This window comes from Hemitrygon akajei, chromosome 17, assembly GCF_048418815.1.
Source record: "Hemitrygon akajei chromosome 17, sHemAka1.3, whole genome shotgun sequence".
Taxonomy (NCBI): Eukaryota; Metazoa; Chordata; class Chondrichthyes; order Myliobatiformes; family Dasyatidae; genus Hemitrygon; species Hemitrygon akajei.
The window spans coordinates 35,555,924-35,628,012 of record NC_133140.1 but is presented as its reverse complement, the minus strand read 5'-3'; the positions used below and the strand labels follow the sequence as shown (position 1 = coordinate 35,628,012).

General features: G+C 42.0%; 1 protein-coding gene across 1 annotated transcript; it reads left to right on the top strand.

The window, feature by feature from the left end:
- The first annotated feature begins 20,199 nt into the window (after positions 1–20,199).
- LOC140740597 (V-type proton ATPase subunit d 1) lies at positions 20,200–71,856 on the top strand. Its single transcript, XM_073069888.1, has 8 exons — positions 20,200–20,422; positions 56,282–56,453; positions 62,069–62,247; positions 64,372–64,451; positions 64,889–64,966; positions 68,234–68,410; positions 68,821–68,898; positions 70,635–71,856. Exons 1-8 carry the CDS (start codon positions 20,293–20,295, stop codon positions 70,794–70,796), a joined length of 1,056 nt encoding a protein of 351 aa, XP_072925989.1. The 5' UTR covers positions 20,200–20,292; the 3' UTR covers positions 70,797–71,856.
- Positions 71,857–72,089: the final 233 nt, after the last annotated feature.

Below are 72,089 nucleotides of genomic sequence, written 5' to 3'. Positions count from 1 at the left end.
TCTTGTGATTCTCAAAAAGGAGGGGGCTTCTTTGTACCCTTCGGCCCCTCAGAGTTGTGGCACATTCATAACACCAGCAACAGAAAAGTTTGTCACAACAGGACACTCAGATTCAAATGTGTTCTGGTAGTCACCGTATTTATATAGTTGGTATTGTTATGTATCTGATTAATGGTTTCCACTGACATTGAAGATCAGTCAATAGATCGAAAAGTAGAGGAATTGAAGATGTTAATCCCATGTATCCTGCCAATACTCCGGACCCTCAACTCACATTCCGGATAAATGAGTAAGGCAGGTGCCTGACCATCTGACTTCCAAGTATCAGATGTAGGACAGTCAGAATTATATTGCATTTGCAAACACCACAGCCATAACTGAAGATCTTGCAGTGTAACACCAACCTCTCCTACCGACTCTAAAACTTGCTGCAAAATCTGTCTCTGCTAAGAGGAGCACCAAACGCACAATTCTTCACTCCTGCTGCACACCAGGGAACCTTATATTTATCCTGCACAAACCGTACCTCTTGGTCCACCATGAAGATCAAAAGGTTGATGATAATAAAGACTGATCTGCTGAAAGAGGGTATTATGATGCCACAGCAGTTACTGGCGCTGTCTCACAGCTCCAAGGATGTGCCTTTGATCCAGACTTTGCACATCAGAATGTGCAGAGTTACATATCCTCACTGTGACTACATGGGTTTCTTCTGGTTGCGCAGGTCCTGTCCCATATGCCAAAGAAGCAGTGGTAAGCTAATAGGCCACTGTAAATTGCCTCTCAATAGCAAACAAAAAAATCAAAGGGGGTTTGATGGGGATGTGTGCAAAGAACCCCTAGAATTCCCTGGGTGCTGGCATGGAGCTGATTTGCTGAATGGCTTCTTTCTGTTTCATTGAAGTGCAAGAAATTAAGTAAGTCACAGATCATTATTAATCTTTGTTTCCTGTGCAATGCCTGGTTCATATTTTTACTGTTATGCTGTATGCACTTCAGCTAGCAGTTCTGTAAGAGCAGTCTGTTCTGTTTTCAGCTTGTTTGGGTTATTGTTGAAGATAAGAGACGAGGAGGAATGTGTGCCATCTAATTAGGATGGCTGGATTAAGGGGAGGTTTCTCTGGTGAAGGACACCATGACTGGGGTTGGGGCTTTTGTTCAAGGGGAGATGAAGAGGGAAGACGCAAGAGAGCAGGGGTCGTAGGATTTGAATTGGTGTGCGACCATGATTCAACGAAGCCAGGGGCGAGATTGATTGAAGATCGGTGGCTATGGAGAAACTTTGAGCTTCAACATGTGCACATTTGACTGTTTCATTAAAATGAGCCCTTTTCTTTTTTTTTAGGTTCTTTTCTTTACTAACCCTTTTGTTAAATTAACTCAGCATCCACACAAACAGGGGTTTGGGGTGGGAGAGCGCCTCAACCTCACGAGTTTGTCTTCCTTAGACTTATGTAGCCAAAGGCTTTCACCTGTTAATGAAGCAAATCTACTACCTACACAAAATGCTGGAGGAACTCAGCAGGGCAGGCCTCTATGGAAAGGAAAAAAACAGTCAACATTTTGGATTGGAACACTTCATCAGGAACTAATCGGTGAGTTTTTCCTTTCTCAACATAGCTACTTGCAAGACCCAAACATGTGGCACTTCACTCAATATCTATTAAACATGAATCATGTTGACAGACTAACTACATTTAAACCACAGCAATGTTTTTTACTTAATTCATGTAGTTGATCTTATTGGTAACAGATCACGATGTTCTTTTTTGTGCATCTTTGCATCACAGATTGCTGGTATTAACAATAATGTCATAGTTCCAGAACATTGCTAATCATTATGACCAGTTGGCATGTCAACACTAAATGAATATTTCATTTAACATTTGCTGACATTTTATGTAACAAAACTGCTAATGCACAGTGAACACCAAGTCCTTGGTGAAATTAATTATCTTGGACCTTTTACTATCTGGCTGTGAATGGAAGACCCTAATTTATAAATGTATCAGAAAAGAACTGCAAACAATGAGTGTTTTCATGCTTTTATCTATTGCAAAATACTATATGTTGCTAAATTAGGGCTTATTTTAGTTTTAAATTACACAGGAAATGTAACTAATCCACTTTCATTTGTGTGTTGATCTGGGATGTTAGCTGAGAATTGCACAATTAGCAGGATCCGGGGGTAATGTGCACAATGGATAATCATAGGAGTCTAGCTTAGTCTTAAGTCCACGAACCATCTGCTGAAGTTACAGAACTGGTCAAGATAATCCCTTAAGAAATATCAGCCCTGCTTGATATAATTGACCAGGAGAATGTTCAAAGATGCAGGTGACTAAATGTACTTGGATTATGGGAGGCAGCTATTGAAGAAATTGTGAGAGTAGACAACAGTGTAAGAGTATTTTTTGTCTAGTATGAAAAGGAATGAGTTACTTGAGGTGAGGTGGAACAGTAAGTTGTTACACCAGATGGAATATCAACAATGAGATTGTTTTACCAAACAGAGGCAAAGTACTGCATACCTTTAAAAGTGGAAACTTCAGAGTCTTTAAAAATAAAATAAAATAAAATAAATTGAATACTGTGGAATATTCAAGAACTCCTCCCCAGGAAGGAGCTTAAGGATGAAATTAGGAGAGCCAGAAGGGGCCATGAGAAGGCCTTGGTGGACAGGATTAAGGAAAATCCCAAGGTATTCTACAAGTATGTGAAGGGCAAGAGGATAAGACGTGAGAGAATAGGACCAATCAAGTGTGACAGTGGGGAAGTGTGTATGGAACCGGAGAAGATGGTAGAGGTACATAATACTTCAGTTTTCACTATGGAAAAGGATCTTGGCGATTGTAGGGATGACTTGCAGTGGACTGAAATGCTTGAGCATTTAGTTATTAAGGAAGAGGATGTGCTGGAGCTTTTGGAAAGGATCCAATTGGGTAAGTTACTGGAACTGGACGGGATGTACCCCAGGCTACTGTGGTAAGTGAAGGAGGAGATTGCAGAGCCTCTGACGATGATCGTTGCATCATCAATGAGGATGGGAGAGGTTCTGGAGGATTGGAGGGTTGCGAATGTTATTCCCTTATTCAAGAAAGGGAGAAGCGATAGCCCAGGAAATTATAGACCAATGAGTCTTAATTCAGTGGTTGGTAAGTTGATGGAGAAGATCCTGAGAGGCAGGATTTATGAACATTTGCAGAGGCATAATGATTAGGAATAGTCAGCATGGCTTTGTCAAAGGCAGGTCGTGCCTTACAAGCCTGACTGAATTTTTTGAGGATGTGACTAAACTCATTGATGAAGTTAGAGCCATAGATGTAGTGTATATGGATTTTAGCTAGGCATTTGATAAGGTACCTCATGCAAGGCTTATTGAGAAAGTAAGGAGGCATGGGATCCAAGGGGACATTGCTTTGTGTATCCAGAACTGGCTTGCCCACAGAAGGAAAAGAGTGGTTGTAGAGGGGTCATATTCTGCATGGAGGTCAGTGACCAGTGGTGTGCCTCAGAGATCTGTTCTGGGACCCCTACTCTTTGTGATTTTTTTAAATGACCTGGATGAGGAAGTGGAGAGATGGGTTAGTAAGTTTGCTGATGATACAAAGGTTGGAGGTGTTGTGGATAGTGTGGAGGGCTATCAGAGGTTACAACGGGAGATTGATAGGATGCAAAACAGGGCTGTGAAGCGGCTGATGGAGATCAACTGAGATAAGTGTGAGGCGGTTTATTTTGGTAGGTCAAATATGATGGCAGAATATAGCATTAATGACAAGACTCTTGCTAGTGTGGAAGATCAGAGGGATCTTGGGCTCCGAGTCCATAGGACACTCAAAGCTGCTATGCAGGTTGACTCTGTGGTAAGAAGGCATACGGTGCATTGGCCTTCATCAATCATGGGATTGAGTTTAAGAGCCGAGAGGTAATGTTACAGCTATGTAGGACCTTGGTCAGATCCCACTTGGAGTACTGTGCTCAATTCTGGTCACCTCACTACAGGAAGGATATGGAAACTATAGAAAGGGTGCAGAGGAGATTTACAAGGATGTTGCCTGGATTGAGGAGCATGCCTTATGAGAATAGGTTGAGTGAATTCGGCCTTTTCTCCTTGGAGCATCAGAGGATGAGAGGTGACCTGATAGAGGTGTACAAGATGATGAGAGGCATTGATCATGTGGATAGTCAGAGGCTTTTCCCCAGGGCTGAAATGGCTAGCACAAGAGGGCATATTTTTAAAGTGCTTGGATGTAGGTACAGAGGAGATGTTAGGGGTATGTTTTTTTTTGCAGAGAATGGCGAGTGCGTGGAATGTGCTGCCAGTGGCGGTGGTGGAGGCAGAAATGATAGGATCTTCTAAGAGACTCCTGGATGGATACATGGAGCTTAGAAAAATAGAGGGCTATGGGTAAGCCTATGTAGTTCTAAGGTAAGGACGTGTTTGGCACAGCTCTGTGGGCTGAAGGGCCTGTATTGTGCTGTAGGTTTTCTATGTTTCTAAAACTCTAATTTCCTCAAAGTTCCAGCAATCTGGAAGATAGCACGTTCAACAGCACCTTTTACGAAAGGAGAGAGAAAAATTGAATATTAACTATGAGCACATTAATTTCATACCAATTATCAGAAAAAAATGGTCCAAATAGGAACAAGGTAACAAGAAAGTAGAAACTGTTTGGTTAGAATTAATGTGGCTCCTTAAGAGAAAATTATGTTTGACAAATCTAATTGAGTTTATTGCAGTTGCACTGAAAGGGAGGGAATTCTAGGATTTAGACTCAGTAGTAATGAAAGAGTCATTCTAATTTCCTTCAGTTCCTTGATCTCACCTTATCCTCAATTCTCAAACACGTCTTATAGTTTCTCAGGCCTTCTTCTGAGAAGATATACATAAAGTATCTGTTCGATATGTCTTCCAGCTTCTCACAGCTAGTTCAGTGTTATTTAGGAAGGTACACAGTATTTGACTGGGGCCCCACCAACCACCCTAAGCATTTATTTCCTCCATTATCAAGTACAGAACCTTCCGTGTGTATGGAAATGATCATTCAATGAATTGCAATGCACTTTTTTAAATTCCAATTGTGTTATTTATTGTATTATTTATGTTAATTTATGTTTCTCGTGTGAACGTTGTATTTCTGATACCATGTGCCTGCAATGCTGCTGCAAGCAGGTTTTGCATTGCAGGTGTGCATACATGCACTTGTGCATATGACAACAAGCTTGACTTTGAGCAGGATGGTTACAACTTGATGAGGAACGTACTGGTAGAGCTGGTTCCAGACTGCACTTGTCCTTCTTAGTGGCAGAGGTCATAAACTTGGTCAGAGCTTTCAGTGTATTCTAAGTGAGTATCTGCAGTGTGTTTTGTAGACACTAAAGGTTTTACACCCTGAGGGATGGTTAGAATCCGAGTCAGGTTTATTATCACTGGCATGTGATGTGAAATTTGTTAACTTAGCAGCAGCAGTTCAATGCAATACATAATCTAGCAGAGAGAAAAAATAATATTAATAAATAAACAAGTAAATCAATTACATACTGAGTAATTAAAAATGTGCAAAAACAGAAATACGGTATATTAAAAAAAAGTGAGGTAGTGTCCAAAGATTCAATGTTCATTTAGGAATCGGATGGCAGAGGGGAAGAAGCTGTTTCTGAATCACTGAGTGAGAAAAGGGTATGCCTGGGTGCTGGAGTCCTTAATAATGGACGCTTCCTTTCTGAGACACCGCTCCCTAAAGATGTCCTGGGTACTTTGTAGGCTAGTAGCCAAGATGGAGCCAACTAAATTTACAACCTTCTGCAGCTTCTTTTGGTCTTGTGCAGTAGCACTCCATTACAGATAGTGATGCAGCCTGTCAGAATGCTCTCCACTGTACAACTATAGAAGTTTTTGAGTGATTTGTTGACATGCCAAATTTCTTCAAACTCCTAATAACGTATAGCCGCTGTCTTGCCTTCTTTATGACTACATCAATATGTTGGGACCAGGTTAGATCCTCAGAGATCTTGACACCCAGGAACTTGAAGCTGCTCTTCTCTCCACTTCTGATCCCTCTATGAGGATTGGTGTGTGTTCCTTCGTCTTACCCTTCCTGAAGTCCACAATCAGCTCTTACTGCCATTGAGTGCCAGGTTGTTGCTGTGGCACCATTCCACTAGTTGGCATATCTCACTCCTGTACGCCCTCTCGTCACCACCTGAGATTCTACCAACAATGGTTGTATTGTCAGCAAATTTATAGATAGTATTTGAGCTATGCCTAGCACACAGTCATATATATATATAGAGAGAGAGAGTAGAGCAGTGGGCTAAGCACACACCACTGAGGTGCACCAGTGTTGATCGTCAGCGAGGAGGAGATGCTATCACCAATCTGCACAGACTGTGGTCTTACGGTTAGGAAGTTGAGGATCCAATTGCAGAGGTGGATACAGAGGTCCAGGTTCTGTAACTTCTCAATCAGGATTGTGGGAATGATGGTATTAAATGCTGAGCTATAGTCGATGAACAGCATCCTGACGTAGGTGTTTGTGTTGTCCAGGTGGTCTAAGGCCATGTGGAGAACCTTTGAGATTGCGTTTGCCAATGACCTATCGTGGTGATAGGCAAATAGCAATGGCTCCAGGTCCTTGCTGAGGCAGGAGTTCAGTCTAATCATGACCAACCTCTCAAAGCATTTCATCACCTTTGATGCAAGTGCTTCTGGGCGATAGTTATTAAAACAGCCCACATTATTCTTTTTAGGCACTGGTATAATTATTACCTTTTGAAGCAAGTGGGAACTTCCACCTGTAGCAGTGAGAGGTTGAAAATGTCCTTGAGTACTTCCGCTAGTTGGTTGGTACAGGTTTTCAGAGCCTTACCAGGTAATCCATCAGGACCTTCCGCCTTGCGAGGGTTCGGTCTCTTTAAAGACAGCCTAACATCAGCCTGAGACAAAGATCACAGGGTCAATAGGTGCAGCAGGGATCTTCACAGCTGAAGTTCTGTTCTCCCTTTCAAAGTGTGCATTGAAGATGTTGAGTTCATCACTGCTATTCATGCTTTTGGGTTTCGATTTGTAGGAAGTAATGTCTTGCAGACCCTGCCAAAGTTGCTGTGCATCCGATGTCGTCTCCAACCTCATTCACAATTGTCTCTTGGCCCTTGAAATAGCCCTCCAGAAATCATATCTGGTTTTCTGGTACAGGCCTGGGTCACCAGACTTGAATGTCAGAGATTTTTCAGCAGACAATGTACCTCCTGGTTCATCCATGGCTTTTGGTTTGGGAATGTGCAGTAAGTCTTTGTGGGCACACACCCATCCACACAGGTTTTAATCAAGTCAGTAACAACTGCAGCATACTCATCCAGGTTTGAAGATGAATCCCTGAATACAGTCCAGTCCATCAATTCAAAGCAGTCCTGTAGGCGCTCCTGGGTTTCCCTTGTCCATACTTTCTTGGTCCTCACTGCTGGTGCTGCAGTCTTCGGTCTCTGCCTATACTCAGGGAGTAGAAGTACAGCCAGGTGATCAGCCTTCCCAAAGTGTGGGCATGGTAGGCATTCTAGATGGTAGTGTAGCAATGGTCCAGTGTGTTGTTTCCTCTGGTGTTGCAAGTGATCTGTTGATGGTAGTTGCTTAGTGATTTTTTTTCAGACTGGCCAGGTTAAAATCTATAACTATGGTGAAGGTGTAAGGGTGCACTGTTTCATGCATGGTGATCCCATTGCTCAGATCATCTAAAGCTTGCTTGACATTGGCCTGAGGTGGAATGTATACCGCTACCAAAATGACCCCGGAGAACTCCTGCGGTAGGTAAGAAGGACGGCACTTTATTGCTAGATATTCCAGGTCTGGTGAGCAGAATTGAGACAGCACTGATATATTTGTGCACTAAGAATTGATCACGAGGCATATTCCTCCAACTCTGCTTTTGAGAGACTCTATGTATCTATCCTGACGGTGTATAGTAAACCCGTTAATCTGGATCACTGCATTCGGTACGGAAGGGGATAACCAAGATTCCATGAAACAAGACGCACACGGTCTTAATGTCCCTCTGATTCAGCACCCTGGCTCTGAGATCATCGATTTTATTCACCAGAGACCGTATGTTCGCCAGCAAGTTGATCGGTACAGGGAGTTTAAAACCTTGTTTCCTTAAACGCAGTTGTAACCAAGATCTACACCAGCACTTCCTCTGAGGTGTCCTCCCTGGGCACTTCTGACCACAATCGTGTTGGTTCCATCGGCTTTAAGCAGCGATAGTTTGCTTAAACGCATTAATACATCTTTGTTGACTGTAATAACCTTGGAAGCAGTTGTGCTTTTTAGCTGAAGCGGGCTGAAATGGGAATATTTAACTGTATCCATTGAGAGTACTGCTGCTACTTGAGTTGATGGGGAGCTAATCCACTGGCAAGTTCTTTCCTGGATGGTGCTGAGGCTCCTGGAGAAGGTGGCAGATACATTAAACAAATACTTCATACCTATCTTCTTGGAGGAAGGCTCAAAAACCTACCTATTAAAGAACCAAACTTGAGGTAAGATTGGAGAAATGAAAGAAATTGGAACGTGTAAAATTATAGAACCAAACTATCTGATAAAATAGAAAACCAATGAACACTGTTACGAACCCCGTAACTGGGTCACTTACCAGCAAAGATAGAGAGGTCCTTTGAAGTCTGATGATACTATTTTTAACAGTATTTATTGGTAAAAATACACAAAAATAATATCAATGCAACCATACAGATAATATACGTTGTCAATACTAAATCTAAAAGCGCGGGTATAATAATAATCAACAAGAAATAGCTCTATCGTTGTCTAGGGGATAATGTATTGTCCGATGGAAATATAAAAGCCACTCAGTTCATGCAGGCTGCAGCCTTTGGGGACCGCTGTATTTCAATGGTTGGAGAGAGAGAGAGTTTTTTGGGAGAAAAACTTGCCGGCTTTTCCTTTTATGATTTCGATCCGTTGGGAGTCCTGTTGGTGTGGCCGTTCACTTGTGGCCTCTCCTTTAGCTAAAGCCGTTCTTCTGTGGTGAGCCCGCCAATCCCAGGCAAGGGAAGGACGCACACGAGCCTCCCACCGGCTGTCGCTATTAAACGCTGTCACGGGATTTCTAGCGTTTCTCCTGGTGCGTCTAAAGGGGTTGTTCCCCAGACCCTCTTTTATCCTTACTCACGGGGTCTCAGATGTCAATCAGGTTGGGATGATGCAATCCCTCAACCAGCCCACTCTGGTCATCCACTGAGGGGCTTCAATGAATAGTACAGTACTCAATACACAATTCCATCTCCAAGAGACAATGGCCGTTATCACTGGCTTTGTTTCGCTGAGGCCAGGACACATTCCAAACCTTGTGGATTCTCTCTCATTTCCTGGGTCCCAGACCCGAATTAATAGTGATCTTGCGATTCTCAAAAAGGAGGGGGTAACTTTGTACCCTTCGGCCCCTCAGAGTTGTGGCACATTCGTAACAACACCAAGAACATGATAATTTACATCCCACAATTTTGAAAGAGTTGACAATACATATGTATTGGACATCACCTTTCAAACTTCTTTATTGATTCTGGAATGGTTCTTGTAGATTGGATGCCAGCAAGTGTGACCTCACTAGTTAAGAAAGGAGGGAGAGAAAACAGGCAAAAATATAACATGTAAGCCTAACCACCAGTCATAAATACTGGCATCTTAGATGAAGGATGCAATGACAAAATAATAACAGTACAGGGCAGAGCCAGTGTGGATTTATCAAAGGAAAATTATGTTTAAATAATCTAGCAAAGCTCGTGGAGGATGTGACCCATAGAATGGATAAAGACAATTCAGTTGATATGGCATATCAAATAGAGAGAGTACAGAGAAGATTTACTAGAATGTTACCTGGGTTTTATTGGAGTTTAGAAGTATAAATTTACCAAAACTATGAAGTCAGTTTTGAAACTTGCTATTTGCTATGCATGTATCTTAAGAATGTAGAAGACAATGGTGTGTTAATGAGAGGTAGCTACAGAAAGAGCTTGCTATTTGCTATGCATGTATCCTAAAACTGTAGAAGACAATGGTGTGTTAATGTGTTAATGAAAGGTAGCTAAGAGATGTAGATTAGAACATGATTAAGTCAATTGATAGAAACAATAGGGACATGATGTACGTGTAGTACATGTAATACGCAACTATAGATCGATTACATATGCTAATGCAACTGGACCAGGAGATTGCTATAAAAAATGCTGTGTCCGAGGATCGGTGGGCAATCAGCGACTAGCTCAATGACTGTCTCAGCTTTGATTTGCAAATTAAAGTTTAACCCTTCTTGAAGAATCTTCTGCGTGTCTTGGTCATTTGTGAGGCACGAAAAACCACGACAGTTTCAGCACCTAAGTTACAGAGAGAGGTTGAACAAGTTAGGCCTTTATTCTTTGGAGTGTAGAAGGTTGAGAGGGGACTTGATAGAGGCATTTAAAATTATGAGGGGGATAGATAAGAGTTGACGTGGATAGGCTTTTTCCATTGAGTGTAGGGGAGATTCAAACAAGAGGTTGAGAGTTAGGGGGCGAAAGTTTAGGGGTAACACAAGATGGAACTTCTTTACTCAGAGAGTGGTAGCTGTGTGGAACGAGCTTCCAGTAGAAGTGGTAGAGGCAGTTTCGATATTGTCATTTAAAGTAAAATTGGATAGGTATATGGACAGGAAAGGAATGGAGGGTTATGGGCTGAGTGCAGGTCAGTGGGACTAGGTGAGAGTAAGCGTTCAGCACGGACTAGAAGGGCCGAGATGGCCTGTTTCTGTGCTGTAATTGTTATATGCTTATATGGTTTATATTTGAACTTCCAGAAACTGATAAGATCCCACACAGGAAGTTGGACAGTGTGTAGACATGATTGAGAAATGGTTTAGAAAAGAAAGAAAACAGATCATTCCAGTTGTAAATAGTGAAGATGCATTGGGAACAGTACTTCGGCTGTAGCCATTGACAGTCAATATCGATATCCTAGACTTATTAGTCCTAAAATGCATCACCACACACTTATCAGGGTTAGTCGAATATTCTCAGGGTAATGGGTTGTCACAAGGACCTGAGGCTCTGTCATTCACAATCAATGCAGGTATCTTTGAACATCAACATTTCACGATGGGAGGATCAGGTACAATATATGTACATTTGTTGACACAACAATATGGTTGGTGAAGAGGGTGCAGAGGAGTCTCAGAGGGACATGGACAAACTGTCAACACAGTGAAAGGCATGGCAGGTGAAATACAATACAACATTCACTGTGTTAGAAAAAAATCAGAAGTGTGTAATCTTTTTAAAAAAATGGCTAGAGAATGGTATTCAGGGGGTCCTGCTTGAACCTTTTTTTAATGTTATGAATGAAAAGGGAAGTTTAAGGTTTCTTTCTCAAACAAAGACAATGTGATGTTCTGTACCTGGTGGTGGAGGGAATGAATGTTTAGGGTAGTTGATGCGGTGCCAATCGAGTGGGATGTTCCTACCTGATGGCACTGAGTTTCTTGGGAAAAGGGTGGAAAGACAGGCTGGTGAAAGCAGAAACCCCAGCAAATTTTAAATAAAGTACTTGTAAAATCCGTTAGGAATTCCAATAATTACCAGTTGAGAGTTGTGTTGTGAGAAAAGCTCCAACGTTCAAAGTAAAGTTTTAACAATGTCATTATTGACAACCCTCAGATTCATCTTCTTGCAGGCAATCTCAGTAAATACGGGAAACACAATAGAATCACTGAAAGGCCACATCCAACAGGATAGACAAAGAGCCAAGGGGCAAAAAAACAAATACGAAAGAAGAGAAAAAAGGAATAATGCTAATAATAAATAAGCAATAAATATCAAGAACATGAGATGAAGGGTCCTTGAAAGCGAGTCCATGGGCTGAGTGAAGTTATCTCCTCTGGTTCAAGAGCCTGATGGTTGAGGGGTAATAGCTGTTCCTGAATCTGGTGGTTCAAGTTCTGAGAGTATCCTGATGTATGTATCTTCTGTTATGAATGATGAACAGACCTGATGGACAATGGGGTGAAGGGTTAACCATTCCCAACCCCCCCCCGAGAACCACGAACTATTACTGTTGTTATGCTGACCATGAGAAAGAGAGACGAAAAACAGGCATGAACATCGGCAACAGATAAGAGAGGGGGAAATTGCTGATTAACTGTATTGTGACTCCCTTCTGAATTATTTACTGTTTCGCTGCAAGGACAATAGTTTGCTCATAAACATTCCTCAGTGGACTGAAGGAGTGGCCTGATTTGATGGACACAGTCATTCAGAATTGATGGATAGCTGAGACCCCGTTAGTAGGGATAAAAAGACAGGTCTGGAGAGACACCCTCCAGACACGCCAGTGGACACTGATTGAGTGTTGGAACCCACAAGAGAGGTGGGGGCTTCGAAGACCGAACCAGGAGGTCGGTCATTAAGGCTATCAGTGTAAAAGCAGGGCCGGTGGGGACTTGTGTGTGTGTCCCCTCATGCCAGAGTGACGAGTCCACCACAGAAGAATGGTCTAGCAGAAGGACGGAGGGTTCATAGCTGAATGACCACCATAACCACGGTGCAAAGGAATCAAAAGGCAACAGGAAGGTTTGCTGACTGCAACTGCTTAATCGCTCTCTCTCTCTCCAACGATTACAACTCAACAAGCATAACAACAAGCACTCATGAATTGAACTGAACTTTATATTCTATGACAATTCATTTACCCCTAGGCATTGATAGAGCTTGTTTATTATTGATTATTATTATTCCTACACTTTTAGGTTTATTACTGCTAACTTGTTTTATATGTATATTTGCATTATTGATATGGTTTTGCTTATTTTTATTAATAAACACCTTTAGTTTGGTACCACCAGACTCCAACGGATTCTTTTTTCTCTGCTGGTCTGACACCCAGTTACGGGGTACGTAACACTTCACTGTCCAGGTGTTCCAGGACTGAGCGAAGAGCCAATGAAATGGCCACTGCTGTGGACCTGTTTGCCAGGAGGCAAATTGGAGTGGATCCAAGTCATTTCTCAGGCAGGAGTTGATATGTTTTATCACCAACCTCTCAAAGCACTTCAGCACAGTGGAAGTAAGTGCTACTGGATGATAGTCAATGAGGCAGGTTACCACCTTCTTCGTAGGCACCAGTATAATTGAAGTCCGCTTGAAGCAGGTGGATATCCTGGACTGCCGAAGCAAGAGGTTAAAGATATTGGTGAACATTCCAGCCAATCGATCAGCACTGGTCTTCGGTACTCAGCCAGGTACTCCATCAGGGTCAGATCCTTTCCGTGGATTTACCCTCCTGAAGGATGCTCTCACATCGGCCTCAGAGATTGAAATCACAGGATCATTGGTGGTTCTGGGAGTTTGTGAAAGTGCCTGCATGTTATGATGATCAAAGCAAGCATTAAGGCATTGAGCTCACCTGCCAGTGAAGCCTTGTTGTCATCGATATCACTTGGTTTCATGTTGTAGGAGGTGATAGCATCAAGCCCTGCCACAGCTGTTGAGTATCCTGCAGTGATCAGAGTTTGGAGTCCAGAATCGCCATGAGAGATGGCTTTGCGAAGATTGTACCTGGCCCTCTTGTATTTAACTTGGTCACCACACCTGAAAGCTTGGCTTTTTTTTTGGGAGAGACTTTTTTGGTTAACTGAAGCAAAATCCTGTATTTAATCCGAAATGCTGAAGATATCCAGCAGGTCAGGCAGCAGCTGTGGAGAAAGAAACAGAGCTTTTGTGAAAAGTCATTGATATGTATTATAAATATTTCCCTCTTCACATAGGCTGTGTAACTTGCTAAATATTTCAGTACTTTATGGATCAAGTTCTCCCCTCTGTTATGGTAAATACCCGCTTTAGAACACAGAATGGTACAGCACAATGGTCCACAATGTTGTGTCAACCTTTAAACCTATTCCAACCTTTCACTCCCATGTAGCCCTCCATTTTTCTTTTATCCATATACCGGAGTCTCTTAAATCCCAAAATAAGATAAATAAGCCCTTAATGTATCTGCCTCTTCCTCCATCCCTGACAGTGTTTCCTCTCTGTATATACAAAACCAGCCGCTGACGTTCCTCCAATCGCCATAAATGTACCCATTTACTCCAAATGTACTCCTATTACCCATTGCTTCCCTGGACAAAAGGCACTGGCTGCCCACTCCATCTATGCCTCTTATCATGTTAAGTACTTATATCAAAGTGCCTCTCATTCTTCTTCACTTCAAAGAGAAAAGCTTGCTCAATCCAGGCAGCATCCTAGTAAATCTTGTCTGTATCATAAGACATAGGAGCAGAATTAGGCTATCTGGCTGATCCTTTCTTTTTCTCCTCAACCCCAGTTCCCAGCCTTCTCCCCGTAACCTTTGATGCTGTGTCCAATCAAGAACCTATCAATTTCTGCCTTAAATACACCCAAAGACCTGGCCTCCACAGCTGCCTGTGGCAACAAATTGCACAAATTCACCATCCTTTGGCTAAATAAATCTCACCACATCTCTGTTTTGAAAGGGTGCCCTCTATCCTGAGGCTGTGCCCTCTTGTCATAGACTCTTCCACCATGGGAAACATCCTTTCCACATCCATTCTGTCTAGGCCTTTCAACATTCGAAAGGTTTCAATGAGATCCCCCCCTCATCCTTCTGAATTCCAGCGAGTACAGACCCAGAGCCATCAAACGTTCCTCGTATGATAACCCTTTCATTCCTGGGATCATCCTTGTGAACCTTCTCTGGACCCTCTCCAATGCCAGAACAACTTTTCTAAGATGAGAGGTCCAAAACTGTTCACAATACTCAAGGTGAGGCCTCACCAGTGCCTTATAAAGCCTCAGCATCACATCCCTGCTCTTGTATTCTAGACATCTTGAAATGAATACTAGCATGGCATTTGCCTTCCTCACCACTGACTCAACCTGCAAGTTAGCATTTAGGGTGTTCTGTACAAGGACTCCCAAGTCCCTCTGCATCTCAGGCTTTTGGATTTTCTCCCTATTTAGAAGATATTCCACACATTTAATATCGATTGGCATCTCCCTAGAGCAAGGGGTTTAGATGGGTTGGAGTTTGTTATGTGTGTTCAGGAAGGTTTCTTGACACAGTATGGAGATAAGCCTACAAGAGGGGAGGCTGTACTTGATCTGGCATTGGGAAATGAACCTGGTCAGGTGTCAGATCTCTCAGTGGAGAGCATTTTGGAGATAGTGATCATAATTCTATCTCCTTTTACAGTAGCATTGGAGAGAGATAGGAACAGACAAGTTAGAAAAGCGTTTAATTGGAGTAAGGGGAATTATGAGGCTATCAGGCAGGAAATTGGAAGCTTAAATTGGAAACAGATGTTCCCAGGGAAAAGTACGGAAGAAATGTGGCAAATGTTCAAGGGATACTTGTGTGGAGTTCTGCATAGGTACGTTCCAATGAGACAGGGAAGTTATGGTAGGGTACAGGAACTGTGGTGTACAAAGGCTGTAATAAATCTAGTCAGGAAGAAAAGAAAAGCTTACAAAAAGTTGAGAGAGCTAGCTAATTTTAGAGATCGAGAAAATTATAAGGCTAACAGGAAAGAGCTTAAAAAAGAAATTAGGAGAGCCAAAAGGGGCCATGAGAAGGCCTTGGTGGGCAGGATTAAGGAAAACCCCAAGGCATTCTACAAGTATGTGATGAGCAAGAGGATAAGACATGAAAGAATATGACCTATCAAATATGACAGTGGGAAAGTGTGTATGGAACTAGAGGAAATAGCAGAGGTACTTAATGAATACTTTACTTTAGTATTCACTATGGAAGAGGATCTTGGTGATTGTAGTGCTTACTTGCAGCAGACTGAAAAGTTTGAGCATGTAGATATTAAGAAAGAGGATGTGCTGGAGCTTTTGGAAAGCATCAAGTTGGATAAGTCACCAGGACCAGATGAGATGTACTCCAGGCTACAGTGGGAGGTGAGGGAGGAGATTGCTGAGCCTCTGGCAATGATCTTTGAATCATCAATGGGGACGGGAGAGGTTCCAGAGGATTGGAGGGTTGCGGATGTTGCTCCTTTATTCAAGAAAGGGAGTAGAGATAGCCCAGGAAATTATAGATCAGTGAGTCTTACTTCAGTGGTTGGTAAGTTGATGGAGAAGATCCTGAGAGGCAGGATTTATGAACATTTGGAAAGATATAATATGATTAGGAATAGTCAGCATGGATTTGTCAAAGGCAGGTCGTGCCTTACGAGCCAGATTGAACTCTTTGAGGATGTGACTAAACACATTGATGAAGGAAGAGCAGTAGATGTAGTGTATATGGATTTCAGCAAGGCATTTGATAAGGTACCCCATGCAAGGCTTAATGAGAAAGTAAGGAGCAATGGGATCCAAGGGGACATTGCTTTGTGGATCCAGAACTGGCTTGCCCACAGAAGGCAAAGAGTGGCTGTAGACGGGTCATATTCTGCATGGAGGTCGGTGACCAGTGGCGTGTCTCAGGGATCTGTTCTGGGACCCTTACTCTTTGTGATTTTTATAAATGACCTGGATGAGGAAGTGGACGGATGGGTTAGTAGGTTTGCTGATGATACAAAGGTTGGATGTGTTGTGGATAGTGTGAAGGGCTGTCAGAGGTTACAGTGGGACATTGACAGGATGCAAAACTGGGCTGAGAAGTGGCAGATGGAGTTCAACCCAGATAAATGTGAAGTGGTTATTTTTGGTAGGTCAAATATGATAGCAGAATATAGTATTAATGGTAAGACTCTTGGCAGTGTGGAGGATCAGAGGGATCTTGGGGTCCAAGTCCATAGGACACTCAAAGCAGCTGTGCAGGTTGACTCTGTGGTTAGGAATGCGTATGGTGTATTGGCCTTCATTAATCGTGGAATTGAATTTAGGAGCCGAGAGGTAATGTTGCAGCTATATAGGACCCTGGTCATACCCCACTTGGAATACTATGCTCAGTTCTGGTCACCTCACTACAGGAAGGATGTGGAAACCATAGAAAGGGTGCAGAGGAGATTTACAAGTATGTTGCCTGGATTGGGGAGCATGCCTTATGAAAACTGGTTGAGTGAACAGCCTTCTCTCTTTGGAGTGACGGAGGATGAGAAGTGATCTGATAGATGTGTATAAGATGATGAGCGAGTGGATAGTCAGAGGCTTTTTCCCAGGGCTGAAATGGTTGCCACATGAGGGCTTTTTACGCAGAGAGTGGTGAGTGCGTGGAATGGGCTGCCGGCAGCAGTGGTGGAGGCGGATACGATAGGGTCTTTTAAGAGACTTTTGGATGGGTACATGGACGTTAGAAAAATAGAGTGCTATGGGTAAGCCTAGCAATTTCTAAGGTAGGGACATGTTTGGCACAAGTTTGTGGGCCGAAGGGCCTGTACTGTGCTGTAGGTTTTCTATGTTTCGCAGTCCTGCTCTGCACCCTATTAGCGTCCTGTTGTAATCTACGATGACTCACACTATCCACAATACCACCAAACTTTGTGTCAACTGCACACTTGCTAACCCACCCTTCCACTTCCTCATCCAATTAATTTATTTTTTAAAAATCACAAAGCGCAGGGCTCCCAGAACAGATCCCTGTCATGGACCTCCATCCACTACTGTCACCAGAGCCTATCTGGCCCATTAAGTACAATTATTCCAGATTTTCAACACTTGCTTTTCACAAAAAAAAATTCATTTTAACTGATGATGGGCAAGCCGAGTTGAGTGACGTTACCTCCCTTGTTCAAGAGCCTGATGGTTGAGGGGTAATAACTGTTACTGAACCTGGTGGTGTGAGTCCATCAGGAAGGTGGTACAGGAGCCTCAGGACTCACACCACCTTCAACCATCAGGCTCTTGAACCAAAGAGAATAAATTCACTCAACTACACTTGCCCCAGAAACTGAATTGTTCCCACAGCCAATGGCCTCACTTTCAAGGACTCTTAATCTCATGTTCTCGATATTTATTTCTTATCATTATTTTGCATTTGTAGTTTGTTGTAGTTTGGACACTGGTTGTCCACCCTGTCCATGTGGTCTTTCATTGATTCTATTATGGTTATTGGATTTATTGAGTGCGCCCATGTATCTCAGGGTTGTATATGGGGACATATGTACTTTGATAAATAATTTACTTTGAACTTTGATTTTTTTACTGAAACAAAACTTTCATTTCTAACATTACGAGCTAGTGATATTTCCAAGGATCACTCTGTGGCCAGATTCTGTCCCAACTCATCTCTGGAGCATCTGGACATAAATAAAAACACCCACATTAGACTATTGTTTATAAACTGCATCTCTGCCTTCCATAATATCATTCCAAGCAAACTCATCTCCAAACTCTTAGAAGTGGGACTTCCCTTTGCAACTGGATCCTTGACTTCCCAACCAACAGACCAACAATCAGCAACTCCTCTGCCACTGCTATGCTCAACACGAGTGCTGCATCCTCAGCCCGCTACTCCATTCCGCATACACTCAGGGCCGCAGGCCAGATGGTGCTCTAACTCCATCCACAAATTTGTGGATTACACTATCACAGTGGCCAAATCTCAAATAATGATGAGCTGTAATATAGGAAGGAGATAGAGAACCAGATGACATAGTTGTATAACAGCAACCTCAATGTTGGTCGTTGACTTCAGCAAGAGGTGGTACACATTGGTCTGTTTACATCAATGGTGCTGCGGTTCAAAGGGTTGAAAGTTTCAAACTTTCAGGAGTGATCGTCACCAACAGCCTGTTCTGGTCCAACCACTTACATGCCACAGTGCAGAAAATGGACTTGCGCTTCTATTTGCTCAGAAGGCTAAAAAGAACTTAACAATTTTTTTGATGTGCCATAGAAGCGTTAGCTCTACTTTTTTCTATAGATGCTGCCTGGCCCGCTGAGTTCCTGCGGCATTTTGTGTGTGTTGCTTGGGTTTCCAGTATCTGTAGACTTTCTCTTGTTAGTGAAAGAATCCTGTTAGGGTGTGTCACGGCCTGGCCTGTCAACCACTTTCCCAGAGATTGTTAGAAGGTGCAGTTGTGGACACAGTTCAGTGCATCACTGAAACCAATCCATCCTCCATCGACTCACTCCGCACTTGTCGCTGCCTCGGTAAAGCAGCTGATCAATCAGAGCCACACCCACCTCAGGCACTGCCTGGCCCGCTGAGCTCCTCCAGCATTTTGTGCGTGTTGCTTACTTTGTTCTCTGCCTTTCCGTCAGGACGAAGACATAAAAGGCTTGAAATCAAGGCTAGCTTCTATCCTGTTGTTATTAGACTAATGAACTGACCTCTTGCGTGATAACGGGACACTTTACCTCACAACCTATCTCCTTACAGCCATCACCATACTGTCAAGCTGCACTGCACTTTCTCAGTGCTACCTCAATGTGTTGGAATGATCTACATGGATAAATATAACGCAGCATTTCAATAAATCAATTCATTAATTTAAGGTAACTGTTTCCAATCACAAAACGGTCACACATAAATTAAATAAATACTTGTTGCAACAGCAGACCAATCACCATGGACATAAACGGCCGTAGGAAATGAAGGAGCATCTGATTCAGGACGACATGGGGCGCAGAGAGTTGGATGAGGGGTGGGGAAGGATAACGGGGGTGCACATTGTTGGATGAGGGGTGGGGAAGGATAATGGGGGGGTGCAGAGTTGGATGAGGGGTGGGGAAGGATAATAGGGGCCGCATTGTTGGATGAGGGGTGGGGAAGGATAATAGGGGCCGCAGAGTTGGATGAGGGGTGGGGAAGGATAATAGGGGCCGCAGAGTTGGATGAGGGGTGGGGAAGGATAACGGGGGTGCACATTGTTGGATGAGGGGTGGGGAAGGATAATAGGGGCCGCAGAGTTGGATGAGGGGTGGGGAAGGATAACGGGGGTGCACATTGTTGGATGAGGGGTGGGGAAGGATAATAGGGGCCGCAGAGTTGGATGAGGGGTGGGGAAGGATAACGGGGTGCACATTGTTGGATGAGGGGTGGGGAAGGATAACGGGGGTGCACATTGTTGGATGAGGGGTGAGGAAGGATAATAGGGGCCGCAGAGTTGGATGAGAGGTGGGGAAGGACAACAGGGCGCCGCGTCGCGCCGCGCATGCTCAGTGCTTGCTGGTCTGAACAAACCCTAATCTTACCATTGCGCATGCTCTGCCCCTGCCAGCTGTCTCCGAGCGGCAGAGCGCTACGGCGCATGCCTGCTGTGGTGGGGATCAGCTGACTGATCAGGTGGTGTTTGGAGTGATTGTGTCACCGATTCCCGGCACGGTACCGTTTGGTCCGGAGACATGGGCTCTTTCAACGAACTCTACTTTAACGTGGATGACGGTTACCTGGAGGGGTTGGTGAGAGGTTTCAAGGCCGGCATATTGTCGCAGGGCGACTACCTGAACCTGGTGCAGTGTGAGACCTTGGAAGGTGAGAGAGTCAGACTGTCTCCAGGGCCTGTCACTGTGTTGGAGAATGGGGGCTGCCCACACGCCGTCTCTGTGATATTGCGGCGAGAACGATTGCCACAGCTCTCCTTTTCTCTGTCCAGTTCGCGTAAAGCACTACATATTTTCCCTATGTGCGTCGGTTATGTGTTGGTCTCTATCTACCTCGTTCCTCGGCCTCTGAGAAGGCCTGGCTATCTGTCTACCACAGGAACCGGGAATGTAATTTACGCGTAGTTTCCAGTTTGGCATATGACTGTGTTAAAGCTGAAAATACGGTCATTTAGAGTCTATTCTGTTGTTAACATTTTCATTTTAATGGTATTCTCAGTGGTAGGGCAACGTTGGATTGCTTATGTATAGTACCCGAGAGTGGCTTAAAGAAAAATGTTAATTTTCAAATAGTACAGATTTAGGAAGCGATAGGCAGAGAGAAATGAGGTACGAAGTTGATTCAACGATTAGAAATGCAGGAGACATAAAAGTGAAAATGGCCATCTATTTTGCTTATATAATAAAGATTTGTTCTTAAAAATGATTCACAATAATAAAAGCAGAATGACATGAGTAGTCACTGTTTCAGGATTTATTAACGATTTGTAATGAGGTGAGAGAAGAGATGGAAAAATGATTTAAGATGGCATATTGTCACAGTATGACTAACTGAACCTGGTTCAGATTGTGACCAGGGAAAGTGAGACAGTCATTTCTGCTTTTGGGCTTGGCATTTCGGTGGGGAATGAGAAGGTTGGTGTAACATTCTATTCCTAAATCCCTCTGCCCCATAAAATGTTAATTGTACTGCTTATTGAAACTGAAACAGACAAACCTTTTTCCGGCTGTGTAATTTGAATGTTAAATCCTGATCTTTAATGGCAATAATATTTTTCCCCTCTTTATAGTTTAAAAAAAAGCGCCCAGGTTTAAAGGAATAGTGTCTGTTTTAAGAACGTGATTTATTCTGGAATTGTTGTGTTATTGGATTTTTTTCCCCACGAGGTGATGTTAAAATCTTTAGTTACTTGAAATCATAAAAATCTTTGTCTTTTACCAAATAGTTGTATCTTCAAAGTATAACTTGTCTCTGAATGTGAAACTTGCTCTCACTTCCTTTTCTGAAAATAGCAACTGAATTTGTAAATTGTATGTTGTGCTTAAGTGCATTTTATTATGCTTAAGCACAATTAATTTTATTTAAAGGATTTTATCAATATGAATTCTCATTAGTTTTGAATCTGAAATGTTAACTAATGGAGTTTGAAAGGAAATCTGTGGCCACTGTTGTTAGTCATATAGATTAGACTATATGGGGTTCCTTTGTGAATGATGAGAAACTAACTGTTTTGTCACTTTGTTGTCCTCTTTTCATTTGCCATATAAATAGAAAATAGTCGGGACTTGAGATGGGAGGAAGTGAGATTGTGTGTGTTTGGGCCTTTACCAACCTTAGCAGAAACTTGAGTCAGATTGAATCTCCTATATTGTTATGAATGTGGAGTAAAGTTTAGAAATTGAAGGCAGACTATATTGTAGTGGATCAGAATTGGGTTTAACATCACTGTCCTATGTGTGGAATTTGTTCTGTGCAAGCAGTACAGTGAAAAGACAAATTTACTATAAATTGCAAAAAAGGAATAATGAGGTAATGTTTGTGGACTGTTCAGGAATCTAATGGTGGAGGGGATGAATCATTGAGTGTGTTTACTCAGGCTCCTGTCCTTCTCCCTGGTGGTGCTAATATGAAGAAGGCATGTTCTGATGTTGAGGGTCCTTACTGATGAATACCATTGCCTTGAGGCACTGCTTCTTGAAGATGTCGTCCATGGTGGGGATGGTTGTGACCATGATGGCTCTTGAGTTCCCTGTACTGGAGCCTTCATACCAGATGTGATGCAACCATTCAGAATGCTCTGCACTGTCTGTCTATAGAAATCTGCAAGAGTCTTTAACGTGCCAGAGCTCATCACTTCAAATGATGTAGTGCCAGTGACCTGCCTTCTTTGAGATTGTATCATTGTGTTGGGATTAGGATAGATCCTCTGCAATATTGACACCTAGGAACTTGAAACACTCTTTGTACTGTCCACCCCTCAATGAGGACGGGTGCCTGCTCTTCCAACTTCTCCTTCTGAAGTCTCTAATCAATTCCTTAGTCTTGCTGATGTTGAGTGCGAGATTACTATTGCAACACCGCTCAACCAGCTGATCTGCCTTGCCATCTGCAATTTTCACCTGCAGCAGAGATGCCATTTGCAAATTTATAGATGATATTTGAGCCACTCACTCTTGTGTAGAGCAGTGGGCTAAGCATGCATCCTTGTGTGCCTGCGTTGATTCAGTGAGGAGGAAAACCTTTCTGGATTTTCTACAGTTCATGGATGATCAAGGAATGATAGGTGGTTCAGTGTACAATGACTTGGTGTTTTCATACGGCAGGATTAAAACGGTTTAAAAACGTGCTGAGGCTGTAGCCTGTGGTTGATCATTATCCAATATAACCTCAATATTTAACTTCAGGAGTGCAGTAAATCCTTTTTATTGCTTGAACAGGACATTTGAATTGTCTAAAGATTTCCATGTTCAGAAGTTATCAGTTGGCAAATCAATGAAAGTTTGACACTCAATTTATGATATTTGGAAAAAGAATTGATTTTTTCCCGAATTTGGCAATTACTCCTCCCCCCCCCCCCCCCCCCCATTTTCATTCTCCACTTTGTTCACCTTCTGACCCCATCTCGCCTGCCCATCACCACCGCCTGGTTCCCCTCGGCTTTCCCTTTCTTCCATGTTATTAGATTTCTTCTTTAGCCCTTTACCTCTTCCACCCATTACCTCCCAGCTTCCTACTTCTTCCCCTCTCCCTGCCTTATTCTGACTTCTGTCCTGATGACGGATCTCAGCCCAAAATGTCATCTGTTTATTCCCTCCATGGATGCTGCCTGACCTACTGAGTTCTTCCAGCATTGTTCAAGATTTCCAGCAACTGCCAAATTTTTGTGGTGAATTTATTGTTTTGTTTGGCAGGTTAAACATTGATTTTGACAGTTTAGAATGTTGAACATTTTGTCTTGAATGTGATATAAAGGAGTTGCTGATTAATCCAGTGTTAGGAGATTGTGTTAAAAGAAAACTGAAGTTGAAGTGCAAGTGCTTCCGGTTAATTATTATAAGCTGTAGCGGTGTGCTACACGCAGCGCTGCAATAACGACACGGAGTTGGTGAGCTGCAGTTACAAAACAGGTTTATTCAAACTTCGCGGCCTCGCTTTAAAGCCTTCCTCATCCGGCCCTCCCCGGGCGGGAATGCTGCAGGGGGTGCGTATTCACAGTCCAGTCCCACGCGCGGGCTTTTCCCCTTGCTGGTGAAGCAGGCTTGGTGCCCTCTTTGGGACCGGCCTCTTTGTGAGCCGGTTTGAGTGCGCTGGGAAGTGGGTCGCCACATAACCCCCCCCCCAGAACCGGCGATACACCCCCCAATGTCCTCAGTCTGGGTCAGAATCTGTTTGGGAGGTCTGCTCCTGCGTCGCAGTGCCAAAATCTCAACCGGCTGCGCCACGTCCACATGGGCTGGTTTGAGTCGGTCCACCGTGAAAACCTCCTCTTTCCCCCCAATGTCCAGCACGAACGTGGACCCATTGTTTCTGATCACCGTAAACGGCCCCTTGTAGGGCCGCTGTAGCGGTGCCCGATGTCCGCTCCGTCGTACAAAAACGAACTTACAGTTTTGCAGGTCTTTGGGTACGCAGGTCGGTTCTGCCCATGCTGTGAAGTGGGTATGGGGGCCAGGTTACCGAGCCTCTCGCGTAGTCTGCCCAGGACTGCTGCGGGTTCTTCCTCTTGCCCCCTTGGGGCTGGTATGAACTCTCCTGGGACGACCAGCGGTGCGCCGTACACCAACTCGGCCGATGAGGTGTACAGATCCTCTTTGGGCGCCGTGTGGATTCCGAACAGGACCCAGGAAAGCTCGTCCACCCAGTTAGGCCCTTTCAGACGGGCCATGAGAGCTGACTTCAGGTGACGGTGGAAGCGCTCCACCAGTCCGTTCGACTGTGGGTGGTAAGCAGTTGTGTGGTGCAGCTGTGTCCCCAAAAGGCTGGCCATAGCTGACCACAGGCTGGAGGTGAACTGGGCGCCTCTGTCTGAGGTCATGTGGGCCGGTACAACAAAGCGAGATACCCAGGTGGCAATCAGTGCCCGGGCGCAAGATTCGGAAGTGGGGTCGGTGAGCAGGATCGCCTCTGGCCATCTTGTGAATCGGTCCACGATAGTGAGGAGGTGCCGCGCTCCGCGCGACACTGGCAGGGGGCCCAAGATATCTACATGAATGTGGTCGAAACACTGGTGGGTGGGGTGGAACTGCTGCGGCAGAGCTTTGGTTTGCCACTGCACCTTGGCCGTCTGGCAGTGCATGCACATTCTGGCCCATTCACTGACCTGCTTGCGGAGTCTGTGCCAAACGAACCTGTTGGCCACCATCCGGACGGTTGTCCTGATGGAGGGGTGCACTAAGTTGTGAATGGAGTTGAAAATGCGCCGCTGCCAGGCTGCCAGAACGACGGGGCGGGGTTGGCTGGTGGTGACGTCACAGAGTAGGGTCCTCTCACCTGGGCCTACGGGGAGGTCCTGGAGCTGCAAACCGGAGACTGCGGTTCTGTAACTAGGGATCTCCTCGTCTGCCTGCTGCGCCTCCACCAGTGCTTCATAGTCTACCCCCTGGGACAGGGCTTGGATGTTAGGGCGGGAGAGGGCGTCTGCCACGACATTGTCCTTTCCCGAGACATGCCGGACATCCGTCGTGTATTCGGAGATGTAGGACAGATGTCGCTGCTGGCGGGATGACCAGGGGTCGGATGCTTTCGTGAATGCAAAGGTAAGCCGTTTGTGGTTGCCACAAAGCCATACTTAAGCCATAGAGCATGTGAAATTGCTGAATTGTGAGTAAGTAACTCACACTTGAGACCATTGAAATGTGGAATAAATAAGTCAATTTTAATGGGCATTAACTTTTGGCTTTAAGTGTTTGGGAGGGCATTCAATATTTGATTTTGATAGTTTTTTTTACTAGAGATGCAGCATGAAATAAGCCCTTCCTGCCCTTTGAGCCGCACTGTCCAACAACTCCCGATAAACCTGTTTTAACCCTAATCCAGGGCTTCCCATCCTTTTTTATGCCATGGACCCTTACTATTAACGGAAACCCCAGGACGATTTTGCCTACCTGGTATGTATTTGGAGTGTGGGAGGTGTTACGCCTGTGTCCCAACTCTGAGGGGCCGAAGGGTACAAAGTAGCCCCCTCCTTTTTGAGAATCGCAAGATCGCTATTAATTCAGGTCAGGAGACCCAGGAAATGAGAGAAAGACACGCAGAATCCACAAGGGGTTTGGAATGTCCTGGCCCCTCAGCGATACACGGGAAACGGCCATTGTCTCTTGGAGATGGAATTGTATATTGAGCACTGTGCTATTCATCGAAGCCCTCAAGGAATGAGCAACGTGGGCTGGTTGGGGCATCCTCCCAACCTGATTGACATCTGAGACTCCGTGAGTAAGGATAAAAGAGGGTCTGGGGAACAACCCCTTTAGACGCACCAGGAGAAACGCTAGAAATCCCGTGACAGCGTTTAATAGCGACAGCCGGTGGAAGGCCCACGTGTGTCCTTTCCTGTTGCCCGGGATTGAGGCCTTACCACGGAAGACGGCTTAGCTAAAGAAGAGAACACCACTGACGACATTTCGAAGGATCGACATCATAAAAAGGAAAACGGGCAAGTTCTCAAAATCCGTCTCTCTCTCCAACCAAAAGCTGCAGCCTGAATGAACTTGAGTGACTTTTATATTTCCATCGGACAATACATTATCCCCTAGACAACGATAGAGCTATTTCTTGTTGATTATTATTAGTATTGATGGCGTATATTATCTGTATGTTTGCATTGATATTATTTTTGTGTATTTTTATCAATAAATACTGTTAAAAATAGTACCATCAGACTTCAACGGACCTCTCTATCTTTGCTGGTAAGTGACCCAGTTACAGGGTACGTAACAACTTGGGGTTCTCGTCTCGGGATTTGACACCAAATTGGGAGGCCAGTGAATTGGGCTTGTAAGTCCAAACTTGGATCTGGTTACGCGGGTAGCCAGACGGGAAACCAGCAAAGATGGACGTGGGTGAATTTATAGAAAACCCAACTCTGGAGGCGCTAGAGGCGGCCACCAAATCGGAATTGATAAATATGGCGAAGGGACTAAACCTCGCAGAGGTGAGTTTGTCAATGAAAAAGCGGGAGGTGCGAAGGGCCATAACTCAGCATTATATTGGGAAGAATGTGTTTGCAGCTGAGGTATTGGAAAATATCCCTGAAAAGGTACCAGCTAGTGGGACGGCTCAGTTAGAGTTGGAGAGATTAAGGTTGGAACATGAAATTAAATTAAAGCAGCTGGAAGCAGCTGAAAAGGAAAAGGAAAGAGCCGACAAAGAAAGGGAGCATGCGCTCCAGCTAAAGGAGTTAGAGGTGAAAAGGGAGCATGAGCTCCAGCTAAAGGAGTTGGAGGTGAAAAGGGAGCAGGAAAGAGCTGAAAAAGAGCAGGACAGGGCTGAGAAACAAAGAGAGCATGAAATTCAGTTAAAACAGCTGGAAGCAGCTGAAAAAGAGAGGGAAAGAGCCGAGAAGGAAAGGGAGGCAGAGAAACAGAGGCAACATGACTTGGATATGGAGAAGTTAAGGCAGGAGCGAAGAGCTCAAGGGTCAGACCGAGAGGAGCGGTTTAATGTTAGTCGGGAGTTGAGGTTAGTACCTCCGTTCGAGGAGACGGATGTTGATAGTTATTTCTTGCTTTTTGAAAAGGTGGCAGTGAATTAGAAGTGGCCCAAAGAGCAGTGGGTGGCGCTGTTACAAAGTGTGTTAAAAGGGAAGGCACAACGGGCATATGTGGCATTGTCCATGGAGGGGGAAGAGGCGGAGAATTATGCCAAAGTAAAGGAGGCTATTCTCCGGACTTACGAATTGGTACCTGAAGCGTATAGACAAAAGTTCAGAAATTTAAAGAAAGGGTGGAATCAGACGTATACCGAGTTTGCCTATGAGAAAGGTGTACTCTTGGATCATTGGTGTACAGCAGAAATGGTGGAAGAGGATTTTTGGCGTCTCAGGGAGTTAATTATGATTGAGGAATTTAAAGGTTGTGTTTCGGAGGATATTCGGATGTATTTGAATGAGAAGCCGAATAAGTCCATCTCCGAATTTGCTAGGTTCGCAGATGAATATACCCTAACCCACAAGACAAAGTTTTCCTCGAATAAAAGTTACCAGAGAGACCGTGGGAACAATAGAGAAAGCCCGCCGGCTGAGGCAGAGGTCCCGCCGGGAGCTAGTGGTAAGATTGAGGGGGAAAGGCAAGACGGAAAAGGATTTCTGGGCTTGACCTGTTTTAATTGTGGAAAGGGGGGACATATTGCATCCAGGTGCTTTGCTCTGAGGAAGGAGACAGGAAAATGGAAAGCAGCCGTCCCTATAGGATGTGCCGTGGTGATCAGTAAATCGACAAGAGAGCCCCGGGTAGACAGAGTACGAGAAGGGTCTGAGACTTGTATGTCAAACGGAACAGTGTCTGTGAGAGAGGGGGACCCACCAGTTCCCGTGCGGATCTGGAGAGACATGGGAGCTGAACTGTCATTGATTAGCAGTAAGGTACTGGATTTTGGTCGCAAGACGGGAATGGTAGCTGTGAAAGGAATAGGAAAAGGGACGGAAATGGTGCCCTTGCAGAGGATCATTATGAATTGTGAGCTGGTATCTGGACCAGTTGAAATGGGGGTGCGATCAGAATTCCCGAGAACTGACGCGGACGTCCTTCTGGGTAATGATTTAGCCGGTGGTAAGGTTTAGTCAGCAATGAAGCTGACGAGACAGCCGGTGGAGGTCCCGCCCCTAGGTTCCAAGATCTATCCCGCATGCGCGATCACTCGCAGCATGTCGAGAAAGGCAGCTGAGAAAGAAACCAGTTTAAATCCGGCCAGTATCGATTTGGCCGAGACGTTTTTACCGACCCTGTACCACGAGGGTTTAGAGGGTGGTAAAACGAAGAGTGGTAAAGTGAAAGAGAGTAAGGGAGAGGAGGTAGACCTGCCCTTAGCGAGGAGAAAATTTGTAGAGGCACGAAATAAAGATGAGAAACAGATAAAGCTGTTAAAAGGTCCAGGGTTGGACATGGATGATCTGTCTGGTTTGGCAGAACTGTTTGAAGAAGTTGAAAATTCTAAAGGTGTTCCCAATAATGAAATGAGGGCAGTCCTAGATGAAAAGGGTGCCCTTACCTTGAAGAAGTCTGCTGGGGTGGTAGATGAGGTTGTTTCAGCCCACGGGGTTGAGTTTACTCCGGAAGGGAGTTGCCCAGAGAGTAGCTGGGAGGATCAGGGGAATTTAGAATTTGAACAGGGTATGGGTGTTGAAAGCCTGGAAGAGGCAAATGTCCCGTTTGAGTGTGTTCAAGATGTGGATGCACGTGGTACTGAACCTAGTAATGGAGCTCAGAAAAAGTCTGAGGTATTTGATTCAGTTGAAAAGGAATGCAGTCCCTGTGGGTCAGATGGACTTGGTTCAGTGAAGAAAGGGTTAACCTTGGTAATAGTGGGAAGTGAGAGTTCCCAGGTGTTTGTGCTCGAAGGTGTGTTAAAAGTTAGTGAGGAGATAACAGGTGGTGAGGTGAATATTATTATTGAACGAAAAGGGAAAAGTGTAGTTTCCAAATCGAATGAAAAAAATTTAAATTCTGAATTGATGTCAAACGCAGCAACCAGGCTACCGAGACAATGGCTTGGTACCGCGGTGCCTGTGACTCAATTACAGATTGAGTTGGAAGGTAAAGGGGCCCCACACGCTATTGTTATTCCAGAGTGTGGTGTGAAACCGCAGAATTCGAAATGCTGTTTGAACAAAGAAGGATCGCTGGCATTGAGACCTAATCGCCTGAAGGGTCCTGAAGAGAAAACTAGCAACTTGCGTAAAATTAAAGAATTGTGTGGAAATTCGGGAAATGGTCTAAGTTTGGAACACATTGTTGATAAAATAACTCCTATGAAAGGAGCGGGCGAAAGCCTATTTCGCCAGGGTGCACAAGCTCACCACGTGGGAATTAACCGGAAAAGAGGTGAGGGTTAATGGGACGCCATTTTTAAATAGCAGAAGCCGGTTTTACGGGATTTTGACAAAGCATGTGAATAATAAAGACAACCCCCATGGAAGCCTGACTGTTAAGTTTGAAAGTAACATAAAGATTAGTATTTGCATGAACTTTTGTAGTATACACGTAAGCTAAGATCACAACTCTTCAGTTTTTGTTTGCTAAAGAAAATAAGAAATTAAAATAGGTGGTTATTAAATTGGAGTCTGATGCTTCAAGACTTTAGTAAGGTACAAGATGTTAAGATATTAAAGGAAGTGACAATGTAATCGGTAACTGTTTAGATGCTGAATTGAATGTATAACTGTATTACTCTGTAGAGAAAAAAAAACTTTTGTATTGTGTTAGATTCTAAAATCCTGTAAGACTCTGTATTACTTCGTTTTTACCAATGATAAAAACGCGTTGAAGAAAGGGGGTGTTACGCCTGTGCCCCAACTCTGAGGGGCCGAAGGGTACAAAGTAGCCCCCTCCTTTTTGAGAATCGCAAGATCGCTATTAATTCAGGTCAGGAGACCCAGGAAATGAGAGAGAGACACGCAGAATCCACAAGGGGTTTGGAATGTCCTGGCCCCTCAGCGATACAAAGCCACGGGAAACAGCCATTGTCTCTTGGAGACGGAATTGTATATTGAGCACTGTGCTATTCATCGAAGCCCTCAAGGAATGAGCAACGTGGGCTGGTTGGGGGATGGCATCCTCCCAACCTGATTGACATCTGAGACCCCGTAGAGTAAGGATAAAAGAGGGTCTGGGGAACAACCCCTTTAGACGCACCAGGAGAAACGCTAGAAATCCCGTGACAGCGTTTAATAGCGACAGCCGGTGGAAGGCCCACGTGTGTCCTTTCCTGTTGCCCGGGATTGAGGCCTTACCACGGAAGACGGCTTAGCTAAAGAAGAGAACACCACTGACGACATTTCGAAGGATCAACATCATAAAAAGGAAAACGGGCAAGTTCTCAAAATCCGTCTCTCTCTCCAACCAAAAGCTGCAGCCTGAATGAACTTGAGTGACTTTTATATTTCCATCGGACAATACATTATCCCCTAGACAATGATAGAGCTATTTCTTGTTGATTATTATTATACCCGCACTTTTAGATTTAGTATTGACGACGTATATTATCTGTATGTTTGCATTGATATTATTTTTGTGTATTTTTATCAATAAATACTGTTAAAAATAGTACCATCAGACTTCAACGGACCTCTCTATCTTTGCTGGTAAGTGACCCAGTTACGGGGTACGTAACAGAGGAAACAGGAGAATCTGGAGAAAGTCTGCACACTCCACGGGGAGGATGTAGAGAGACTCCTTACAGAGGATGCCAGAATTGAACCCCCCCCCCCCCCCGAGCATTAAGGGCATCTCTCTGGGAAACTTTCAAATGTCCTAAAAATAAAACTTGTATGTTTCAATTTGATTTTTTTTAAACAGTGCATTAATTCTTAAATTCTTCACCTTAATACAGAACTTACAAGGATCTGTGTGTTTCGTTGCAGTGTTTTTTTTAATATAGCATAAATGATTATTGGGACTGAGTGGTAAAATTTTGTTTTACTGTTTGTAAAATGGATGTACTTGTTCTTTAAAAAAAAAAACATCTTTTCAATAAATGGAAGGAATGTCCATCACAAGATGGGAGCAAAATGTAGTGAGTACAATGATGTCTGTAGACAGTATCTGGCAATGAAACCAGTCTTTAATGTATTTATCAGTGTTTGGCATCCCAAGGAGCAGCTTTTGCAGTGATCTTGAATTATTTATTTTGTTTTGTCAGTTACATTGACAGACATCAGTTAAGATATTTAACTGAAAATGCCATTCTTGAAAGGTCAAGAATTCCATACAAACCCAAGTTAAAACAATGTGTTACTTCAAACATTGTGATGCAGTGTTTACATTTTGCAAGTGAAATTGTGCAGAGAGGTTATACTGACAGGTGTCCCCCGTTTTTCGAGCATTCGCTTTACGACAACTCGCTGTTACGAAAGACCTACATTAGTACCTGTTTTTGCTAACCAAAGATGATTTTCACTTTTACGAAAAAAAGACGTCCGCTTTATACGTGTGTTTACCCCGAGAAAGACTATAATGACCGTGAAGCCTTGTGCAGGCAGTTGTTTGCACATGCGTGTACATGTGTATGCATGTGCATGCGTAAGCGTGTGCGTGCCAATTTTTTTTTCTCCAAATCGATTTTGGCTCGCTGTCTTCCCGATATTGTTAACTGAAACTACACCGTACCTACAACATTTCTACTTTATATAGGATGTATATTTATCATATCATTCCTGCTTTTACTATATATTAGTGTTATTTTAGGTTTTATGTGTTATTTGGTTTGATTTGGTAGGTTATTTTTTGGGTCTGGGAAAGCTCAAAACTTTTTCCCATATAAATTAGTGGTAATTGCTTCTTCGCTTTACGGCATTTCGGCTTTCAAACGGTTTCATAGGAACGCTCTACCTTCGGACAGCGGGGGACACCTGTACCAGAAGCTCAATTTGAATGCTGGTACAGTGGGTTCCAGTTAATTGGGTCAGTTACTTATTTGGACCAAATCTTACTAATCCAGAAAGTAGTTGATATTCCCGTCATTTATGTGGGACATGTTGCCTGTTAACTGGGCAGGAGGCCATTGCTGAACAGTTCCTTACTAGCATGAGACATGTTTACATCATGTGGCCATCAGACATTACACTGTTTTTGGATCAAACAGTTTTAAATAGAATCAGCTGCATGTGCTTGTGTTCAAACACAAGTGATTTTGTTGTCACTGATAGTTGGCAACGAATAAGCAGTAAGCCAATTCTGACCCGTTTTGCTCCCTGTGGTTTCAAGCATTTCGGCTGGGAGATGCCAGAAACGGTCGAGAGTGGTAATGAGATGATTTTATTGCAAGTGAGGAACTGTGAAGAATTTGAAGGTATTGTAATATTCAAGATGATTGTCAATGAAAATGAAGATTTGGAGGATGCAGTCATCAAAAACATTAAATGAAGGCAGTCCATTATCTGCACTAGGTGTCTGCTGATTTTGTTTATTTAGTCTGTCAAAAGAACACTGAATTCCTCCGATAACTATTAAGAACTAATAAAGTTTCATTGTACTGTAGTAGTATTGAGTTGTGTCTACTGGTAGGTGAGACAGAACTAGGGGACATAGTCTCAAGACTTGGGGGAGTAGATTTAGGATGAAGATGAGGAGGAACTGCTTTTCCCAGAGAGTGGAGAATCTGTGAAATTCTCTGCCCAATGAAGCAGGAGAGGCTACCTCAGTAAATATATTTAAGATAAGATTGGATAGATTTTTGCATAGTAGGGGAATTGAGGGTTATGGGCAAAAGGCAAGTAGGTGGAGATGAGTCCATGGCCAGATCAGCTAATATCTTGTTGAATGGCAGAGCAGGCTCAACGGGCCAGATGGCCGACTCCTGCTTAATGTTCTTGTGCTGCTATTCAGCGCACAGGAAGAGGTGTAGATAATAGCAATGTTGAGAAACAGTGAGAGCTGCAGTGGCACTTACAATTACATCAAGTTCAAGCTGAGAGCACTGAAAGCCCTTGAAAACTAATATTGGTAATCTAAATGAAAATAAGCATGTGACATTCATGTTGAATATTTCTTTGCCCTAAAGGCAGAGAATTGAATGTCAGTGCACCCAGTGACACCAATGTTAAGAGCAGACACTTGAAAAATAAATGTCTGTGTCTGTTAATGGGGACAAAAGTTGTACTAAAGAGTGACAAATCCACAAGACAAACTAGATTTCATCTGAGTTTCAAAGGAGGTAACTGAGTATCTTGACCTAACTATAATCTCTTGAATCAGAAACTTGGAAATGGCATAATTTCTGACAACGATCTTTTCCGATGTCTAATGTATCATCAACTAAAGTCCATTCCATTTCCTATATTTCTGCAAGTGAATAGTTTCTGTACCTGGAAGCAGTGTTTGGGTCCTCAGATGATGGGAAAAGAAAGGTTAATAGGATAGGTGGAGCCACAAGAGACTGCAGGTGCTGTTTGATCCATTCAGTTCCTCCAGCACACTGTCTATTTGTTGCTGTAAGTAGGATAGGTTTTGCCCCTCCAATTGCATATAAAGTTATTGTAAGAGGGAGAGTCATTGTTCTTGGAAATTGGAGAGTAAACCAGGAAATTGGCAGAGCTGATGTCCCTTTGTAATGCCAAAAGGAGATGGCTGGAAATGTAATCTTGCTGAAAGTGGTGGAGGTTGTGGAGGATAATCCATTTTGTGGAGGCCTGTGGAAAGTGAAGAGCAAAGGGAGCCGTGTCTTTGCTTTGACGATGAAATGCAGAATATAGACCAGAAGCATTTGAGAGCACTGCCAGCAATGGTGGAAGGGAAGCTGATTTAAGGAAAATTAAATTGTCTGCACAGATGGGATAGTTGGCAAGCTGTGCAAACGGATTGGGGTCTTTGCAGGAAGTTGCATAGGTCCAAGTGTAATCAAGGTAGGTTTGGGAGTCTGAGCGCCAACAGATATTGGCCACTAACTCTTCCCTACGTTGAGGCAGAGAAATTGAAAAGGGTAAGGAATAACAACTGATCATGTGTGAGTGTGTCCAGTGTGCAAAAGTAAAGAAACTTTCATGTTCTTTGAGAGCGGGGTGAAGTGTCAATGTGGCCATTAATGTAGTCCATTCTTAGATTAATGAAAGGGATGTTTTTCTAGAAACATTTTATTAGATGAAATTTTGTAAATCAAAAAGCCTGAAGTGAGTTAGTACCTTAGAGGTGATTTTAGTATATTTGTGCGGGTGTAGAGTGCTGCCCTATTTGTTCAAATTAAAATTTGCTCTCTGTTAACCAGACATTTTGTGTAATACCTCATCACATCAGACTAGCCTCAAAGTGAAACCCAACTCAATGTCGGTGGTTGTGAATTGTGTACACTTCCACTGATTACATTACTACACTGCTCTTCTCTTCCCCCTCCCCCACACCCCAAGAATCAAATCCGCCATTGGGAGCCTGTCTAGAGCCCGGACGAGCCAGCCGGCTCTTGTTCTATGTTCCACGGCTGGAGGAACAGCAGATGCTCTTGGCTCGTCAAGGGGTGAGTTGACTCACTCATAGTCACGTTGTGATGCTGGGGACAGGATGCTCCAACTCTTGATGGGCCGGTTTAAGACTAACTACTGAAATACGTTCAGGTTTGCCTCCCTTATCTATAAGTGTTTTCACCCCATTCCAAAACATGGAATGGACTATCGTAAGGATGTATAAGGGGATATTAGTGTGCATCATGGTGGCTGAGAACAAACAAGGTGGAATGTAGGTCAACAGGAATGCTATCCGCCATGATGTGAGGTAGGAATAGCTGAAAAGGAATTCAGTTTACTGAGGGTAGAACACTGTTGAGAGGATGACCAGGAATGAAGTCATCTGGCATTTGTAACAGCTGACTGTATACCAACTCAGCTGTGGACGACCGCATGTCCTCTTTTGGAGCTGTTCTGAGCCCCAGCAGAACCCATGGGAGATCATGCCAACACTCATCCATCAGGGAAGCCCTCAGAGCAGCCTTTAAGGAGCAGTGAAATTGCTCATACAGGCCATTGGACTGTGGGTGATGAGCTGTGGTGTGATGTGGCCTAACACTGAGGTTCTGGGCCATTGCAGACCAGAGGTCCAATATAAATTGGGGCCCACAGTCAGAGGAAGTAATAGATGGGGTGCCAAACTGCACAACCCAGATGCTGATGAACGCCTGACCCAGGTCTGCAACCATTGTCAATGCAAGAGGGGCAACCTCTGGCCACCTGGTAAGAAGGTGTGTGGAACTGAGGGAAGGGGGAAGAGGATCAATAAGGTCTACATTGATATGGTTAAACTATCTCTCAAAAGGTCCCAAACATGTTTAAATTTTGCCCGCTGGCACTCCACACAGGCTGCAGTCCAATCACACTCATCCTTTCTAAGGCCATGCCACACAAAGTTTAGTGCAGCCAGTTTCTGGAAGCAAGAGGCCATGTATGGAGTTAACAACTCTATTTTGCGGTCACTATGGGGCGAGGGCAACTGGTTGAGACATCACACAGGAGGGAAACCCCAGCTTCCTCAAATATTAGCCAACTGCAGGCTTGTGATTGTTGATTGGTAAGCCTGGATCTGGGTCAGTAGCTTGGTCAGCGGCTCTGCTGGCATCGTTGGCCCCAATCTGTACGGCCTCAGTGGCTGGCCGTGAGAAACATTTGGCCACGGCATTATTTTTCACTTTGATATGTTGTATATCAGTTGTGAACTCGGGTATGTAGGCCAGGTGGCATTGCTGCTGTGTACACCGAGGCTCTGATATTTTGGTCATTGTGTGCACAAGGGCTTTGTGATCAATGAACACTGTGAAATGGTGACCTGCTGGAAGAAATTGAAAACGGCAGAAGGCCAGATAGACTGAGAAGTTCATGGGCAAACGCATTGTACTTCCTTTCAGCGAGACAGAGCTGTTGGCTGAAGATGGTGAGCAGCTGCCACTTGCTCCAACCAACTGTTCGTGCACAGCAGAGTCTGAAGCGTCAGCAGTAATGGCCACGGGTGCATTGGGGAGTGGGTACACCAGTAGGGTCAAGTTGGAACGAACTTGTTTGGTATCATCAAATGCCCTGGTCATGTTCACTGACCAGTCAAGCATGTGATTAGGGGTATTGCCTTTAAGTGCACTATTCAGGGGGACCATAAATTCAGCTTGCAGATTGAAATTCACCATACCTAAAAACTCCTGTAGTTTTTTAGTAGTGTGGGGCAGTGGGAAATCCATAATAGCGGCTACCTTTGAACGGAGGAGTTTCACACGTTCTACAGAGATGCGATGGCTGAGAAAGTCGGTTGTTGACAACCCAAACTGGCACTTAGCAGGGTTAATAATCAATTGGCGTTTGCTTAAGCGCTCAAGGTGTGTGGAGATGAGATGCGTGTTCGGATTTGGACCCTGGGCAAATGTATGTCATCCAGGTAAACTAAAAGAAAATCTAAGTCTTTTAATACAGCATCCATCAGTGTTGCAAGGTCTGTGCTGCCTTTTTTTCCCAGCCCAAATGACGTGCAAAAACTCCAAGGCCAAACAATTATCACAGCTGTTTTTGGGGATGTCCCCCAAGCACAGGCATCTGATGGTAGCCCCTAACTAGATTGACTTTGGGGAAAAAAAATAACTTTCTGGCTAAACGTGCCAAAAAGTCTTGTATATGTGGGACTGGGTAACAATAGGGGGTGCTGTCCTTGTTTAAGTGTCATTAATTGCCACATGGGTGGTAGCCACCATCGAATTTGGGGACCATAGGCCAGGGTGAAGCCCAGGTGCTATTTGACTGGCATACAATTCAGAGTCTTTTCACGTTGGCAAACTCAACCTTCGTAGTTGCCAGCTTTTCTGGGTCTAGTCCACGCACATGGCCATGGACTAGCTGACCAGTTGTGGAAATGTGGTTCTCGACCAAATGTTTTGTTACTGTAGTGGAGAATGTGGGCTTGGTGAGATTTGGGAATTCGCCCTGCAGTCAAATAAACTCATGGTGGTGCATGGCTTGACAGTTGTTGTGGGGAACTTACTGGGGGAGCAGGGTAACAACCCAAAGACTTTGACAGCCACAAGCCAGCAGTTCTTAAGATGGACTAACATCCTTGGGCACACAGGAAATCTGCACTGAGCATATGTCTAGCCACCTTGGCCAGGACAAATTCCCATGTGTAACTGAAGCAGAGCGTCACCTGTCGTGTCCCGTAAATCTGGATCCTGCTGCCGTAAGGGTTTTGTTGCTCTGTATCTTTTCATCAATAGGCGATGCTGGTGGCAGTCATTTGAGCACCCGTGTCACACAGGAAGTACCCACCCTCAATGAACAGCAGATGACCCTGGCAGCTGGAACCCACAACGTTCAGACCTCTGATGCCACTGTCGAAGCTGCAAGGTAGTCAGCAGTTCCTAGCGTTCTTACCAAAGGGAGCCTGTTAACAAACACAGAACTTTCCTCGTCTGTTTAGCAGCCACAGACGTCCTTGTGTTGGGAGCCTTGCTGACTGGGTTTATTGAGGTGGATAAAGGAGGAGGACTGATACTCTACTGCCTGACTCTCAGCCACTTTAGCAAGCTCCCTATAGTCCTTCACAGGTGGATTAGTGAAGGCTATACGAACACGATCAGGTATTTACAGCATAAAGTGTTCTTTTAAAAAAAACACAAGGATGGTGATTTCCCAGGACAGAGAGCAAGTGGTCCATTAGCTCTGAAGGCTTAGCATCGCCAGTACTGGGCAAGGAGAGCAACTGTTTGGCCAGCTCAGACTCCGATAGTCCAAGAGTCTGTAGAAGGTGAGTTTTCAGTGATTCGTGTTTACGTGGGTGTTCTAGTAGACACACCTCTCTGCAGCCATAGAGTTGCTGAGTAATGCTACAACGTAGTAGAACTTGGTGGTGTTGGTGGTGATCTCTTGCAGTGTGAATTGAGCCTCTGCCTGTATGAACCAAGCAACAGCATTTTGCTCCCAAAACTCCAACGGTTTCAAAGTGATTACGTTGGTCAACAAGTTCGATAACTCTGCATTGGTGATCATGATCTCTAGGACAATCCCAGAGGCGTTTTCTGTTTAAGAAAAGCATGTAACAACTCGTGTATTGTACTCCAAACACTGAACACAAAGTGCGGTAAAAACACTTTACGTAATTAAAGCATCACGTCAGACTAGCCTCCTGGAGTGAAACCCTGCTCAGTGTCGGCGATTGTGAATTATGTACGTGTCCACCTGGATGATTTTGCTTATGGTTTTCACACACTAGTTAGAACTGGGTGGTCCATTGTTAGACTCTGAGTCTGGAGTGACTATCTCCTGACTTAAATGAGGTCAGATCGGGAGATGAAGACTTAATGCTCAGTGGTGGGATCATGAGGGAGATGTGAAATAGTGTCCAGAATGTTAATATTCAGGCTTTTGAGGTAGTAGGTTCCTCATGTGTTTGAGGCTGATCCTTAGTGGTTGCAGATAAAGTGGGCAACATCAGTAGGGGCAGTGGAAATTGTTAGATGCTGCATATCGCTCCAGCAGATACAAGTGGGCAGTTCAAGAGGGTGAGGGGCATGAGTGAATCAGAATTCTGAAGATGAAGTAAAGGGTATGAAGAAATGGCCAAGAAGTTAAAGGTGCCAGATGAGGGATTCAGTGGCGTGCTGAGCTCAGATTTCATTGAGATATGGGTCAAGTGTGGGGGTGATCATGAAAGCTGAATGCTGTGCTGAAGGTACATTCTTTGGAGATCAGAGCGACAATCGGAAGGAATGGTGAATAGGAGAGGAGACTGGATGATGGGATCTGTAGCAAAAGTGTACTCCTGGACGATCTCAACGGGGTGGTAGAGTAGAGCCGCCTCAGCTCTAGTGATCCAGGTTTGATCCTGGCCTTGGCTGCTATTTGTGTGAAGTTTGCATGTTTTCTTTGACTGCGTTTCACCTGGAAGCTCTTGTTTCCTCCCACATTCTAAATGTGCCGGTAGGTTAATTGTGCTACAGTAATTTGCCCCATAATGTAGCTAAATGCTAAAAGAATCAATGGGAAGTTGGTGGGTATATGGAAGAAAATGTTAGTGAAATAAGAGGAAGTAATACTGGTGGAATATTTCTGCTGACAGCCTGTATGGGCCAAATGGGAGCTCTGTTGCAAACAGGAAGAAAAATGGAGCCAAGAACGTGAAGGGAAACTGCGGGAATTCTTGAATTGCAGAACTGTTGAAGTTTGCCAATGTAGATAACTGGAAAGAAGGAAGCACATACCAGCAAAGTAGAAAAGGAGTCTATGACAGCTTCAAGATAATGAATCAGTGCATTTAGGGAGAGGAATTGAGTGATTGCATGTATTTATGTGTGGCATTGAGTTTTGGTTTCTTAAGGTTATTTTAGCCGGGTGTAGTTGGAATAAGCTCCCATTACCTATTGAAATGCCTCCAATGGCTTGTGTCTCGAATAGCCTCTGACAACCACATTCAGCTAGCTCCTGGCCTTCATGTGTGGCTTAGCTACTAAGCCCAGCGGAGCAGTTTCTACTGACAGGACAAGGAACAAAGGCAGGTTACTGGAACCTTAAAAACCAGTTGCTTCGGACAGATGGGGCTCATCAGCCATGGTTGGCAGCTCATCTGGAAGAAGGAGAACTCTGATCGTAAACCTCTGCTGCCTTGCAGCTACACCCATGCATGGGGAAAGCTTCTGGAGTAAATCTGAAGAAAAATCTGAAGCTTGGAGTCCCTAGGGCAGTCCTACATTGATTTCAACACTGACTGGCAACTCCTGTGATGCTGCTGGTACCAAACTGCCTTTCTCTGCCATTCCGTTGGGTTCATCAGATGCATGGAGAAGGGAAGCCCAATGCTTGGGCAACAGCTTGCTCGCCATATTGTACTGCCCTGGCTTGTGTATCACGTAGACACGAAGGATGCAATGTCTGTGGTTCACCCTGACTACTGGAGGGCTTCAATATTGTTTTGCCCTTCAACAGGTTTATTTTATTTTTTATTAATTTTTAATGAGTTTTTACAATGCAACAAAACAATAAAAACAGGTTTATACAGTGCAAAACAAACATATCAAAAGTACAGTTGATGACAATTAAGAAAATCACCCATAGTAGAATCGTGTAAAGTTAGTTACCACCCCACCCTCCCACTACCCAGCTCCAAGCCAACCTTACAATATACAAAAAAATTAATCAGAACTATATCACCACAGAGCTGTATTTATAAAAAGGGACATTGCCTACTACCTAATCTATAATAAGTTTACACATTTAAAAAAAAAACATAAATCATCTCTCCACCTAAGAAGGACTGCACTAAGAAGGTTTATTAACCTTCTAGAACAAGGGTTTCCAATCTTTTTTTGTGTCATGGACCTCTCCCATTAACTGAGGAGTCTGTGGATCCCGGGTTAGGAACCCCTGTTCTGGAAGTACAGCTATCTAATCCTAAAGATTTCATCTGAAGCATGCTTTCCTTTTCACTTCACACTCTGAGCATTATAAATTATAAGCCGACCATGGCTAGGGCTGGTTCTGAACCACTCACAGGATGACGTTCTCCTACACAATGGTTGGAACACCTTCAGGGAGCAAGTCCCGTCGAGTGGACCTGCAGAAAGCTTAGCAGCAGGCACAGCCACGCTTTGGGCTAAACTGACTGTCTTAACAAGTCCTGGATTTGAATGCATCTGAGTAGCTCAAAAATGTTGAGAAACCATCAACAATCTAGGAAATAAATTTGTGAGATTATTACATTCTAAATAATATTTTTGTTTACCTGTGTTCCTATTTTTGAATATTTAAAATTTGTTCCCAAAATAATCTAAATTACCTTATGATTACCATAATTCTTCACATTCCTGTCCATCTAAATCAATAAACACACCCTCCCTTTATCAGCTAGCTTTTGAGGGGCATTGCAGAGAGTTCACATTTCAACATTGGAGTAGAGTAGAGGAGTTTTCAGCAAGAGAGGACCAGCAAATGAAAGGCCGAGGTAGAGTGCATGTGGAGAGAGGATGTTTCCAATAGTGGGAGAGCCAAGGACCGGAGCCTCAGAGTAGAAGGACATTGCTTTAGAGCAGAGATGAGGTGGAATCTTCAACTGGTGGTGTATCTGTGGAGTTCATTGCCACAGATGGTTGTGGAGGCCAAGAAATTGTATGTATTTAAAGCAGAGGTTGCTCGATTCTTGGTTAATACAGGGAGAAGGCAGGAGAATGGGGTTGATCATAAGTCAGCCATGATCAAATGGTGCAACAGACTAAATGGATTGAATGGCCTAATAGTTATGGTCTTGGTAATCTTGTCGAAACGTATCTGAGTTGTCTTGTAGGGGTAACTCTGGTTAATTCTCCCTCTCTGATTCTTTGTAGGGTTAGTGCCAGAATAGATTCCTATGCACAGACTCAATTCAGTGTGTATAAATATCTAGTCCCATCAAGTTGCGAATGATGATTACAACAGACTAAGATGAGATGCTCAAATTTTAATCTCTGCTAGGTCTATCTTCCATTATAACATTGGGGAATTCGAGGGGACACATACCAGTCCTCACTAAGAGAACAGTAGAATTTTCATGTTCCTGGATCCCAGAGGATCTGTTCTGGGCCTAACATATTGATGCAATTACAAAGAAGGCATAACAATGGCTATATTTTTAGGAGCTTGAGGAGATTTGGTGTGTCACCAAAAACACTTGCAAATTTCTACAGTTGTACCGTGGAGAGCATTCTAACTGGTTGCATTACTGCCTGGTATGGAGGGGTCACTGCACAGGATCAGAAAAAGCTATAGAAAGTTGCATACTCAGCCAGCTCGATCATGGGCACCAGCCTCCCCCACAATGAGGACACCTTCCAAAGTTGATGCTTCAGTAAGGACCCTCATCACCCAGGACATGTCGCGGAAGAACACAGAACGTTGGGAGCAGCAGGTTAGCTGCCGGGGGTTGCATACCTAGAGAGCTGCGCCTTTTTGGTGCAGACTGTCCGGGCGCAGAGCTCAGAAAAAGCAACGCATAGACTTTTAAGATCGTAAGTCAGTGAGTTATTTGTAATGTCTCCCCTCTCACTGTGAAACGGGGACACCTCATTTTCTCTTATTAGAGAGAGAGCCAGTGGTATGTCAACTTACCGGGTGAACAAGTAGTTTTTGGGGTACTAAGTCTGTGTCTTTATTGAGGCTTTGCTGCACGTTTGAGTGCTTGGTATAGGGTGCTGATGCTTTTTTGCGGATGGGGGGGGTTGTTGCCTTGCTGTTGCTTGTGTGTGGGGGGGAGCTGTGGGCCCTTTGGGGTTCTGACATTTAACTGTCATTCTTTCTTTGGAGCACTCCTGTTTTTGTGGATGTTTGCAAAGAAAAAGAATTTCAGGATGTATATTGTATACATTTCTCTGACATTAAATGTACCTATTGAACCTACCTATTCTCATTGTTATTATCATGGAGGAGGTCCAGGAGTCTGACAACACACTCAATGTTTTAGGAACAGCTTCTTCTGTTCCACCATCAGATTTCTGAATGGACAATGAACCCATGTACGCTACCTCACTTTTTTCCCTCTTTTTGCACCTATTTTAATTTTTCTATATAGCAATCTAGATTTTTTATTTATTGCGCTGTACTGTCACAAAACCAATTTCACAACAATGACCTGTGATATTAAAACTGATTCTGATTCAGTACCTTCAATCTCAAATCATTATCAATAACTACTTTAATGTTGTATATGGGCTGAGATTTTAAGACTTCATAAAATTTTAAGATCGCATCAGGACCCTGCTTTATAGATCAGGTTTCCCATTGCATTTTCCACAGAGGGCAGAGGCAAAGTGACTGTCCCTTTCTGAAGATTTATGGAGCATAATGAAGCTCCTTTTAGTAAATGGGAACCGGCACAGAAATGCTTTAATGGAATAGTGATGCAAAACTCTGTGGGCAGTGTTAATAAAACAGCACAAAGTCTGGTGGAAAAGAAATGGGCTGACTATTATGCTGTGCAATATCCACTGAAAAGGAGTGACTGTCTCCAGACTGACACCTTCTGCACGTAGGAACTGCTTGTGCTCAGCTAGGTCTGGGCATGACACATCTACATACCACCAAAGGAAAAACACTTTGAAGTTCATTGCAATAGTCTCCTGGAAAGAAGCCCTCCAATCAAAATTGAGATCCAGAAAGACACTGAACACTTCATGCCTTTGTGAAGAAGCATTTGAAGGAATGACCTGCTTCTCAAGTGGCCTCAACTATCCTCCATGAGACTCTTGGAATCATTAAGGCAGCCTAAAGAGGAGGAAGTGTGCAGCACAAATAAAGTAGCAGGCACATGTTGGAAATCACTGACTGACTGCAGGCATCAATAAATTAGCATTTTTATGATCTCTCAGCTTCTCCCAAATCTGTGTTTGATTTGTGATTTGCCAAGTAAGAGGGAAATCAATTGAAGTGGAAGTGATAAATATACCCTGGATGTACAGTTATTATCATTAATCTTTGCAAACTTGAAGGAAAATGCGATGCCCAGAATCAGCCAGGTTTATTATTGTGGGCATGACAAGTGGACGCTTAAGTTCACATAGTTTCAAATACTGGAAAATTGCATATTTCAAGTTCAAGTTTATTGTCATCTGATTGTACCTATTTACAACCAAACAAAACAATGTTCTTCTGGACCACAGTGCACCCGTACAACATGTATCACACAGCACCAAAACCGAAATAATGTACAAGTTCATAAAATATAGTTCGAAATGCATGTAAAGTGCAGCACAAGTAAAGAGTACATTTAACAGCTTCCTGTCCTAGTGATGAGACATCAGTTGTGGCAGGGTATTCATTCGTCTCACTACCTGAAGGAAGAAGCTGTTATCCATTCTGGGAGTCCTAGTCCTGATGCTTCTGTACCTCCTTCCTGACAGTATTGGGTCAGAGAGATTGCGGGATGGGTGGTAGGGATTCTCAACAATGCTTTGGGACCTTTGTCTGCAACGCTCCCAGTAAATGTCACAAGTGGGTGGGGGAGGGAGTGAGAACTATGATCCATTCATTTACTGCCTTGCAGCTTCTGTACCACACAATGATGCAGCCAGACAGGACACTCTCGATGGTGCTCCGGTAGAAAGCGGGGAGCCTTGCACGACTCAACCTCCTCAAAGTGTGGAAACTGCTGTGCCACCTTGACTAGTGAGCAGGTGCTGTGGGTCCAGGTTAACGTCGACCAAGTTAGATTTCTTGGTGGACATTATGCATTTATCCAAGACAGTTCAGGTACACGTGTCTGTTCCTGGGCAAAACACCCACAGAATGCTGGAGTCAGGTTCCATCAGCGGCATCTATGGATGGAAATCAACAGTTGATGTTTCAGGCTGAGACCTCTCAATTTGGATTAAATTGTGGTGCCAGAAAAGTAGGTTTTTCTTATTGAAATGGATGTGCAGTGGATCATTTTGGTAATTTGAGAAAGCATTTTGTTATTCAAAGATATGCATTCTGCTGCTAAAATTCAGTGAGTTCCAACGTAAATTGCAGATACACTATCCTGCCTCTAGAGGTCAGGAATAGTGCAGTTCAGTATCAAAGTTGGACAGTAATAGATGGTTTTATGCAGTATGATTGCTTTATGTCTTGCAGTAAGTGATTAGTATTTCTTTATAAATGAATATCATTTTATCAACACTGCTTGATCTTTGGTATGTATGGAATTGAGACTGTACATTTTTGAGGGACTGTTTCAATGTTGAAAGCACTGCTTTACAAATGAAAAGTTAAAGCAGATGGAATGTTTATAGGATCCACTAGTATCAATTCAAAAAGCAGAGAGGTCATTTGGACCTTGTAAACTTCTGTTTTGTATTGTAATAGTGACTATTTAAAAATGTGTTATTTTAGAACTAGTTTGTGATGCTATGAGCAGCTGTACAAAATGAAGATCTTTTTGTTTCATGCCTTTTTACCTTAAATCCTGAAATGTGGATGATTTGAATCATGATTTCTCCACATCTGAAGAAAATCAGGTGTAGAGTAAAAATACTGGAGCTAGATAAGTTTTGTAGCAAAACTGGAGAAAAAAAACAAGTCGGTGACACTTCATCAAGACTGGGAAAAGCTTAAGGAGTAAATGAATTTTAATAGGTGGGGAAGGCTGGAAGGAGGGATAAACAAATGGCATGTCTATGAATGTTTAGATGATAGGCTCACTGGGTGTATTTCTTGGCCAGAAAGCTGCTTTAAATTGCAGGCATTTGCACTGACTCTTTGTATTCCATAATTCTGCCTTGTTTGCCAAAAGCCAGGCAATGCCACTGCTTAAACACAGTGGCACAGTAGCATAGAGCACACTGGCATGGTAACATAAAGCACAATGACACAGTAGTGTAACGGCTAGCACAATGCTTTACAGCACCAGTGTTCAGAGTTCAGTTCCCTCCACTATCTGTAAGGAGTTTGTATGTTTTCCCCGTGACTATGTGGGATTCCGCCGGGTGCTCTGATTTCTTCCCACATACCAAAGACTAACGGGTCAGTAAGGTTTAGTAAATTGTGGACATGCTATGTTGGCATTAGGAGCATGGAGACACTTGTAGCCTGCCTCCAGCGCTGCCTCCGACTGGTGGTTGTTGATGCAAATGTCACATTTCACTTTATGATTTGAGGTTTCATTGTACATGACAAATAAACCTAATCTTTAAAAAAAAATCACTTTAAACTCATGCAGAGCTGAATAAGTCCAACTGAAGCCATACACATGGGGAGAAAGGTCTGCTCCACTGGTTTGCTGAATTATCACAAAATATTTTAGTAGTTTTAACATTAATTTCTCATTCAGATCCACACAGCCAAGTTTCACTGGATCCAATGCTCTTGATTTTCTGAATAAACTTGCCATGTAGAACTTTGTCAAATGCCTTAATCAATTTTCTATACACTACATCCTCTGCTGTACCTTAATCAATTTGTTTCCTCACTTCCTGCAAAATCTAAGTCAGACTCATGAGGTGTGACCTGCCCTTCATAAAGCCAAGCTGAGTATCTCTAATCAGCCTATACTTTGCCAAATGCCTGTAAATCCTGGCTCTAAGAATCCCCTCTCATAGTTTGCCTACCACTAAATGAAGACTCGCAGGTTTATAATTCCCCAAGGTTATCCCTACTCCCTTTCTTGAACAGAGGAATAACATTTGCCATCCTCCAATCTTCTGGTACTACTTGTAGCCTGTGAGGGTGCCAGTGGCTCAGCAATTCCTTCCTTTTTCCTGTAGTAACCTGGGTTATGTCATCTGGAGAGATGTACCATGATACATTCTAACAGGGATTGCGTATTAATGAGCGGGCAGTGAACCAGATAAATGCCATAAAAAAACTTGAAATATGGGAATTATCTATTTAAACACACCTAGTTATGTTTTGCCTCAAACTAATGAATAACGCATGCTAGAAAATCATCTGTGCTTAACCAAGGATGCCAATTAGTAATCAAAGAACTCAGTTTAGTTGCAATTTATTTCAATCAAGGCATGATTTGAATCTATTAAAAGGACACAAAGAATCTTTAAACATAAAACATATGAACATGATGCATTTGAATGGTGGTAAATTAAGTATAATAAAAAAGAAAATTTTAATGCAAACAGTCGAAAATTGCTGCTATTTGTTGCTTGAAAGCTGCTCAATATTGGGTGTCAGACTTGTTGATGCCAAGAGCAAGACATTTTCCAGATGGGCATCAGTCAGTCTTGTTCTCAAATGGTTCTTGGTGTGCTTCATTTTTGAAAATAATTGCTCACACAGGTAAGTGCTGCCAAACAATGATGCCATCTTTTTTGCATGGTCCATTAAGTTAGGATACTTCTCACTTGAATGAATATATTCTCTATAGAAGTCAAGCACTGACACATCTTCAGAATGAAATTTTGATTTCAATATGTCCTCACACTGCATCTCAATCAATTCCATTTGAAAAATTTCTGTTGCAGTTTCCACTTCCACATCAAACGGAGTAGCAAACAGCTTGAACTCATTAGCATGCAAGCGAAAATCCCCAAAACCAGATAAAAACTCTTTTTCAATTCTTGGACCATATTCACAAAAATGCCTGGATCTTGAATTTTACTTTTTTTGAAAAGAGGGAAAATGTGCACAATTTCCTTTTTGAAGCTGGTACTCCCACAATTGCAGTTTTCTTTCAAAGGCCGCAGTATGACCATGCATCTCGTTTATCAGCTGATATTTTTCCCTTGAGGCTATAAATTCAAGTTATTTAAAGGAGATACAAGGTCCACAATAAATACCAAGGTTGCAAGCCAGTCAGGATCACGAAAGTGTAAAGTATCCTCATTTTTGCTTTTAAGGAATATTGCCACCTCTTTATGCAATGCAAATACTCTTTCTAGCATTGACTCTCAACTAAACCAGTGTACATTGCAGAAATAAGCCAGGTCCCCATATTCTGCCTCCATATCCAACAAAAACTGCTGAAACTGGCGATGATACAATCCACGAGATAAGATCAGATTCACTGCCTTCACAACAATGTCCATAACATCCTTTAATTTCAAAGACTTGGCACATAATGCCTCTTGATGGATAATGCAATGAATTTTAACCAGTTTCTGTGCGATTCCAAGGTTTTCCCATTTGTCCCTGCAGCAATGCGATGATGCCTTTTTTCTGCCCCACCACTGCTGTTGCCCCATCAGTTGTGATGCTAATTATCTTCGACACATGAAGTTTCATTTCTGACATCATTTTCAACAACGCTTCAAAAATGTCTGCTCCAGTAACTATGTCCTTCGTGGGAATTAATTGAATGAACTCTTCAGAAATTTGAAAAGTTGAGGTCACTCCTCGCACAGGCTCTGCAAGTTGAGCAGTATCTCTCAAGTCTGCGCTCTCATCGAGCGCAATTGAAAAAAATTGCAATTCATTGCAGGCATCCCTTAAACAACCTGTAACATCTGCTGACATTTCTTCAGCTTGCTGTGTGATCATTCGTGCTGATAGATGCAAATAAAGATTTCTTTTCAGGACAGACAATATTCATCACTGCCAGTAAACATTCTTTCACAAATTCTTCATCTGTAAAAGGCTTCATCTTTTCTGCAATATGTTTTGAGACTTTGTAGCTGGCACGAGTATTTCCTTCGTTTTCACTGAAAGTGTCTTGGAACTTTCGGTACTCAGTGTCTTCCTTCCTGTGGTTTGCGTTTGTTGCCATTGGAATTTTTTTCTTCGATTTTATTTTGAAACGTGAGTTATTCAACAAGTATCGTAGCACATGTAAATATCTGGATATTTAGTGTGGATTTCTTGTTCAAACACAGTGACGTTGTTTCTGTTTACAAATTTGAACGATCCCAACTGAAAACCTGTGCGTGCACGGAGAGTATCTAATACCGTAGATTCCGGACTACAGAGCGTACCTGATTAAAAGCCGCTGGCTCTAATTTTAGAAATAAAATCAATTTTTTACTTGTAAAGGCCGCACCGGATTTTTGGCCGCAGGTGTCCCACGTTGTAATATGAGATATTTACACAGAAAGATATTACACGTGAGGATTTTTTAACTTTTAATTAAATCCATATGGTAACAAAAACAAATACATATTGCAAATGCTTTTTTTCGAACCGTGCCCGTAACGCGGCTACTTTTAAATATACGTTGCGTATACTTCTTTACTGAACAACATTCCAATATCTCCTAACGACTGGTAAAAAATATATATACTGCAGCCTACCAGGAAAAGTTATTGATCGCCTTTAACTTAAAAGCAGCATTTTCGCTCCGCCGCTCCCCCCCCCCCCCGCCGTCCCGTTTATTGCAAACGGCATTTAAAAGCAGCGTTTCGCTCGGGTCTAATGCCCCCTCCTTCCTGTTTATCGCAAACCGGTATCCCACAAGACGCGGCGAAACCGGGTGTGACGTCATAGCATCCCGCGATGTAGTACAGAAAACAAATATAGTTAAAACGCTTCTAACTTTAACTAGAAAATGAATTACTAAGCGAAAATATTATAAACTAAATAACTGCCATAAAGGCAGCACAATGCTTTTCTTCGAGTGTTTTCCATGTTGATGAGGGTGAGTACAAATGACTGATTTACAATAATTTAATTGTGAAAGTGCGCTTGATTTATCGTACAATTTCATTGGACCTCTGTGAACTACTCATCAATTTTATTGGTCTACTGTTACGAGGCAAAATGTTTTCGGCGGCATGAAAAAAAATACATTAGCCGCTCCGTTTTAAAGGCCGCAGAGTTCAAAGCTGTTCAAAATGTGGGAAAAAAGTAGCGGCTTAAAATCCGAAATCTATGGTACATATTAATAAGGTAGTCTGCCTTCCTGCCATTTGTATATACCAGTGTTTGGTTTGGAACAAAACGGAACCTGGGGCCAGTGTAACAAGTCGCCATGCATGTCTATCAGTATGGTCGTGTGAAACACTCAGAATAAGGAAAAATCGCTTGCAGGCCGGATAAGCATAGTATCCCAATATTTACTTGCGGGCCGGTCAAAATACCTTCGCAGGCCGGATCTGGCCCACGGGCCGTAGGTTGCCTACCCTTGCTCTAGAAAGTCGAACTTGAAGGCAGAGTACAAGGTTAATGATGGGATTTTTAGCAGTGTTGAGGAACAGATGGATCTTTGGGTCCTGTCTATAAATCCCTTAAAGTTGCCACTCAAGTTGATTGAGTGGTTAAAGAGCCACAACGTAATGTTGCACACTATGAAACTCTGATTAGACCACATTTGCGATATTGTGTTCAGTTCTGACCGCCTCATTTATAGGAAAGATGTGGATTAGCGAGGATGCAGAGGAGATGTATTAAGCTGCTGGCTGGATTAGAGAGTTCATCAATATTTCTGGGATTTCTTGCATGAACCGCCCTCTTCAGGTCATGCCACAGCATCTCAATTGGGTTAAGGTCTAGACTCTTTCTTGGCCATTCCGAAACATGTATTTTCTTCTTTTAAGCCATTCTATTGTTGATTTACCCTTGTGTTTTGGATCATTGTCTTGTTGCATCATCCAATTTCTATTAAGCTTCAGGTGATGGACTGCTACCCTGACATCCTCTAAAATATCTTGAGACAGTTTTGAATTCATTTTTCCCTCAATGACTGCAAGCTGTCCAGGCCCTGAGGCAGCAAAACATCTCAAACTCCTCCCACAATGCTTCACAGTTGGGATGAGGATTTGGTGTTGGTGTACAGTGCCCTTTCCCCTCCAAACATAGTGTACATTTCTGCCAAAAAGTTCAACTTTTGTCTCATCTGTCTACAGAACATTGTCCCAGAAGTGTTGTGGATCATACAGGTCTTTTGCAAACTTGACATGTGCAGCAATGTTTTTTCTTTTTGGAGAACAGTGGTTTCCTCTGTGGTGTCCTTCGATGAACACCATTCTTGTTCACAAAAACTTTAGCAAATTCTGGAGATTTCTGCAGGTCTTTTGTTGTTATCTTTGGGTCCTTTTTCACCACCTTCAGCATTGCACGTTGTGCTCGTTGTGTGATCTTTGCAGGATTCTCACTCCTATGGAGAGTAGCTACAGTACTGAGTTTCCTCCATTTGTAGACAGTTTCTCCTACTGCGGACTGATGAACACTCGGGTGTTTCAAAATGCTAGGTAGCCTTTTCCAGCTTCATGCAGTTCTTCTAAGGTCCTATGAAAGATGTTTTGATCGAGGCATGGTACACATAAACAGATCTTTCTTGAGAAGAGCAGGTAATCTGACTTCGTGTGTTTTTTTTAATAGGGCAGGGCATCTCTACAACCCACACCTCTAATCTCATTGGAACACCCGACTCCAAATAGCTTTTGTAGAAGGCGTTACCCCAGAGGTTCACTTACTTTTTTTTTGAACCTAGTCAATGATTTTTGTTAAATAGTGTACTCTGTATTGATGAGAAGTACAATTGTGTGTGTGTGTGTGTGTGTGTGTGTGTGTGTGTGTTCTTAACCTGACTCTCAACCATTCCGAGTAAAAGTGACAGATCGCACAGTCGGCCCATAAATGCATGATCAAATTGTAAATTGCAGGCTCTAATTACACACAGGTTAATACTAGAACTATATTTAAAAGCAGAAGTAGTAGTTTTGTGAACTGGCTGCAGGACGTTGCTATTAGTTGCGTTGGCTGTTGGCACCATTTTGATGGATTGATTAAGACTGGTAAATAGAATTCTATTTCTCCTGTACTGATTCAGACTCTCCTGTGATAATGTTGCACAGACTTTTAAGATTCCAAACGTACATATTAAATAAACTGACTTTATGCCTGAACTTGTAAATCTGTGGAAGTGAGGCAGTATATCATCTCGGCAACTAACCTAGGAAATTTGCTGAAGCTAAACTCAATCTGAACCTTTTGGTTTGACCATGTTAAAATTAGGATTGAGGGAAAGTTCATGTGAACTGGTGTTGTGATTTGTTTTGTGTTAGGCACCAATGCACCTTATCTGATCTTAAATATGTTACTGGGGTGAGAGCTCCAGATGTGCTGGCATAAACACAAAGTAGCTGCCTTACAGACCTTGGTTTCCTCGAATCTACCTAAAAGTAATTATTACTTAACTGTAGTGGTAGGGTTTCTTTGTTTCTCTTTCATTGTATGGTTTATGGTAGATGGGTGCATGGATGAAAAAAGGAAAGAGGGCTATGTGGGAGGGATTGATCATGGAATAGGTTAAAAGGTGGGCGCAACAACATGGGCCAAAGGGCCTCTGCTGTCTATATCAGCAATGAATGTATAAAATAAAGGAGAAAAGCATGGGGCTGGGGACATGAGACTCTCTTGCAATTTCCAGCTCCTTAGCAACAATTATTGCTGCATTGATCTTGGTGTATGAAGTTCACTGCAGTGGTGAATGATATTTTTACTAAATGATGATATTTAGTGTAACATTTTCCTTATCTGATTTGCAATAGTAATGTATTAAAATTGCCATATCCATACGTGTAATTTTTAGTAACAGAGAAGGACGATTGGTGGTGCAGAAGAGTACAGGCTATCAATTTGTGCAGCTTGGATCACAGTGGCTACAGCAACTTGGTTAAGCTGCTCAAACTCTAGTTCCAGTAGGAAAGCAAAACAGTGGAAAAAAAACATTGTTTTCTGATAAACCTAGAAGTTTGTAACGAGGGTGGTTATTTATTGAGTTACAGTGCAGAATAAGCCCTTCTGGCAAGGCTCACAATTTCAATCCTAGCCTGAGCATGGGACAATTTATAATAACTAACGTACCGATCAGTACGTCATTGGAATGTGGGAGAAAACCGGAGCATCCGGAGAGAATGTGCAAGCTCCTTCCCAGCACCGGGAATTGAACCCAGGTCGCCTGTGCTGTAAGGCGTTGTGCTCACCGCTACTTTACCGTGCCGCCCCTTTGAAATCATAAATACTTAATTTCTGCAATTTCTGCCAGTAATAAAACCTATATAGAAATCGAAATGTGTGACTATGGAGTGAATGAGCAGGTAGAGAGAGGCAGCAAAGAAAATATGGAAATTCAACTCCATGATTAGGAAAATCAGCTTTTGAGGAATCCCCAGTATCAATGCCTTGTGAAATTCTTTAGTTGTATACTTTAATTGAAAGTCTGGATTCACAATCTGCTAGCCTGATGATACACACCTGGGTCTCGGTCTGAATTGTGGACTGTTCATTTTCTTTATAGATGCTGCCTGACCTGCTGAGCTCCTCCAGCATTTTGTGTGTGTCGCTCTGCATCTGTAGAATCTTTTGTGTTTATAATATACCCATCTTCCCTTGAACTGAATTTGTAATTCAACTAAAAAAATGCCAAATTTAAATATCAGTTTTGTCTGATACTCTATTTTAACATATCTTTGCCAAAAAGATTTTTTCCCTCTGCACACATAATGCAAAGTGGCCTTCGAAATATTGAACAGTATAGACGGCAACTTGTACTGCTGGTGCCTAGTGGGAATTGTTCGTAGCTGGATGCAGTTGTAAGGAAGGTGGCGATTTGACCTGGAATTTCAGTTTTATGTGCTACGTGACTGAACGGTGGTGCAAGATCAATTGCTTAAAGCAGTTGGCATCTTCCAGTGCAAATGTGAGTTTCAGATGTGTGTGCGTGCGTGTACTTGTAGAAAGCTTGTGCGTGGAAGCTGCTTGCAACAGTGATGTCTGCTGGCGTGCAATGCATGTTTGACAATTGGTGCAAACAGTTTGGGCCTGAATACACAGAGAACGAGCTAGAGGATAAGTGAAGTGGTCAGCTCTCGAGCCTGGATTTGGGGCAGATAGCGGGACAGCCGATTAAATCCTGGCCTGCAGTGCTTCCTCTGGAGTTTGTGTGTTCTCCTTGCAATTGTGTGGGTTTGCTCCAGTATCCTCCCATATCCCAAAGATGTGGGTTGTAGGGTAACTGGCAACTAAACTGCCCTAGCATGTAGGTGAGTGATACTGTCTGGAGGGAGTGGATAAGAATGTGCAGAGAATAAGTCAGATTACTGCAGATGGGTGCTTGCTGGTCAGCAGGAGTGGGGTGACCTGTTTCCATGCGTATGACTCAATATATTGAACCATGGAAGAGGGAAAAGAACTAATAGTCCTAATAAATTTGAGAGCAGGATATTAGCAAAATATTAAGAATAAATTATTAGCCCTGTACAACATTAAATGCATTTTCCTTTTCACAACACACACCCACCCTCCCAACTTAACGGAAAAACAATGTGTTATGAGTGTCCTAGTTACAGTAGTAAATTGCTCAGACTGAATGAATGATAATAAAGGTCCATAAAATGTGTACCCAGCTGTGACAGATCCTTTGACTCAAACTATTGTTTTTCCATAGATGCTGCCTGAGCTGCTGAAAATCTTCAACATTTTTAATTTCAGATTCTCAGTATCTGTAGTTAATTTTTTTTCGGTGCATGCATGTATCCAATCTAAATGTTCAATGGTTCCATTTATTATCAGAGAATGCACACAGTATACAACCTGAAATTACGCTTCGTAGACATCCACGAAACAGAAAAAAGCCCCAATAAATGAATAACAGAAAAACATGAGACCCCCAAAGCCTACCACCCACTTTCCCCACACACACACAGATGATCTTGAAGTTGCTCTCTAGTGCCATCTTCTATTCATGAGGGTGCTGTATGAAGTTCTCTCTGCTGGAGTAGGTCAATGGCTGAAAGACTTGTTGTGAGTTACAAATCTTTGCTGAGTTTCTGACATTTCGTGAGCGGAGGTGTTTTATGCTAAAGTGAGTTGGTTAGTGCCCTCCATCCATGTATGGAATTTCCTGAACAGCTTGAGGACATGCAAGTAGTTTTGGATGCATTTTTGGAATTTTGAGTTTGATGCACTCTACAATCCAATGGCTAAAGCTTAGACCATCAGTTTGTATAATGTAGAGGAAATGCAAAAAGTTTCACCTGATTAATTCCTGAGCTGCCAGTTCTGACATGAGGTGAGATCAGATAGGGTAGATCTGCACTGTCTCGGATTTAAAATAATGAAGTATTCTCATTGAAACATATAAAGTTTTTAAAAAGGTGTTTATAGTACACAGTAAGTACTTGTATTTCCCTGTAGCAGGGTATACAGATTCTAGGGTCCCAGTCTCAGACATAAGGTATCGGCACAGTCAAGGCAATGGAGAAGAAATTCGCTTCAACTAGAGCACAGGTTCCCTTGGACCAATAACATTCAGCAAGGGGTCCATGGGCCCCAGGTTGGGAACCCCTGAACTAGAGGATAATAAATGTTTTAAGATAAGTTTTCTCTATTCTTTTGCACCTACATTCTGAAACTACTTTGGAATCTGTTTATTTTTTAAAATCCAGTGCCCTACATAATTCATTAAAAATTACTCTTCCAAATCCTTTCATTGGTTAGAGAACAATATACCGTAGATTCCGGATTTTAAGCCGCTACTTTTTTTCCCACATTTTGATCAGCTTTGAACACTGCGGCCTTTACTACGGTGCGGCTAATGCATGATTTTTTTTCATGCCGCCAAAAACATTTTGCCTCGTAACAGTAGACCAATAAAATTGATGAGTAGTTCACAGAGGTCCAATGAAATTGTACGATAAATCAAGCGCACTTTCACAATTAAATTATTGTAAATCAGTCATTTGTACTCACCCTCATCAACATGGAAAACACTCGAAGAAAAGCATTGTGCTGCCTTTATGGCAGTTATTTAGTTTATAATATTTTCGCTTAGTAATTCATTTGTTAGTATGTCTTCTGTACTACAGCCCGGAATGCTAGACGTCACATCTGGTTTCGCCGCGTCTTGTGGGAAATACCGGTTTGCGGTAAACGGGAAGGTGGGGGGGGAGCGGCGGAGCCAAAACGCTGCTTTTAAGTTAAAGGCGATCAATAACTTTTCCTGGTAGGCTGCAGTATATATATTTTTACCAGTCGCTAGGAGATATTGGAATGTATATGCAACGTAATTTGTGTGTTACCGATACGTATGTATATTTAAAAGTAGCCGTATTACAGGCACGGTTCGAAAAAAAACATTTGCAATATGTATTTGTTTGTTACCATATGGATTTAATTAAAAGTTAAAAAATCCTCACGTGTAATATCTTTCTGTGTAAATATCTCATATTACAACGTGGGACACCTGCGGCCTAAAATCCGGTGCGGCCTGTACAAGTACAAAATTGATTTTCTTTCTAAAATTAGAGCCAGCGGCTTTTAATCAGGTGCGCTCTGTAGTGCGAAATCTACGGTACATTGCAGGGACTTGATTTACAACTGCTTTCACTAACTTAACACTGGCTCCAAGAGCAGAAGTACTATGAAAAGTACTGTCTCTATGTTGTTTCACGTTTTAAATAAAAAAATGCAAGTTTCTGCAGCTGTTGGATATCCAGAGCAACACGCAGAACACTGGAGGGACTCAGCAGGTTGGGCAGCATTTATGGAGAGAATTATACAGTCCAAATTTCAGGCTGAATCAGAATGAAGGGTCTTGGCCTGAAATGTCGGCTATTCATTCTTCTCCATGGATGCTGCCTGATTGCTGAGTTCCTCCAGCCCAGAGCTCTTTGCTTTGAGGGTAGAAAAACTCGTCTCATACTTGCCATTATCTCTGTACCTCAAATTGTATGTTGCAGATCTGAAACTCCATCTCCAGAGCACCGACTATGGCAACTTCCTGGCAAACGAGGCCTCCCCACTCACTGTGTCAGTAATTGATGACAAGTTGAAGGAGAAGATGGTGGTTGAATTCAGGCACATGAGGAACCATGCCTATGAGCCACTGGCCAGCTTTCTTGACTTTATTACGTGAGTAACTAATTGTAAGTGTGGAACAAGTGAACTAGGGAACAATGTATTAAATGCACTTTTGATTTTGTAGGATAGTATTTGTACCATATTTAGATATGACCAGCATTCCTTTTAAACATCACCAGAAATACACATTTGCTATTGAAGTCCTGCAGGGCTAGCCATCGCTGTTAATAATAAATAGTGAATTTTACCCATTCAATTATTTCTGAAATGTTCTGGGGATATCCTGTAAAATGCTCAGTTGTTCTTTAAATTTCAAATCTTTTATGGTACATCAGAGTACAGAAAGTCCTTTGGCAATATTTTGCAATACAATCTTGGCAGGAGTAGTATGAACATGAAATGCACCTGTTTCTCTTATTAAAAATGTTCTTTTTGATCCAAGTTTCCTATTTTGCTGATATTCCAACTGAATTTGAAAACACATGTTGTAAATTATGAACAGACCCATTCAAAAATATTTTTGTTGAAATATAAGAGGCAGAAATGCTGGAAATACTCAGCCGTTCAGGCAGCATGCCTGGAGAGAGACAGTTAATGTTTCAGGCCAGTGAACTTTCATCAAAATGAAGAGTTGTTGACATAAATTGGTGAGTGTCCTTTTATCGGTTCTGATGGATCGTTGTTGACCTGAACTGTTAAGCTTTTCCACCACAGATGGGAGCAGCTCCAGATTTCAGATTTCCAACGCCTCTGTTTACATTTGAGTAACATTGCATTTAATTAATAATGTGTCAGAAAGGATGTTATTTGCCGTACCAAATGTTGGAGGAACTCAACAGGTCAGGCAGCATCTATGGAGAGGAATATACAGTTGATGTTTCAGGCTGATACCCTTCATCTGCTCTGCTGCAGAGCCTTTGCTCAAAAGGTTCACTGTTTATTCCTCTCCATGGATGCTGCCTGACCTGCTGAGTTCCTCTAGCACTTAGTGTGTGTTACTCTGGATTTCCAGCATCTCTTGTTTGCAATATGTGCTCTTGCAGTTGTTGAAGCCGCTGAAGTTTTGAAATCAGAGCATTCTTAATTGAAGGCTAGTAATATTTCTATTACAACGCTGTGTTTCTTTCAGTATGTGCTCTTAAAGACAACTAATGTGCGAGAAGCATCTTGGTCATGGGTGAAACCGGACCAAATCTGATTAACTGAATTGGAGGAAGCTGCAGTCAACTGTTTTTATAGTCTTGAACATTGCACTGTTTATGAACGTTGTTTTAGTAAAAAGCTGCAGATGCTAGAAATGTGAAATATGAACAGGGAATATTGGAAATACCCAGCATCTGTGGAGACTGAAATGTCAAATTTGCATTTTAGTTTAGTAATCCTTGAACTTGAGAAATATTTAGAAAATATTCAGAAGGGGCCATGAGAAGGCCTTGGCGAGCAGGATTAAGGAAAACCCCAAGGCATCCCACAAGTATGTGAAGAGCAAGAGGGTAAGACGTGAGAGAATAGGACCAATCAAGTGTGACAGTGGAAATGCGTATGGAACCAGAGGAGATAGTGGAGTTACTTAATGATTACTTTGCTTCAGTATTCACTACGGAAAAGGACCTTGGCGATTGTAGGGATGACTTACAGCGGACTGAAAAGCTTCAGCATATAGACATTAAGAAAGAGGATGTACAGGAGCTTTTGGGAAGCATCCAGCTGGATAACTCACTGGGACCAGACGAGATATGCCCCAGGCTATTGTGGGAGGCGAGGGAGGAGATTGCTGATCCTCTGGCAATGATCTTTACGGGAGAGGTTCTGGAGGATTGGAGGGTTGCGGATGTTGTTCCCTTATTCAAGAAAGAGAGGTAGAGATAGCCCAGGAAATTATAGACCAATGTGTCTTACTTCAGTTATTGGTAAGTTGATGGAGAAGATCCTGAAAGGCAGGATTTATGAACATTTGCAGAGGCATAATGATTAGGAATAGTCAGCATGGCTTTGCAAAGGCAGGTCATGCCTTACGAGCCTGATTGAATTTTTTAAGGATATGGCTAAGCATTGATGAAGGTAGAGCAGTAGCTGTAGCAAGGCATTTGATAAGGTACCCCATGCAAGGCTTATTGAGAAAGTAAGGAGGCATGGGATCCAAGGGAACATTGCTTTGTGGATCCAGAATTGGCTTGCTCACAGAAAGCAAAGAGTGGTTGTAGATGGGTCATACTCTGCATGGAGGTCGGTAATCAATGGTGTGCCTCAAGGATTTGTTCTAGGACCCCTACTCTTTGTGATTTTTATAAATGACCTGGATGAGGAAGTGGAGGGATGGGTTAGTAAATTTGCTGATGACACAAAGGTTGAGGGTGTTGTGGATAGTGTGGATAGTGTGGAGGGCTGTCAGAAGTTACAGTGGGAAACTGGGCTGCGAAGTGGCAGATGGAGTTCAACCCAGATAACTGAGAGGTGTGAGGGATCTTGGAGTCAGAGTCCATAGGACTCTCAAGGCTACTGCGCAGGTCGAATCTGTGGTTAAGAAGACATATGATGCATTAGTCTTATAGGACACTGGTCAGACCCCACTTGGGAGTACTCTGGCCAGTTCTGGTCACCTCACTACAGGAAGGATATGGAAACCATAAAAAGGGTGCAGAGGAGATTTTCAAGGATGTTGCCTGGATTGGGGAGCATGCCCTATGAGAATAGGCTGAATGAACTTGGCCTTTTCTCCTTGGAGCGACGGAGGATGAGAGGTAACCTGATAGCGGTGTATAAGATGAGAAGCATTGATCACATGGATAGTCAGAGGCTCTCTCCCTGGGCTGAAATGGCTAACATGAGGGGGCACAGTTTTAAAGTGCCTGGAAGCAGGTACAGTGGAGATGTCAGGAGTAAGTTTTTTACGCAGAGGGTGGTGAGGACATGGAATGGGCTGCTGGCGACGGTGGTGGAGGAGGGGTATACGATAGGATCTTTTAAGAGACTCCTGGATAGCTACATGAAACTTAGAAGAATAAAGGGGTATGGATAACCCTAGATAATTTCTAAAATAAGTACATGTTTGGCACAGCATCTTGAGCTGAAAGGCCTGTATTCTGCTGTAGCTTTTCTGTGTTTGTTTCTTTCTTTTTCAATATTTTTATTAATTTCTTACAAAAGAATACACGGTACAGTAGGATATATAATATCTCAATTACAATGTATTGAAATCACAGATGAAGTGTAATTACCTCATATCCATATAGATTAAATTTAAACATAAAATTGAAAAGAAATAATTTAATTATACAAAAAATCTAAACCCACTACCAAAAAAAAAGCAGCTGTTTGGTTTAAAAAAAGGAAAAAAATCCTTAACATATTATTAGCCAACATCTGTGCTTAATAGCAAATCAAAGATTTTGAAAGTAATTCAGAAAAGGTCCCCACAATGTTAAAAAATCTTGTCTAGGTTCAGAAATTGAACAGCGAATCTTTTCTAAATTTAAACATGACATAACATCACGTACCCAATGAGATTGAGCAGGTAGAGCGGCATCCTTCCACTTAAGCAGCAATGCCCTCCTGGCTATAAGAGAAATAAAGGCCAAAATATGCAAATCGTGTCTTGAAAATAACACCAATTTCCTCCAACAATACCAAATAAGGCAGTCAAAGGATTGGGTTTAAAATTTACTTTAAAAAGCACTGAAAAAGTTTGAAATACTTCTTTCCTATATTTTTCAAGACTCGGACAAGTCGAAAACATAGCTTCTCCATTATTACATCTATCACAATAGGGAGATATATCAGAATAAAAACGAGACAGCTTATCTTTAGACATGTGGGCTCTATGAACCACTTTAAATTGTAGAAGGGAATGACGGGCACATAACGATGAGGTATTAACCAATTAAAAAATTTCTTTCCAAGTGTCCTCAGAAATTGAAATTTATAAATCTTGTTCCCAAAGATTTTTAATTTTATCTAAAGGAATATTTCTCATTCCCAACAACATAACCATAAATATTAGATATAGATGCATTATAGAAGGGTTTCAAATTAAAAAATTATATCAAGTCAGTTTTTATCTGGACTTTTAGGAAATGTATGTACTTGAGAATGCAAAAAGTCTCTAATTTGTAATTATCGAAGAAAGTGAGTTCTAGGTAGACTGCTTAACTGACAGTTGTTCAAATGAAGAGAGACTATCACTAACAAACAAATCATGAAAACCACATCAGACGTAGAAAGTTTAAAAAAGTTAGAAAAAATGGGACTATGTTTCTAAAATGGGCACATTTAAACTTGCAGAAAAGGGAAAAGGATGGATAGAGCAAAGAAAGTGGCATGAAGATGGAGGGTAATTGGTTGATATGGATTGGTATTAATGAAGAAAGAGCGCTGAAGACGTTTTACCTATAGCTCATCTGGCTGGAAGACAGAAATATTGATGGTGTAACTGGTGGTACTGAACTAAAGGAGAATGCTGAAAAAGTTCCAACAGGAATTTCAAGGAATAAATCCTCTAGTTTTTGTCAGAATTGGCTATGTTGTGTTGTGGATTTAATATTTCAGTAATATTGTAAATATGTTGTTTAGCATTTGTTTACATAATTCATTTGGGGTTATATGTAAAAGTATGTGAATGGCATACATTATCACGTCACCACGTCATGAGTGCACACCTCGCTAAGTTAGAAAGAATTGAGGCATACATCTCCCAGTTTTGTGTTTTTCTTTCGATTAGGTTGGGAGCAAGACCAGGGAATGTAGGAAATGGTGTCTCAGGTCAATGACTTCTCACAGTAGAGGTCTGAGGAGATACTTGACATAAGGTCAATTGAATCAGTCTGGAGTACTATTTCTACCCTCAGGCCTGCTGGGTGTTACCAACATTTTTGGATTTTATTCCAGATTTTCATCATCTGCTGCTTGTCTTTTGATCCGTGGCTAGTTCTTGTGTAATTTTATCAATCCTGTGCCATAATCAGTTAGTATGAAGTGGAATCTTTCAGGTTGAGTCCACACCAATCATCAGCCAGCCATTTCCATGAATATTACATTAATCCTGTTTGTACTCTCCACGTTCTCTTCAGCACACTTCTAGATTCTATCCATCACCTACACTAGAGACAATTGACACTGCCCAATTTACTTACCAAACCAATGCACTTAGAAGAAACCAACTCAGTCAAATGGAGAATGTGCAAACTTCACATAGCACCCAAGGTCTGGATTAAATGTACTTGACCAGTGCTGAGGCCACAACTCTTCTAGCTGCAGCACTGTGTTGCCTCTGTTCTGCTCTTTACACAGCTCAGGACAGAATAGTAGCCGTCAACTAATATTCAGTACCCTCTGCCAGTCAATACTGATTTGCATCATCTTGTAGAGTCCACTCTGTTTCTACCATTCCCTTTGTTCTCACAGCCTCTCCCTTTTTTCTTCAAGTTTCCGAGTAGTTTCCCAGTTCTGAATGAAGGTCATTGAACAGAGATGCACACTTTTTCTCCCTGTGGTTGCTGCCTAACCTGTTGTTATTTCCAGCATTTTCTGTATTTATGCCGGGATATTGCTGTTAAAGGTGCTCTGAGTGTGAGATGATGCATTCAGATTTTCAGCTCTAATGTATGTGATTGAGATACAGAGCTGAGCAGCAACTTTTAACACCTAATGTGCAATTTTATTTTGTATAGGTACAGCTACATGATCGACAACGTAATTCTTCTGATAACTGGAACATTACACCAGCGATCCATTTCTGAACTGGTTCCAAAGTGCCATCCCTTGGGCAGCTTCGAACAAATGGAAGCTGTGAACATTGCTCAGACACCAGCAGAACTCTATAATGCCATCTTGGTTGACACTCCTTTGGGTAAGAAACATGTCAGTGAGTGGAATTCTCAGAAAAGATGTTTGGCATTTCTAACATGATCAATCTAAGCATCTTTAGATATTGAGATTTTGCTCATGATTCTGACTTATTCCACCACAATAAAGATATTATTCTTCTTCTAGACTTGATCACACAGCAAAATTTTGTTTGTTACGTACGATTTTTAGTCACTTCTAAGAGACTGGGGAAAGAGCTGATGATTACAGACCAGAATAGGATGATTGCTCATAATAATAGAACTCTGTTTGCAAGCCACCTAATTTCAAAGTTCAAAGTAAATTTATTATTAAAGTACATGTACGTCACCATATACAACCCTGAGATTCATTTTCCTGTGGGCGTTCAAAGTAAATATAAAAACAAAATAGAATCAATGAAAGACTGCACCTAATACACCGGATGAACACCCAATGTACAAAATACAACAAATTGTGCAAATACAGAAAGAAAGAAAACAAAATAAAAAATAAATTAACAATAAATATCAAGAACATGAGATGCAGAGTCCTTGAGAGTGGGAACAGTTCAGTAATGGGATGGGTGAAGTTGTACCCTTTCTTTTAAATAGGAAAGATGAGCCTGTGTTTTTTTTTATATTTCCCAAATATTTAATAAACTTTGCTGGAATTAAATATTGATTTTTGTAATGAGTTGAGAAGCAATCTTCAATGCAGCTTCACACGGAAGCAAGCTTGCCTTTCCTGTTCAAAGAAACTGCATTAATTAGAGGACCACACAAAGACTGGCAACTATTCTCTCCAGTTTTTCCTTTTCAGCCCTGCAAAAGCTAGATGGCTCCGCTCCTTGGCTGTTAGTGAGTGTGAGCCTAAAGGCACACACTCAGCGATTCAGGAACAGCTTCTTCCTCTCTGCCATCTGATTTCTGAATGTGTATACATGCGTATATGCATTATTATTATTATTATTATTTTGTATTGTACTGCTGCTGCAAAGACCAGTTTCACGACATATGCCGGTGATATAAACCTGCTTCTGATTAATTTAAGTATACATTTTAAAAGATGGAGAAGGGCTGGAAATATTTACCAGGTCAAGCAACATTTTGGACAGAAACAGTTAAATTTCAATTGATGACACCCTTAATTTGAAGGATTAGGTATATAGGTAGCCAGCGCAGACTGGAAATGAGTTTATTATTGTATTTCAGTTGTTTACTTGTACTATGTCAGTAAGTTAACTTCTTAAACAAAAGTTGGGTATCTAGAATGCTGTACGAAGAAATTATGTAGGTTCCATTGTTCTCTGGAATGGTTCAGCCTTTGTCCCTCAAGAATAAAACTGAGATCCAGGTTTAGGTGTCCAAAAATTTAATGCTTAATAAACAAAAGGATAGCTCCTACAAGAAATTCTGATCAATGTTTTATTAAAATATTCTTAGAAACTTTTGAATACTGATGACAAAGTGAGAGTATTTAAGCATCTCCCTTGTGTGAATTGGAATATATTAAAGTGGTGCTGCACGAGATCTTTACCAAGTTCTTGAGCACGTTCATCTTTTTAAGTCATTAAATCTTTACGATCGTATGCTGACAGCCCAGATGTGTAGCCTTTTAGAATTTTCTTTCCCCTGATCTGTGCACCGCGACATGAAGCACCTCAGTTTTTTCTTGGCAAATTGCTGAGAGCTTTCGGAGCATGCTCTGCTAATGCTGTGAGGGTCCACATAATTGTGGACTTTGAGTTGATTTCCATTCTGTTTTCAAAGTGGTGACTTTAGCCAGAATAGAAGCTAGATTGCTTAGAATTTCTTTTTTTTAAGAAGCTTTTTGTTCCCTGAATACTTCAGAAATGTAATTAATCATTACCCGGTTTCTGAAGATGTTCTCCCTTTTTGGGACAACTCTGCAGTTACTTCCACCCTCTGGTCTTTTCTAAATAATTCTTCCAGCCAGGAAAGAGACAGAAACACAGGATGCAAGCAACATGCTGAAGAGTTTAAATGCTTCTGTGTTTGGAAGCATATGCAGTTTATAGTTATTGATAGTTCTTAAGTATTTTTAAAGTAATTGCATTTGTTTGAGAACTTGTAGCTTAGAATGTACAAGGATAAGTGCAATAAGGGGGTCTTTATCTTTATTTCAGCTGCATTTTTCCAGGATTGTATATCTGAACAGGACCTTGATGAAATGAATATTGAAATTATTCGTAACACACTATACAAGGTAACTACAAACTAACCCTATCTGAAAACTTTAAACTTCTATGCACAACAGTAAATAATGTCTGTGCCAAGAAATGGCAGACATTCTCCTCTTGGGCAGCCAGTGGTAGCATGGTTGTAATAAAACCAGTAAAATCCCTCTCGATGTGTATTGTTCAAGAAGTCCCAAAACCACTAACAATATTCTATAAATATCAAACCAAGGCTCAGTTGGCATTCAGTTGTACACTAAACCACCCACGATTTAATATTATTGGCAATAAAATTGCTGGTGTAGACTCTGATGTGAGACTTGCATTTTGTTGGAATGTCATCTGATTATAATGGCATTATTAACCAGCCTTGTTATAATTTAACGGTGAACTTTGTTGAGTTGTTTCTTATAATTTTAGATGCATCTTGATGTGTAATTGACTTAATTGCTTTTCTTGCCTTCAGGCATATCTTGAATCATTTTATAAGTTCTGCAAGACTTTGGGAGGTACAACTGCTGATGCAATGTGTCCTATTTTGGAGGTGAGAATTTTGAATACATTGCACAAGATTCTGAAATATTGCTTTAGGTTCATTGTGCACTTGTGCATCTAGCTTTTTCAATAAACTTGTCCCCTCAATAAAGTGTCTTTTTCTGGTCAATAAAAATCAACATATTACCTTACTTAGAGGTCTGCTTAAATTATGTAATATTGGGTAATTTTAGGCTATAAGACCTAGGAGTAGAGTTAGACCACTCAGCTCATCAAGTCTTCTCTGCCTGATTTATTATCTCTCTCAACCCCATTCTTTTGCCTTCTCCCTGTAATCTTTGACATCTTTGTTAATCAAGAACCTATTAACCTCCACTTTAAATATACCCAATGACTTGGCTTCCACAGCCATCTGTGACAATGATTCACCACTGTCTGGCTTTTAAAGAAATTCTTCATCTCTGTTCTAAAGGAAATTGTCTTTTGCAGCTGCTGCTCCTGGCCCTGGACTCCCGCACTATAGGATGTATCCATTCTATCTCGACCTTTCAATATTCAATAGGTTTCAGAGAGATCACCCCCACATTCTTCTGAGCTCCAGTGAGTGCAGGCCAGAGCCATCAAATGCTCCTCTTACATGAACCCTTTCATACCTGGGATCTATTTCATGTTAGGAATCATTCTTGTGAACACCCTCTGGACCCTGTCTGATGGCAGCACATCCTTGCTTAGATAAGGGACCCAAAACTCCTCATAAGTGTGTGTCTAACCAATGTTTTATAAAACCCCAGCATTACATCCTTACCTTTATATTCTAGTCTTCTCGATGAATGCTAGCCTTGCATTTGCCTTCCTTACCACTGACTCAACCTGCCAGTTTGCCTTTAGGGAATCCTATATGAGGACTCTCAAATCACTTTGCACCTCTAATTTCTGAATTCTGTGCCCCATTTAGAAAATGGTCTATGCCTACGTTCCTTCTACCAAAGTGCACAACCATACATTTCCCTACACTGTATTCCATTTGCCACTTTGCCAATTCCCCTAATCTGAATGATCCTCTTTCATTCTCCTAAACTGCAGTGAGTACAGGCACGGAGCCATCAAATGCTGTTCACACGTTAACCCTTTCATTCCTGGGATCATTCTTATAAACTTCCTCTGGATCCTCTCTAATACCAGTGCATCCTTTCTTAGATATGGGGCCCAAAATCAATGCCTTGTAAAACCTTACTATATCCTTGCTTTTGTATTTTAGACCTCTTGAAATGAATGCTAATCTTGCATTTACCTTCCTTACCACTGACTCAATCTGCAAGCTAACCTTTAGGGAATTTTGCACTGGGACTTCCAAGTTCCTTTGTACCTACATTTCTAAATTTGCATCTCGTTTAGTCTTTATTCCTGCTATCGAAGTGCATGACCACACACTTCTTTGCACTGTCTGTCACTTTGCCCATTCTTGCAATTTGTTCAAGTCCTTCTGCAGACTTCCTGCTTCCTCATCACTACATGCCCCTCCACCTATTTTTATCAGTTGTAAAACCTGGCCACAAAGCCATCAATTCCATTATCCAGATCATTAACATAGCATGAAAAGTTGTGAACCCAACACAATCCATGTAGCACACCACTAGTCACCAGCAGCTAACTAGAAAAGCTACCCTTTATTCCCACTCTTAGCCTTCAACCACTCAGTCAACCTTCTGTCCATGCTAGTGTATTTTCTGTAATACTATGGGCTCTTGTTTAGTAGCCTTGTGTGGCCTCTTGCCAAAGGCCTTCTGAAAATCCAAGTAAATGCCATACAGAAATTTGCAAGTCAAGGCATTTGATAAGGTACCTCATGCAAGGCTTATTGAGAAAGTAAGGAGACATGGGATCCAAGGGGACATTGCTTTGTGGATCTAGAACTGGCTTGCCCACAGAAGGCAAAGAATGGTTGTAGATGGGTCATATTCTGCATAGAGGTTGGTGACTAGTGGTGTGCCTCAGGGATCTGTTCTGGGACACCTTCTCTTCATGATTTTTTTTTTAATAAATAACCTGGATGAAGAAGTGGAGGGATGGGTTTGTAAATTTGCTGAAGACACAAAGGTTGGGGGAGTTGTGGATAGTGTGGAGGGCTGTCAAAAGCTACAGCTGACATAGATAGGATGCAAAACTGGGCTGAGAAGTGACAGATGGAGTTCAACCCATATAAGTGTGAAGTGGTTCATTTTGGTAGGTCAAATATGGCAGAATATAGTATTAATGGTTAAGACTTTTGGCAGTGTGGAGGATCAGAGGGATCTTGGGGTCCAAGTCCATAGGATACTCAAAGCAGCTGCGCAGGTTGACTCTGTGGTTAAGAAGGCATACAGTGTATTGGCCTTCATTAATCGTGGAATTGAATTTAGGAGCTGAGAGGTAATGTTGCAGCTATATAGGACCCTGGTCATACCCCACTTGGAATACTGTGCTCAATTCTGGTCACCTCACTACAGGAAGGATGTAGAAGCCATAGAAAGGGTGCAGAGGAGATTTACAAGGATGTTGCCTGGATTGGGGAGCATGCCTTATGAAAACTGGTTGAGTGAACTTGGCCACTTCTCCTTGAAGCGATGGAGTATGAAAGGTGACCTGATACGGATGTATAAGATGATGAGATGCATTGATCGTGTGGATAGTCAGAAGCTTTTTCCCAGGGCTGAAATGATTGCCACAAGAGGATACAGGTTTAAGGTGCTGGGGAGTAGGTACAGAGGAGATGTTGGGGGTAAGTTTTCTTTTATGCAGAGAGTGGTGACTGCATGGAATGGGCTGACAGCGACGGTGGTGGAGGCGGATACAATAGGGTCTTTTAAGAGACTCTTGGATAGATACCTGGAGCTTAGAAAAATAGAGGGCTATGCGTAACTCTAGGTAATTTCTAAAGTAAGTACATGTTCGGTACAGCATTGTGGGCTGAAGGACCTGTATTGTGTGGTAGGTTTTCTATGTTTCTATGTGGGGAAAAAAACATTTGCTGCCTCTCCTTTGTCTATCCTGCCTGTTATTTCCTCAAACCATTTCAACAGATTTGTCAGGGTGGATTTCCTGTTAAGGATACTATGATGACTTTGACCTATTATATTGTGTACCTCCAAGTACCCTGAAAGCACAAGTGTTTTATTGTAATTTAAAATGTTGATTAATCACATTTGCAGCTTGGTCAGTTCCATATTAGTATAACTGTATTAATTGGGTTATATGCTTTACAAAAATGTGCAGTATTTTGCAGGTCACTTTGTGAGATAAAACTTGATAGGTAAATTAATTTTTTTGTATTGTGTAGTTTGAAGCAGACAGGCGGGCTTTCATCATCACCATAAACTCTTTTGGGACGGAGCTGTCTAAAGAAGATCGAGCTAAACTGTTCCCTCATTGTGGAAAACTTTATCCTGAAGGACTTGCTCAGTTAGCTAGAGCTGATGACTATGAGCAGGTGAAGACAGTGGCAGACTATTACCCAGTAAGTATTGGGGAGGTTCTGCTGTGAAGAATTCTAGAATAACGCACATGAAAATTGCCAAATTGCAACTAACTTCTCTACAATTTGTGAACCCTATTTAAAGTAATTTTGATTTCTGCATTCTCTAGTACAATGAAATTCATGCTTGTTAAGTCTTTAAAGTGTGTGTGCTTCAGTTTCAAAACACAATATATTGGAGTTGCTCATCTTCAAATTTTCTTCTGATATTACAAACTTAAGTGTAAGTCAGTGGTTTTCATTGTGTGTAGAATATAGTATTGGATATAAAATAAATTATTATTTAGCAAATGCTGTTGGTGCACAATTTAAAAACAATTGTGTTAACAAATTATTTGGCTGTATTTGGAGACAACTATCTAATCCTTACTGCACTGCTATCTCTTCCTCAGGAATACAAACTACTTTTTGAAGGAGCTGGCAGCAATCCTGGAGACAAGACCCTCGAGGATAGATTTTTTGAACATGAGGTACTTTATTTTAATAAGTGCTAGGGACAGAAGTGGAGGACTTCATGAAGTGTGCCCTCGTGTTCTTCACCCAGAGTGTGGACATTGGCATGGAGCCCAAAATTTAGTTTCATGTACATTTGTTTTCAGTGTTGATATAATCTCAAACAAAGGTTGGAGCAATGAGATTAGTTAGTGCCTGTTAAGTAAAATGTTGCTGATGCATTGAGATGAACTATCTATTTTTAATTGGTGAGTAGATTGGCAACCATTTGATAAATTCATCAACTTTGTATAAAAAGTCCTAAAGAGTTTTCATTGCATGAAATTTTTAAAAATGGCTATGGTAGATGTCACTGTAGGAATGAGAAGTTCTTGGAGGTTATTGGGTTGTTTATACCTTGTATGTTGGTGTCTTTGAGGGGCTGTAAAGAAAATTTTCATTAGTATCAAGAAAATGTTGTTGGTTATACAGAGCATGAATATAGGTGGGGGAATGTACAATGGCCCAGGCTCAACGTCTCCTTGTGTTGTAGCAGCTGCTGTTTTCACTTTGCAAGATGGGCATGAAGCATTTTGAATATTTGGCAGATACTGTGTGGTGTCACTGGTAAAGAAATGTAGGGGACGTGAATTGAATGAATAGTTCCACTGTAATTTGGAGTTGTACATGACTACTGTTGAATCTGCTCTCACCTGTTTGGGAAAGCACACAGCTATGTGTAGAGGGCAATTCTACAATGCCCTTCACACCCTCCTTGTGCCTCAGATCCATGCTGTTGGGTGCTTCTAGCTGTATAAAATATTCAGCACTATAGTGCTCTTGAGATGTGTGATTCTGGGAATTCTTCCTTTGATCCACAATGAACTGCGCATCAAGAGAATAGAAACAGGCATGGATACTGAGATCAAAGGACATGGTTCCATGCTGAATGGCTCTGCCTGAAATTCAAAAATGATGCCAGCTGTATCTTCCTGCATGTGCTTTGTAACCTTGGATTTGACATCAACATTGTGTACGGGAGCCTCTCACAGCCAGAGCTGAAGGTTGCAACAGGGCTTCCTCTTAATGTTACAGGCAATCAGAATTTGGAAGGGAGAAAACAATGTAGATATTTCCAAGTTTATGGCTGTATATTTTTTTAAAAAACAACTATTTGTAGCCACTAGTATTGCTCTTAATGTTATTGCTGTAATTTCTGCCATTTTCAATATTTGAAAATGTTGTGGCTTTTCTATGTTGGTGTTATTAAAATTGCAGTTTGTTCTTGCTAATAACTTCAGTGTAATCTTGCTGAATTAGTGAACAGCCTCTTAAAATAATTTTCTATTCAACTTCAGTAAATCCAGTAACCTTGCAATGGGATTTTCCACAAGTTAGTGTGAGTAACCTACAGGTGACTGCTCGGGGCTTGGTACAGTGGATGCTTTTAGAGGCAACCTGCTGTTTTTAGCAAGTTTACATTGACATTATTAGCAACAACTAAAATGTGTAATTTGTGATTGTGGGTTTAGGAACAGAAAATTCCTGTTTAAGTATAGAGCAGTTATAAAATGTCTCAAGGTCTATGAAACCTTAAGCTCACACTACTTATAAATGAGCTTATTGAAGTTGGTGTCAGAAAAGGATAAAGAATTTGCCTTATGCAGCCTACCTTAAGTTCTGCAAAAGTATTGTTGTAAATATTTAGAATCAAAATTTAGGAAATCTAACCCCTGTGCAATTCTGACATCAACTTTTGGCATGTATGTTTCAGGTTAAACTGAACAAGTTGGCATTCCTAAACCAATTCCACTTTGGCGTCTTCTATGCATACGTGAAACTTAAAGAACAGGAATGCAGGAATATTGTGTGGATTGCAGAATGTATCGCACAGAGGCACAGGGCCAAGATTGATAATTACATTCCGATCTTCTGAAGTCCTGATTGACTACTGATACATGATATGTTAATTGCATTGATCTCCCTGCACTGTTTCTAATTAAGAATGTTTTCATGTGTAAAACGTGTATTGAGTTTCCTGGATGTATTCCACATATTTCAGTTTTATTTAAAAGGCATTATTGACAATCTAACGTGTAATCTTTCTTGAAATTACATTAAGACATTGAAACTCCAAATCCTTGTGAATACTTCAGAAGAATTTTAATTATGGTAATCTCAGTGGGATTTGCAAGTGGTTTTGCTATATTCAAAACCATTGCTATTTTCTCTATTTAATTGTAGTGATTGTTTTTTAAACCTGATGTTTCAATTGTGTGGCACACTAGCTTATGGCAACGTTAGTATTCTCTGAGTGCATAAAAAAATCTTTATTGAAGTCATGTTTGTGTCCTGATTGCTGCACAGTCAAGGTGAATAGCTGGATCAGGAGGTCAGTGTTACCTTTTCAGATATTTCAATGTGCTATATTTCCAGCAAATACACCAAATAGCATTGGGGAAGTGAAAGTTGGCTTTTATGTTGAAGCCAATTGTCAGATCTTTTTCTTTCAGAATTGATTTTGGAGCATTTATTTCTGCATGTGGCATTTTAGCATTACCCCAGCATTCATGCTAAACTGTTTACATTGAGAAAAAGATTGCTTGCTTGACCCATGTTCACTGTAGCAGTTTTGCTTGAAATGTTGAAATATAAAATGGGAATTTTCAGAATGGTAGATTCATGAATATGCACCTGTAATTTCTGTGCTGTTAGGTAATTCATGTGCTAACTGTATTGTGTAATAATTAGGATATATTCTGATTAACCTGAGACTAAAAGCTAATCCTGTGATTTGTTGACAACTGTATATTGTATATCTGATGAGGTTCTTTAACAACAGATGTATTTAGTTAAATATTTTATTGTGAAACCGATTTTGGTCCAGATGTTCAAAAATGCATTGAACAGTTCCAGATTTAGTTTTTCATTTCTTTTTGTTTATTCTAAATGTGCTTCTTTGAAGACAGGTCAATAAATCTTTCCTAATTACCATAGATGTTTTGAATTTGAATTTCTGAGCCCTTCAGTTAAACATTAGGTTTGTCTACAATGTGTTCATCTATTACATTCATTTAGGAATTAAAGTTCTAATTTGTTTCTTTGCCTTTGGTAAACTTCACTGCAAGAATATTGTGAAGGATTTTCATTGCATGTGTATATCAAAACAAATAGGTGTAGGCCAAACTCATTGTCACGGCTGCTGTGTCTGGCTGGACCTTGACCTCGA

What these genes read in the sequence shown, in the direction of transcription:
- LOC140740597 (XM_073069888.1), top strand. Translation starts at nt 20,293, where the DNA reads ATGGGCTCTTTCAACGAACTCTACTTTAACGTGGATGACGGTTACCTG. An exon ending in CTTGGTTGACACTCCTTTGG is followed by an intron (nt 62,248 to 64,371) that starts GTAAGAAACATG and finishes TCTTTATTTCAG; the next exon opens with CTGCATTTTTCCAGGATTGT. An exon ending in CAGTGGCAGACTATTACCCA is followed by an intron (nt 68,411 to 68,820) that starts GTAAGTATTGGG and finishes TCTCTTCCTCAG; the next exon opens with GAATACAAACTACTTTTTGA.